We start from the raw sequence: 72,089 nt of genomic DNA, 5'->3' as shown, positions 1-72,089 counted from the left end.
TTGTTACTATATGCGAGATTGAGAAAGATGCAAAAAGACAAAAATTCAGCTGTACGAAAAGCACAAAAAGCTAGCAAACTATAAATGAGGAGTTGGAATTTGGAGGAAGTTTTTTCAAAACATGAAATTTACGAAGTGGTTGCAAAGGAAAGTATATAATTTAGTGATGCCAACCATCGGGTTAGTGATACCCGGTAAGGGTGGCCAGGGTAACAACGTGTCAATCGAGCTTGTTGAGATGTTGAATTTGACTCGCATATGTCAATTGCCTGTACTAATAGAACTTCGCTTTTGTGTTTGTACTGCCTATTGATGTGTCCTATACGAAGAAAGAATCTTAGAATTTATTTTTGATTGTTTTAAATAATTATTTTTATTTAAATTATTTTATACTATAGATTGTTAGTCTTAGAAATGTGCTAAGTTTTCTTTTATGATGAGAGGAAAGTAGATTGAAAAGGGTTTCCGAATCCAACCTCTGGGACTCGCATAAAGTTTTTGGGGCCGAAAGGCGACGAAGGCATTGGTGCGCAAAGGATTCTCCTTTGGTAGGTTAGGGCTTCGTCAGTCCGCATATTCGAGTTACGTGCAATTGCTTTTGGTTGTAACGTTCCCAGGAGCAAAAATGTATAACCCCATCCACATGTTACGAGCTAGCCAGCTCATATTTGCCGACCAGGATAGGGACAGGAACGACGAAACCCCCTCGTTCAATATAAGACTGCGTCTGCTGCTCGGCCAGTTATGTCCAGCGGGAACAGGATTAGGTTTAAGAGGAAAGAGTAGGAAAGAGTAACGTAAAAATAGAGATATTTGGAAAAAGCAAAAGATCGCGCAAGCAAAAGTGGGAAATAATACAATGCTGAAAATAATAACCAAGCACCATTAATAGTGAAAGATTCTCAAACTTGCAGTTCCAGTGAAACTTTTATCATCAACCTCGATCACTTGGAGGACAAACAAAAAGCAAAAAAGAAAAAAAAGCACAGAGTAGAATACACTACAGAGCAGAAAATGAAATCATATCACATATCAGCAAAAGCGATTCAAATTACAATGTTACAAAATATAATTTACTTATGAACTACTATTTACGACAAAATTGGCTTAATTAAAATAAACTAGGAAAATTTGCAAAAATTTACAAGCACAAGAAAATTACACGTTTATAATGCGCGCGGAGACACTCCCTATTACAATCGCAACAAAAGTACTTTCGTAACTGGTATCGAAAATATTTGACCAATATAATTTGAGGAATGACATCCTGTAGTAATTTCGTTTAATGTAAACATATCTCGTATATTTGCTTATCTCCGTTCACCATAGGATATTAACGGAACGATGAAACATTCAGTGAACATTAATTTGGTTTCAACAGGAACAAAGGAGGACGACAACCATAGCTTCTCTAAAATATTGTGCATTTCCATTACTTGAAAATTAACATAATCGTTTGTTGTCTGTATATAATTATCCTTAAATCCAAGGTTTATCACTATATTGACAATCTCAATCGCTGCAGTTGCATCATAGAGCTTCAGGGAGCTAGCATGAAAACCTGGTAGTTATAAGTTACATCTAAGCGACTACTGATGGTCAAATACACAATCGTCAGGAAATTGACAAACTTAATGCAGAAGATAATATCGTATCATTAACCGTGCTGCGTACAAATCATTTAACAGTACATCAGAACTACTGTCAAAACACATTATTATATCTACAAATGAAACCGATAACACACACAAGCTCGAAAAAAATATTCCAAGCCGTTTATTCTGCAAATCTCAACTTCGAGGTGGTGGTGTTATAAAGTCTTGATAACAACCTGTCTGTCTTCATTCATTCTCTGGCTTATTGGAAACACACATGATATTGTAAAATCTCACATTCTTACAAACTAAAATATGTGTTTTTTGATGAATAGGTTGACATCTGCATGACCCGGATTTTCGCGACAACACAAGATGCACAATTATATTTAAGTGACCTTTCATGTTGTAATACTTTTCTATCCGAAATGGCTAAATACGGAATCGAGATCGGGTGTGCTAGCAATAGAGAAATTTCCATGGTCCAATTCAGTAAAGGAATTCAAGGTTTCAACACCCACTCGCTTATGTATACATATACTTTTAATTTGAAAATAAACGAAATCAGCCTTGCAAATTTAAAAAAAAATAAATAAGAATGTAGTTTACTTTTTTTTTTTTTGTTTTTGGATAACAGCGACGGATATCAGAAGGTCATGTCATGAGGCAATACAATTTTCTTACCTGCTAGACTTGTTTTTGATTTTTTTTATAAATGCTTATAAACTGAAACATTCTCATTTGTTGGTTGGTTCTTCTATTTCGTCTTAAGGAAAATTTTTTCTGTTGATTGTGTAAGTTGACTGGTTGGTTACTTTCAAGAGCAATGGACCATAATGATGCAGTGGCTCTCATTTCGGGCAATGTAGACGGCTTATGCGTGTGTGATGCTTTCCGATATAGCTTTTGAGAAGATGGCGAAACGGAGAATGAGAAGTAAGTCTTCAAATGAAAGTTAAAATTCGTATAAAATAGGGATCCTGATACAAGTATACAAGTTGATATAAACACAATCTCAAATTGTCTCTATTTACGTTTCATATGTGAAATATATTAAGTTTTTCCAGGAAATATCGTTCAAAAGTAGCTGCAAAAAATGATGTAGAGTTTATGATAAAAGTTTAAAAAGCGACGAAATCACCACTATATTATGTCGATTATAGCCTGAAAAAAATGTTAAGATTATTTTAATCCAGAAAATACACGTCTAAAATTCCATCAATTTGAAGGCCCCGTTAACGTAATGGTCTCTTCATAGGTCTAATATTGTAAAAACTTTCTTACCTTATTAATGTGCATAAAAAGGCAAAATTTTAGTGCACGTACTCTTAGGGCTCAAATTTGAAAAAAACGTTGGTTTGCATAAAATTACGCGCCACTTAACAGTTGTAACGTGAGAAGTTTTAAAACCGATGTAGTTGGCAATCTTAAAATTCACTTGGCTTCAAAACGTTTTTTTAAATTTGTAAAGACTTTTTTTTATTCTCTCGCACACCCTTTCTTCGATATATTTGTCATAATATTTCGTCTGCTCTGGTTTACAATTTCATAATTTGGCTTTTACTACTTCGAATGTATTTAAGCCTTTTTTTCAATTTTGAAGGGTTACAACGGTGTGTTGGCTGCTAAAAGATACACAGGAAGACAGAAAGAAAACAGGAAGTACCTAAAGACAATGGACGCTGACAACGCTGCTACTCTTATTTTAGGCGTTTTCGTCGGTCTGTGGTTATTCGATATCGTTGCGAGCCGTATGTAAACGAAAAAATCTGGAAAAATCGCATCTTTAACAAATTCATTTATAAATCATCCCCGGGACGAAAAGAATTGAAATTTTTTGAAACAAACTGTCTCTATCCATAAATCATAAAGAAGACAAGACATAATGTTTTGCGCATAGATTAAGCTTTGAATCTAATAAAATTTGAAAAATGTACATAAACTTCAATATACAATATGTTGTGTAAAATTTTTTTTTAATTAAAATCTTTCGTATTTTGTAATTGCAAAAATGTTGTGAATAATTCTGGCAAGTTTTTGTAGCTAATAAGTGAAAACACTTTCACCTTGTAATGTATTGGGCCCCATTTGAAATACTTGAAAGGCAAGTATTCGCAAATCGGTATAGTTTGTCTGTATAACAATCAACATTTTGAAAAATCATTCAAATGGCAATGAAATATTAGTTTAATAGTTTAGTAGAATTCTAACAGAATGGCTTCTTAGCCGAACAAAAACTAGGTTTATAAGTGAATGTGAGTTATTCATAAACGTATTGAGTATAATTACAAATTTCTGGGCTATAACATCAGTCATTGCCATGGTACGTTTCCCCCTGTTGCCAAAATAGTCTTGAACTCTCAACTGACTATTTTAATTATAATCTTGCAAGATATATTTTGACATTTTGAAGAAAAATATTCTAAAATAAAACCTCAGAAATATAAAAACTTTTGAACTGAAAACATAAATTATTCGTACATAGAAAAAATTCTTCCACATAAAAAATTTAAAATTTCTAAAATGGAAATGAGAGATTTCGTTATACTTATACTGAGCGTCTTCGTGGGCTTTCTAATATTTGCCGATTGTAAAACGTAACGTGTGCGGTCAACTTTAATTTACATGCTGCAAAGGCTTTTCGATGAAAGTTACAAATTTCGAATATGTTTTTGCCAAATTATATTCTTTCTATAACTCCATTTTTAATAAATTATTTGTAATAGAAATGATATTTTCTTTTTAGTTTTTTTTCTTTTTTTTGTTAGGCATTAAAAAGGAAAAGGATTAGGTTTTAATGGGCGCAAACATTTTTTCCGGGATTTGCGATCTCTATCCAATAAGTAAAAAAGAAAAAATTGCGGCGTTTAGAGCTTTGAAAGTGGGCAAAACGCGAGCTGCTTCAACTTGTTTATGCTCTTTTCATAATCAACTTCTGTTGATCAACTTTTTCATTGTCTTCAAGAACGCAAGCGGAAAAGCGCGCAGTGAGCTGTTGTTTATAACTTAGCCAGAATGTCGGTATATGAAAATGTTGACGTGAAGCCAGCAAGCACTTCTGTAATGGCTAAACAAGGACGAACTGTTGGAATAAATCGAATTTTTATACTATTGTCGTCAGCAGCTTACAAGCCTTACAATATGCCAAATTACACATGTCTTATACTCGCTCACTCATTTTCCTTTCTTAAGAAATCTTAATTTCGATCTATCACGGTTTCGTTACCAATATGTTTGGTTTTTAATACAGATTTAGGTTGGGAATAAATTGAGTTTTGCCGATAGAAGAGAAAAAATGCTCAGGCTCTGATGGCCCTTTCAAATAACGCAGCTCGTGACTACTCCCCTATTCCTTAAAACTCCATGAAAGGTGTTAGTTATTGGCATAATTTTCATAATTTTTGTTTATGCGTGGGGAATATAGTCCCCATAAAAAGTAAACTAAGCAATTGTGGTGTAAAGACATTACTAACTATTAAGCAATACACCTTTTTGTAGCAACCGCCAAGTTATTTGATAAAGGGGCTTTAGGACGACTAAAAAAGAGTTAGAATTATCATACTCTATTGAAATAGAGAAAAGTAAACTTCCCGAAAAGCTTGGATGTGTATTAGAAATTCATACTCATAAACTATTAAGGGCAGAAAAGAAAAATTGGTTCAGTCACCGCCGCGTCATTTACAGAAGGGAACCAATCACAGGAAAAGTAAACGATATTTTAGCAATAGTAAAGGAAAGCATTTTTAATTGCTCATTCCTTTGGAATATAGATATCTTGAAAGCAGATTATTATCTATATTGAAAGGAGGTTGTACATATATATTTTATAAAATAACTATATTACGATTAGAAAACTTCTACGGTAGCAGATGTTGGGGGGTGGGTAAGACGTACAAACATTCACATCGTAGTTACTTATACCCAAAATTTCGAAAAAATTCAATTAGTCTAGTCTTTTTTAGGAAGCAATTTCAAGAGATCGAACTTATTTACACATCTTATATTTTGCAAAAAAAAAACCACAGACTTTCTTGCTTTAACAACGGAAATCTTGTCGGGTTAGGCGTTCTTTTATCAAATCAGAACCTGATTCAATCATTTCGTTCATTTTATTCACGTCATTTTTGCGATCTCAAAGGTGTTTACCGTAGAATCCTCTTTCCAGGTTTTGCAAACCCTTTGGGTACGCGTATAAAAAAAAAACAAGAAAAGCTATAAAAAAGGAGCGAAAAGCAAACCCTCTCGTACTATTACTGCAAAACACACAATTTTAATTTACAATTTTTTGCGGTGAGGACGAAAATTAATTACTCATTTATTTGTGTGATTATTCGCCGTACAGAACCCCTATTACCTTTACAACGTCGTCCACATTCTTAGTGGAGGAGATCGCCTCAAATTCTGTACAAAGTGATTGTGCTAAGCATTCTGAATAATATATTACATAGGCTTATTTCATTCATCGAGCTCGTACTCATATCCTGGTTTAACGAATTTCTTCGTTTTTATTAGGCCTAAGATTTTCCGAACTGTTTAATATATATTACTATTGTTATTGCAATTTATTTAAAACGTAGGATGAACATTAGCCACTAAGAATATCGGCTGTTCTTTCTACAAGTATTTTTGAGACGGCCATAGAATTAGATGCTCCGACAACTAATTTGGACGGTTTTCGCATTCACATAGTATCCTGCTGATTACAATATTATGCCCACAATCATATCGCATATCGAAGGAGTAGATTTCTCAAAGATCCATTTATTTGTTGCAATGGTATGCCCAAGTCGAATCTTTGCAAATGGTTTGATATTGATTTTTCCAACATTGTTTAGATATAGACATGGGACGACTTTAGGATTAATATGCAAGTAATAAGGATGGTAGTACTGAAGGTAACTTACGCCATTTTTCTTCTTAATGTCTTTCCTTGTGCTTTTATATATCTATTCATTTGTTTAATTATACATGAAATTCAAATAAGCCACATTAACAATCGAATTCAAGTACATCTTAATAGTAAATCTTATATTAATTATTTTAAAAATTAGTTTACAATTTGTAATAAGACGAGAAAAAAGAATAATAAAAACAAAATAACTCAAAATTATAATTCATGTATAAATAACTAAGAAAAATAAAGAAAGCATGTACACAGCTAGCACAGAAGCACATACGCAAGAAGAAAAGATCAAGGTTCCAAGTAAACCCCTAAACTATAGGAAACATGCATAAGCTTGGCAAACGACAACGTTAACAACACATTTATTTTTCGAAATAAAAAAAATGAGATATTCAGAATGCAAATTAGTTTTAGTACGACATAGGCAAATCGCGAGTATTAAGCAAAATTGCTTTAGTAGACTTTAAAGAATCCGATATTGAGAACAAGTGATGGACATCATTTAGCTTCCTGCAAACAACACTGAGCGGGCTAAACGGCTCATACTTTTGTTTACATTGACTACGTTCAATAAAGGTAAAGTACCTTGAGAAGCGGTTGGGGACATTAAAGCATACGTCACCAAGTAGTGCTGGGGATTCAATAGCACCATTTTGTTTAAGAAGGAAACGGCAAGAATAAATATCCGTTTCTCAAGTGACGGTAAGGATAACATAAATAACCTATTTTCATAAGGGGGAAGAGAGGCAATCGGCTCCCAACCAAAATACCTTATGGCAAAAAACAAGAATTGCTTTTGAACAGATTCAATTGAAACTACATAGCACATATATGAAGGAGGTCACACAACAAAAATAGAGTCAAGTGTAGGTCTAACCAAACACATGTACAGCCTTTTCGTAATGTAGGGATCATCAAGCTCTTTGGACCACCTCTTCATAAAACCAAGCGCGGACTTAGATTTGTTTGAGAGCGCAACATGTAAGTTAAAACGGTCAAATAAAACGCCTAACTCTGTGAACGAATGGACATCCTCCAAATTGTGCGAGACAATGAAAATACTGAGTAATGAATGACTTCATTCTTAAGAAAGGAAGCTTCTTACATTTATTTACATTTAATTTTATAAAATTCAACGAGCATCGTGTAACCAAATTAGCAGGTCATTAATGCATAAATTAAATAAAAGGGGTGCTAAGTGGCTACCTTGAGGTAAGGCAGACGTCACGAAGAATTCACCCAAGGTGATGAAGTTGAACAGGATCCTAAATGATCTACTGTGCAGATAAGACCCTTTCCATTTCACTAAATAAAAAGAGAAGCCAGAGGCTTGGAGTTTGAAGATCAATAAGTTATGGTTAACCAAATCAAACGCTTTGCTAAAATCAATGTATATGACATCATATGACATTTCACTAGAAAAAGCCTTCAAAACATGAGAAGTAAACTCTAAAAGATTGGCGACAGTAGATCTCCCTTTTCGAAAGCCATGCTGAAATGAAGAAATATATGATTTGATGGCAAAGGCCAAATGCTGAGTAACAACTCGCTCGAGCAGCTTAGACAATACACTCAACTTGGCAATGCCTCTGTAGTTCTCAACGAGTTGTCGACCTCCATTTTTGTGAATAAGAACAATGAGATTAATCTTCCAGTAGAAAGAGACGCACAACTATAGTTTAGAGAGCTCAACCCCTCTGAAACGTCATTTTCGAAATGACCAAATTGGGAATTGAAACTGAATTAATTATCGGATATGGGTAGTTTACCGATAAATCAAAATTAGCAATCGAAAAATTTCAGCAAAGAGGGTTGAGGTTTCTAAATCATCCGAGTACTCCGAGCCATTGAAAGAGACATGCGAGGGATTTATGGAGGTTTTTATTTTGGAATTAGCAAACTTAAAAAAGTATTTAGGATTAGGATTAGCAAAGAGTGAGGATTTTATAAACTGAAGGTATCTCCAATAAAATTGGTGATCGAGGAAATTATACTATGCCTTCCCGCCGAATTAGCTAAATAGTCGGAAGCAGAGCCACATTTCGAAGATTTTTTGAAAAACTTGTTTTTCTTATTGTAATATTTAATTCTCTTATTAAACCTACTTCAAGGTCGGGACTGCTTGATCGGAACGGATGTAGAAATAGATAGATTTAATATATTGTAGAACGATAACAATAAGCTTTCAATACTTGCAGCTCACGTAATATTTATTTGAAAAAGTTGGATTTGAAATGTTAGAACAGTTCAACGAACCATAATGCTCATGGTGAAAGGAAATACGCATTGCTGGATGAGAAGGATCCTAAAATTAGGGGTTGTATTGAACTAACTTATGATCAAATAATTCGTTAAAAAACAAAACAGCTCTATCAGAAGTCGAAGTAACAATCAAACAGCCACAATTATCACTGTAACACCAAATGACTTGAGGCAAATTGAAGTCACCCAACGCTATGACTATATCGGTGGGTGTAGACTGCTTGGCAACTTCACAAAAGAGCGGCCTGTTTCTTATACATGGAGATATTCGAATTTGGGAGAATATAGGAGCAGGTTACATGTAGCTGTTTATTAGGAATTTTCGCTGGAATGGCAATAAATTCAATGTCAGGAGTTGTAGGAAATTCAATTGAATAGGACGGGGTTGCCGGCCGGATTGTCGGTCCTTTCTGAAAACGTGGAATTATGGAAAAGTTCCGACGAATGTAGATCAGGCTTTAACCAAATTTTAGTGAAGGGTAAACAGAAAATCTCCGTAGCCACTGAATTCAGGAAAATAGAGCGAATTTTTGAATTTAGGTCCCTAACATTTTGATAAATGAGAGTTAATGAGAATGAAGAAACATTTAGTTTTTTGGGGGAGAAAGGGCTAGTGCAATGGTATTACGATAACATCTTTAATTAAGGATCAAATTGGCCACATTAACAATATTTCCATGTTTTCAGTCGGAGGTAGCACTTTAAAAGGTGAGATTGCTCTAGACTGAGATGGTGCCAATTTAAAAATGCTAACACACTTTAAATTGACAGATGAGACGTTCGCCGCCAGGTAGCTTTTTATGTTATCCACAGATGTATTAGGTGCCAGTCATGACACAAATGTTGCCTTTCTGGGAGGAATTGCCGTCAAGCAAATGTCATCTCAACTAGGAACGGGAGGGATCACAGGTGGGGAATTTTGAAATAGGGAGAATATAGAAGGGGCAACCACAATTGCACAAGCAGATTGTTCTACCTGATCAGAATGGTGATCACCATTTACACTCAAACAGCGAGGGGAATAAGTGGATTTATTATTTTTCTTTTTAGTTTTAGGCGATGACGCTTGAGTATAGTAAGTAACGCCACTGGGAGCAGATACCCTTGCCACTGCAGCATAGGTTGAACCAAACCGACTCAACAATAGCAAAAACGCTAACTTTCATTGTAGATATTGTGGAAGCGCTAACTTGAATCGACGATTGGACTCGGGAGAACTCGGAGGTTACGTGCTACACGCCACGCCACGAATTGTAATTTTACCAGCTGGGTAAGAAGATGAGTGCTTAATATAACGGCACTCAGCTAACGTAGTCTTAATTTTTTCAAATTTATCACACAAGGAGCCAAGATTCTTGCTCAGAACTGAGGAACTATTTCTCGTCTCTGTGAAAAATTTATAGAAATCAATGTTCCGCTTCCTACAGTCAGGACACGACCGTTGTAAGCCTTTAAACAGATCCATGAGTGCATCTGCAACACTGTCATTAATACCAGCACACTTTTAGTGGCAAAAACGTTCGCAGAGCCAGCAGGAGATGAATTGTTCAGATTCTGGGCCTGTTTTCATACGACACGGTGTAAATAAATAATTCAAGCCCAGTGAAAATGTAACAAAAAACTACTTCCACCACAAAAAAATTGTCAGCAAATTAACGATATATATAAATATAGAGCGAAAGCAAAACAAACTGTAAAGACAGATTAACAAAAAAATGAGAGAATTTTACCAAGAGTTCTAATCGTTGATTGCACAAAACTAAATTTAATTTCACGTAAAAGATTAATATACGCCGTCCGTTAATAAAGGTGCGAAAGCTACGGATTTGGTCCGTAGGCCGGCTCATTGATTCCCCAAAAGACCAATATGATTTTGACCGAAAAAAATTTTCATTTAATCTCTGTATGTGGCAATGATATTTCTCATTTTTTCAAATAATGTTTGTGTGTGGTGATAATCGTTTTAAGTTTAGCTTTGTGTAAGGCTTTAGAAAGGTTTATGAGCTAGCGAATAGCTTTCCCTTCGGTTGTACATGTCGACGCACTTTCGTATAGTATTTAATTAATTTGAACTTACTCTTTGGCATCTAGTACTGCGGAGGACTTGCCATCGTTCTTAGCATCCTCTGTAAAAAGCGGATGTCAATCATTACTTTCAAATGGTTAGTTTTCTCTGCGATTAATTCTCTGAAGACGAGATTTGGCGTACATTTTTTTAAATGTATTGAGAGTGAAATACCACAAGAGTTCACGTTTAAAAGCCGCAACGGTTTAATCCCACAATTTCGGGAGACGTTCGTCTCTTCGCCAGGCATTGAATTGTCAGACCTGAGCAGTTTCGAGGTGATTTTGGCTTGTAAAGCGCACGTTCTATTTTCTAATGTTGGAAAACCGACAATGATGTCGTTGATGGATGTCGCTGGAAAAGTATGTGAAGTAGCTGTTTTAATTTGATTATATTTTTGTTCGATTTGTTGTTGTTGCCACATGTGTCAATTTTGCTTAAAACGGCAATTTTGCTGAGATAAGCAATTGGGTTAACCCGAACAAAGCTTTTCCTAGCAATGTGGCGTATGAAGTTCATTGTAGTTTAAATAGAATTCTTTAACTGAAAGCTTGCAACGATGTTTATTTGAAGATGTAAGCGGTAAAACGTTGAGTGTTCGCACATTTTGAATTGATAATTTGTTTAATTGCGACCTTCCGTTTTTTTTTGTATTATATATATTAGAGAAATAAAGAGACAGGTACTTTAATGACTCAGAATCAACTCGACAGATGTTTCCCTGCTTTGTATTTCCATCTTTCCATGGCCCAATTACGTGATTGATCAATATGCTTGAATAATAACATTTCGTTCGTTCGTTTATAACGAAAACGCAGTCTAAACTGTCATAATATATGATGTATGCAATTGCACCAAGTGCCGGGACGTTGACCATTTTTTGTCTTCAATCTTGCCCGACCAGAGTGGACGACTTGACGAAGGCTGTTTATGAATCATTACAGCTTCAGAACCAGATATACACAAAGTAAGTGAAAGTGAAGTTGAGTAAGGTCTATCGGTGCGTGGAATTTTTCATTCAAATTCTTTTTTAACTGTGCTTCGATGCCTTCAATGACTTTAGGATAAAAACGACGAACCGAATTTTATCAAGACGCAACAAGCAAACTAGGGTTAGACGCAATTAACGCTGCTGTCAACCTTCTAAATTAGGAACGTAATGCTTTGTAGGCTAGAATGAATCTTGTGCAGTTTTGCCATCCGTTCAAGCAAATAAATGCCCTGTTTCCTGAACTTGGTTTGCTTTTATTAAAGAGTATATAATAAATAAGAAGTTGCCTGGGTTGATCAGAGTGGAATAGCGCAGTAGTGTATTACGTCAGACATTCAGAATAATTGCCCGTATGTTGCTTTCTTCCAAGCCAAAGCTCATTTCTGCCTAAATATAAATTTCAACTTCCTCTGCTGTTGTCAAGAAGATACAGCTTGACAGTTTGCCTGTGCGTAAAATCGCTTCTGCAGCTGTAACTGGCAGCCTAGATGCGATTGCGGCTCCTGTCTTTCCTGTATTGAAATATACAAAATACCCATAAGAGGAGTCTTGCATATAAAAAGCACAATAAAAAATTTAAAAAAAAGTTTTCCCGACATTTTCCATTTTTCCTAATATCATAACTATCTTAATAGGACTGTTAATTTAAAAACCGTTAAGGATGGAGGAGTTGTTAAGACATTTCGACAAAAAAACTAAAGAACCAACCATTATTGAAGTTTTGAAGAGAGAATAAAATAAAAACTACAAAAATTTTACTGACCAAAAATATTTAATATATCATCTTTTTAATTGTTAATTAGATGGTACCCCAAAAGCAAATATTAAGAGCTCTAAACGTTTAGCTCCTGAGCCGATTCATCTCAATTGCTCTCATACGGCTTTTAAATCAAATCCATCAAAAAATTCGGAATTCTTTTAGAGACAATGTTGTCCTTTATTTGTTTATAAATTTTTTAAAATGTAAAAAGAAATTTTTGTATGTGCAAAAATGCCCAGATGTTCAATTTCATTTTCAATAGCCATCGTTTCAGAAAGCGCTTCGAAATTGTTTTTCCTTAGAAGACGGTTCTGCAGCCAAAAAGCATGCGATAGATTATAAATCCCGCTATTAAGATAATTATGGCGGTAACGTGTTCCTTCTCCATGGCAAATAAATCCCAAAATTTTGTTTTTGTATAGAAATTAACGAGATAAGTCGAAACAAAACAAGCACAGGGGTGTAAGTTGCCATTTACGATTTTGACGTTTCGCTTCGTTCTCGACTTACGCTTTTTTTCACTTATGCTGAATTTTCATCGCCTCCCCTTTAAAAAATCATATATTAATCTGGCGATTACCGTGCATAATATGACCACTAGCAAATCAACCATTTTTTTTTTTTTTTTGATTTGTCACTCTATCCCCAGCTGCCATGCATAAGCAGACAAAATAAGTCCTTACAAATTTTCTTTTTTGTAGAATTTCAAATTTTTATTTAATATTTGGTTTATTTAAATTTCGTCATTCCTGGTTGTTTTACGGGAGAAAAAATTTGGACAGGTGTGACAAAACTTCCGAATTCGAATGTCCCATCAATTGAATATTATTTTTTCATTACCATGTAATAAATCCATCTCGCTACAAAGGTGCACAATATTACCTCAGCAACCTCCTGGGCATTCATGATTTTTGCAAACGACAAGCTAGCTATTTAATACCAAATCTATCTCTTTTGTTCTTCGAAAAGTCTTTCGGGTTCAAGATGTTGAATAAAAGTGATTTAAAACTCAAAGCAATTAAAAATAATGAAGTTCCGTCAAAAAATGTTCTTTCATTGCCAGTAATTTTCATTTAATTGCCTTTGTTTTCATAGGTTTTTACCAATTTGCTGATTTAGTTCTTCAAATATTGCATCAAACTCCATTTATTTCTTGACATTTCCTTTTAATTTTTATATTAAAAGTTCGTATAAGAATTTCGCAAACATGGTGCACAAGACAATTGCGAAAAAATCTTCCGTTGTCATTTTTTCTTTTTTTAAATTTTACTACGGAAATCGTCGAATTTTGTTTTGTGATATATTTGAATATGTTGAATAATTTTCAATTTTTTAAGTTTATTTCTTCGTCAATAAGAAAAATACCCGCCTGGCTACTAAGGTACACAACGCTAAATCGAAAAGGCCTTGAATAGTCATTTTTCGTTTAAAAAATGGATAACTGAGTAGGACTTATTTACCCCAAATGTATTAAAGAGCTTAAAAAGGGAGCTACCAAAAAGTTTTGATTGAAATGAGCGTAATTAGATTTGATTACAAGTGTAATCGCTTTCTAATAGATCTTGTTTTGTGTGTTCGTTCGCGCTCTGACCTTGTGCTTCTTATTTGAAACGGAAATTTCTTCATAGAATTATTTGATTTGTAACCCCTCAAGTAACTATCAATAACGAATTATAATTCTTTTACAAATAATACCCAACTTGGCGCAATCATTCAATCAATCAATCAAGTTTATCAATCCATAAATTAATAATCCGTCCCTACGAATAACAATGAAGTTACATTTGACCGCATCTCCAACTCTTCTCATAATGGTGGCGAGCCTTATATTCTCTTACACTTCTAATTTTCCACCTAATTGTAATGTTTCTAATTCGAAAATTAACATGTTATATTCTTTCGGATCTGACATATCTGCATTAATATATGGTGATTTCAATGGTCACAATGTTTATCGGGGTAGTCGCTTCTCCAATTCAGCAGGCAAACAAATTCAAGCTTTTGTTGAAAGCAGAAATTTAGTCTTACTAAATAATGGGGATCCTACCCATTTTAGGTTCCTCTCTTGCTGCGTAAATTTTTCGATCTGTACACCTAATCTAAATTCTTTCTGTACCTGAAGTACTCTTTACAACACCTGAGATAGTTCTTACTGTCTAATCGACATTAAGTTTCATTTGCATCCCACTATTATTTCAGGTTGTGTCTCTGAAAGATTGTCAAAGTCTTTCACTGATACCCTGAACCGGAAGTGTTCTAAAAAATTCTACCCTTCTAATCCTTGTTGCAATACCGCATGCAATCGAGTCACCGCCAAACTCAGACTCACTAGAAATATATGCAAAAGGTTGCCTTCTAGAATGAATTTCATATTTTTGGCTGTCATTAGAAAAGAATGTACTTATACTCTCAGGAAAGAAAAACGTAAAGGTTGAAAACAATTTTGTAGAAATGTCAATAGTGACATGTCAATCTCAGACCTTTGGTGCAATCTCAGAATTTGCAGAGGTAGCTCCGCCTGTTGTTGTTCCATTCCCTTAAAATATCTTTTTCTAAACTCGAGCCAGTTATTTCTTAAAAACTCAGTTCCGGGCTTACATGGTGTTTGTAACAAGCGCCTCAAAATCTTGAATACGAACACAGATTAGCCTTACTAAAAGAATTTAATAATATTCCAATTATCGGCTATATACCCTCTTCCTGGTATGATTTCCAAATTTTCACGTTAAGAAAAAGAATAACTCGCCAGTTAATCTTAATTTCTACAGATGTATTGCCTCAGTTTACAAACTTAAAAAATTTTTCGAGAATTCATGTCTAGAATGGTCTCTCGAGTCTAAACATATTCTGAGCAATCTTCAACAGATCATAAGAGGTATATACAGGTCAAGACAACATCGCCACTTTGTGGTTAGCAATAAATTCAGCGTTTGCTAAGAACCATATACTAATTGCCTCCTTTCTGGACATTACATCAGCATTTGATTCTGTCAATATTAACGTCTTAAAATTCATCCTTTATTTACGATCTGTAGTATCTTTGAATCTCCCTACCAAATTCTGTAATTTTTTAAAAAACCTCTTTCTCTCTCATTCCATATGAATTAAGCTTTTCAAGACGACAGATTTTGAATCATTCCAACTGGCCGACATTCAAAATATTGGCGTTATGGTACAATCTTGAAGGAGTTGTGCGAATTGTTAATGCACATCACCAAAATTGTCCCCCACTCTATGATATATGTGATATGATAGTGGAAATAACTAGTGAAGCGAACAAAGTGATCCTCGAAGTACAAAAGAAGGAATGGTAGTTATTAAATATTAAAAGGGAAACTAGAAACCAATCAGAGAAAGAAGAAGAAGCGCAAATTATCAGAGCGCAGGAACTTCATTCCATTGTAAACAGTCGTGCATAAGAAGGCTGGCCCTCAAAGCACTTGCAAACAGTACGTACCAAGTCATTCGGCAAATTTCGAGTGAAGAGTTAAGCAAATAAAGCAAAGAAAACGAACCCCCTAAAACAGCCAAATTAAGCATCGAGTCAGAAAAGAACTATGGAAATTAATCAAAACCGGAAAACAATTATAACTTTTATAAAGACCTGAAGAAAGGAAGAATCGTAACCCTAACAAATTTCAAATTTTTTTTTATAAATGCGAGCTTTTCTTTGCATAAAGAAGCTGTAAAGTCTGCAAAAGCTTCATATGCAAGCCGAATTAATCCTAGGGTTATTCACATTGCCAAGAGATAACCTTCATAGAGAAAATCCCAACTTTTATATATGACTTTAAAAGCTTAATGTCTGGAGCGCGGCTGTTATACACGTTGTTAAGTTAGCACATGACTATGGCTACTATTTTTGCATTACCATTGCACGTTCTATTTTGTTTCGCACTTTATGCATATGTTTTCCTTCTAGTCTACGGAATAATTTACCAACAGCTCTTAAAGCAGAAACTAAAAAGTTTCATCAAAGATGTCAGAACCGTAAATGCATTGCAAAATGTGCAATGTGTCCATAAAAATCTTATCTTATCTTTGATCTTTAAGCAGAAACCAATATTACTACCAATTTCTCGTCACCATACACAAAGTTTGAAGGACGACCATAATTAGTGACAGCTTTAAAAAAGAATATAGAAGAAGACTTAGATACATTTCGAAGCTGTAAGTTCCACAGACCGGAGAAAATTTGCAATTATTTGCAATATATGCATTACTTCAAAGAATGTCAACTTCTAATCGAATTAGAACAAAACAAGTAACCACATTATAGTTGGATAATGCCAACCCTTAAATACCTTCCACCACTTCATTACATACAATTCTTCTTTATCTATTTTCATAACAAAACCCCACATATTTTATAGCGTATTTTCAAGGAAGCGCTTACACTAAAAGGTTGAATGAGCATTAGCAAGTAAGATTCTTCTACTTTTTTAAGTCGATTAGATGGTTAATTTAGCGGCTTTAATAAAATATTTGATTGTTACGTATCTTCTTCTCCACGTATCTTCCTGATGTCCGATGGCCTTCAGAAAATATGTTTTACCGTAAGATTTTATCCATAATTACAGGCCGGATAGGTAGGTTTCTTAAGGATCTATTGATGTGTTACAAGTCGAGTTCTTCAAAGTGCTTTGATCTTGATTTTTTCTACGTTGATTGGATATAGAGGTGGAAGGTGGATGTTAGGATTAACATGCGAGTAATGTGAATGTGAAGCAGTTTCTTTCATCAGTTTTCTTCTTCGTTTTTTTCTAATATACTTTTAAAGGTCAAATATTTTCATGGTGTGAGTTCGGTTAATTAAAGTCTGCTCGTTCATTTCTCAAGAGACTAACACGACTTCGCACATAGAAAATTTTAATTTTATCCCCTTATGTGGTATTCCTAACTTTGTGCTTCAAGAGAAATTTGAACGGTTACGAAAAGCTTTTATGATCTACGAACTATCTGCAATGATAACCGTGTTTAGTTTAGCAAGGTTTATAGCCTGAAGAACAGCTTTACCTTTCATTGTAAACTTTGAGGCGATTTCGGGCGGGATCTGATTCATTTGGTTGGTTCTCTCTGTGATTCATTTTACGAAGGCGAAATTTGGCGTACATTCTCTTTTGTGTATTGAGAGTAAAATGTCACAAGATATGACGTTTAAACCCCGAGATGATTTAACTGCACATTTCCAGAAGAAGTTTATCTCTTGATTCTTTGGCAATAGTAACCTTTCTTACATCTTTGCCAGTTATTGAATAGTCAGACCTGAGTAGTTTCGAAAAGCATATGCAGTAGGTTGGCGAACTTGATGGTAAGCTGATTTTAACACATTTGTGCCAGAACTGAGTAGTTTCTGCTTACTCCTGCCGACAGTTTACTAAACCTGTTGCTGCTCTCTGTTGCAGCGCTTTATGTTGTGCGCTATTTTAAGTTGCCATTGTAAACATTTGAAAATTGTTCTTGACCTTTTTCTGAAAAAAAGATTCTATTTCGTCTGACAACAAGGAATGTTTGTATACACCAAAATCAGGTCTATTTTGCTTGCGATATTGCTACTAATAAAATCTGTATTTCACTTCTTAAATATCATCTTTTTCACATTATGCTTTGAACAATGCAACCTCATTATCATCATTTTGTAACGTATAACACCCATCTTACCATCCGTCCCGATCATACAACTGCCCCTTTCGGCCAGTTCCAAATTTAAACTAATCTAATCATGTCCGTCTGTTTCTCAGCTTTCCGTGTCTTTTTCTCGTTGCTCATGAACTAAAACAGATATACGATATAAACCTTACCAAATTTATTCTTTTATTATTCTAACTATCGACCCAATGTTATGGAGCACGCAAATGTATATTCTCCCGTTTGTAATTTTTTTTACGTTATTGGTGATAAGTATAAAAGATTTGTTGCAACTGGATATGATTTTACTTGTTCTTGTTTTTCTATTATTATTATTTATTTTTAGAAAAATTTGTATTACTGTTATCACCATTACTACTATTATTATTATTATTACTATTTTATTATTGTCGTACTATCATTACAACAATTATTTTCTTTTATGACGTTTCAGTCGAAATATCGACTGTGAACTTTTATATTGTTAAGTAGGAGTTAGCCAAATTCACAACTTTCTAAATGCGGCGAAGAATATTTGGTTCGATATTTCAAAAGCGTTATTTTAGAATTTTTGTGAAAACTTTAAAACGATTTCTGCCCAATACTATGATAAAAATGCTTTAAATGTTTCTGTTCGAAGACAGTGTAATTAAGTCTGTTGAGAGACTGAGACTGATACAGTAATATCTGAAACATACAAACAATGTATAATTTCAAGAAAACTCAAATGTACATTGAAAGTTTAGGAATGAGTCCTGAAGACGTGGACGACTGAGAACGTTGCCCAATTACCGACATTCTAAAGTTTACAGTCCGATCAAAATGTCCACAACTTTTTCGTTTTTGTTTTGTTTACTTTCTATTATTTAAATGATCCGAGGAATATAGCGGAGGCGATTTTAAACTTTTAAATATATTCCAAAAGCTGCAGTGTTTTTTAAATAAATGGGAATTTCTAGGAATTTAAGGGATCCTGCTGCAATTTTTATTCCTGGGAAGTTTAACGGAAATTTACCTTTTTTTAAGCGAATAAATGCAGTTTTCTGTAGAAAAGAGAATTTATTTAATAATCAATAATCAATAATCAAAATACATTACATAATATCTTAATATATACCGCGTATACAAACAGAAAAGCAATTATCGTGACACTTGTTATTGCTTTATTCTATAAGGCTAATAAAAGCGTAAGATTTTTCAGTAAAATCTATAAATGCCACATATGGTATATCTTGCAAATTCATCCTTATTTGTACACCGAAACAAACTTATGTAAGAATATAATCGCCAAAGATACCAATATCGGTATAACAACAAATTTTTGGTTAGCATTCATTATTTATTTCATTCGTTTTTATTTTGAAAACAGTGATTTAAATTCTCCAACTTTTTCTTTTTTTTTGTTTAAATTTTAGAATTTTTTGAAATAAACTCCACTCAATTTTTTCTCATATTAATGTTTTGAGGTATTTCTCTGGGGCTATAATAATTTCTAATGTTGTAAATTCAACTTGGGGATGATGGTGGTGCAGCAGGTCTGGTGGGCTTCAATTTCATGATCATTATAGGTATGACACCGGCAGCTACACAGATAGCGATAATACCAGCGATTTGCATTACGTTGTCTTTAAGTCCTCGTCGTCTTTACTTTTTGAATTAAAATTTGTAATAGATTCTCTCTAGATTCTGAAGGAAATTTGATTGTTGATACGTAATTTTTTATTTTTGAAACCCCATTATTAGATATTTAACTATACTTTTAGTTTCAATTGTCAGCACATCTCATACGTCTATATATGAAGATGCATACGTCTTCTTCAATCAATCTTTTTTATGAATATCTTATATAGATGATTTCTATGAATATCCCATAGAGATATAACACCAGCTAAGTACTTCAAGAAATCTTTCAATTTCTCATCACTTGAAGTTATGCTGATATTTCAAAATATTTTCCCTTTGAGTGAAACTTCAATTTAAGTAGTATGTTCCGTATGACATGTCAAGCTGGGGGGAAGTCACCTAGCTGAGAGTTGGTTGAAAAGTACTTTTTTCATACCTTAGTACCCCCTTGGATGTCTTCTAAGTAGCAACGTTGAAAGAACATGGGTACATATGTGATACAAGTTCAAATTTCGAAAATAGAAAATATACGAACATCAAAATACATAGCAAAAGTTTTTACTAGAAGAATTGGCAGCCCTTCCATTTATATTTTCCAAAGTATTTAACTTCAATATTTTTTTCTCTAACCATTTAAATCATTTACAAAATTCGTAATTCTCAAAGACGAAGCAAAAATTTGTAACCGTCAAAAATTCTTCGTTACGTTAAACGTTTATATATTGAAATAACAAAATTCTTATAAAATATGAGGCAGATTATTGCTATAGCCTGCGGTGTGATTTTGGGCTTTGTCGTTCTGGATTACTTGAGAAGAAAATGAATGGTCTTAGAAGTATTTGAAATTAAAAATCCATTTTTTTAATATTATAAAAAATAAATTAATTAAATTTAAAAAAGTTTTGTTTTTTATATAGAACGCATTTAAATTGCGCTAAATACCAGTAGGCAAACTTACTCTCCAATAAAATATACAAACACATTTAACGTTTGTTGTTCCTAATTACGCATGTTGGCACTTACATTTTGAAAGCGCCCCTAATTACGTTTTACGAATGTTGTATTGTAGAAATATTACATGTATTGCCGTTTGGCTCGCAAAAGTCGAACAGAAAAAGTGAAAATTAAAGCCTAAATCCTGTAAAATTTTATGATGGATGGAAGAATGTATATGCTCTGCAGATTTGTATACCAATCGATATTAATCTAAGAAGAGAAAATAGTTATAATCAAGTTGAATGTAAAAGGGATGACTGAGGAACGGATTTCCATTTGGCCTTGCGGTCGGATCTCACCTACACAATTTACTGTTGCTGTTTTGCTGTTGTACTGATTTTTATTACTAATTATGTACAGATCGTTTCACAAAAAAAACTGTTATATTTCATATTTCAATCTTCACCGCGTTTCAACAAATATACTTAAATCTTGAACGTTTGACTTTTTCGGGACTGTAGACGTATTTGTGAGTGGGTTTTTAAAGCAAATGTTGTAGAGTTCTTTCGTCTCTTGAGGGGTTACAGATGTAAACCACGCCAACAAGACTTTGACTGGAAAATGCTTTACGGTCTCAAATGTATCTTCCTTTCCTACAGTTTAAAAAAAATTCCAAAAACATTGGTCGATGCTCGCATGCTAGTACCTAGAAAATAAGAAAATCTCTATATATGTGGTAAGTTTTGCAGAACTCGCTGCACATCTTAATTGATTATAGCAATCGATGGAAAATCAGATGTAGGCATGTCTTTTCACCATGGCCCTGTGTGTGTCGCTGTATACTATATTTTTTTTCTCAACAAAATGTCTTGAATTAGTTTGTAACGTTTTTCGAGGACTCTCACCAAGAGACCAGCAAACCTGTTTAAAACTTTCGTTGTTTTTGATTGTTTGCTTAATTCAAAGTATAACTTCAAGGGGCAAGTTTAATCAACAGGCACGTGTCCAGTCTTAAACTGGCTTTGTGAAACATAAACCCAAAGAAGTCCATGGCATACATTGCCCAAAAAAGTTCCATACATCGCCCCTAAGAGCTCTATGGCGGCCGGATTACTAATTTGCAATTGTTACATCGAGAATATTTTTTTATTACAATTTTAGATTGAAATGTTAATTCGGTATTCTGAAGATCTATGAAATATGTGTACTCGCAATTAACATCAAATTCTATCAGTTCATGTATCCATCCATCAGTAGTAAGTCTGCGACTACTGCGCTAACCTAGTGGATATAAAAGATATCAAGCCAGCCCAAGTTAACTTTAGTTATATCTTATATTAATTATCTTGTTTTATTAATAATTGAAATCATGCACGCTGGACACAACAATACGTCGGGCGGAGAGTGGACAGAAAAATTGCAGGAAATGATTCGTATAATAAAGGACGTAGCTGTAAAAAATGTGGATCTGTAAGGGAATTATTTTTCAACCTTTGTTTGTTATACGCAGGGGATGGACAAAATAATATAAGCTCCTCACCTATAACCATTATGTATTAATAAACATAAACCACAACTAAAACTTTTCGCCAGTATGTATTAGCGCATTACCATTTGAAATGATGTCGGTTTTTGGCAGCCATATGCTAACCATACTAAGAACTTCATAATTGGGGATGTTGAGATATTAATACGCAGTAATCCGGCCAGTGATGTAAATGAGAAGAACAGCTTGAATACCACGATATAGCCGTTCAAATCGTAACGGAACCTCATTCATGCTTGACTACAGCAAGCAGGCAGTCCGGATTGCAGACTTCTTTTAGTGTTCTCCGTACATAAGACGTATTCTACCAATCATCAAGTGCCCATGTTTTATAACCCGTTCCGTATTTTTTTGAAAGACAGCGTTAGGTTATTTTATAATATATATTATAAAATATATATATATTATTTTATAATATATAAATATTCCACATTTGCCCCTCCATTAATATTAGTTTGTCGAGCTCCAGCTGTACTGTTTTCTCCCAGACGGTGTAACTCAACGTTCTATTTCTATAAGAGTAAAAGCTTTGTGCTCTGTTGGCATACACAACGACATTACTAGGATAGTTTTGCTTACAATTTCCATTCACGATACCATTCAGTATCGTTTGACGTCATCGTTTCTTTTTTTTTGAATTTACGGATACACAAGAACTGTGACATATATTCTGTAGCGTTTCGAATAAATTTGTATATCAAAGGTCACAGAATATTAAAAATAAAATAAAATATGATAGGCAAGTAAGTTATTGTTATACACAGGAAAATGGTAGGCAGAATATGTCATTGGTGTCAGTTAATGAAAAAGAAGAGTGGCAGATAAGATGAGAATTTCAGTAATTCCAGTTAAAATGGAATACCCATTCTCCTTACTTTCATACACACCACCGAAGGATGAAGGAAATATTTTCATTTTGTCAAACCGTTTGCAACGACCAGAAGGAAGCGTCAGAGACAACACGAAGTATATATATTCTTGGTCAGCATCAAACTTTGAATCGATTTTAGCACGTCCGCCAGTCCGGTTGTCCGCCTGTCCGTCTACATAATGTTTGCTGCAAACATTCTCCTGGCTGCAAAAACCAAGCTATCGAACAAATTGGTCTACAGCACTGCGTAAAGTGGTAACTGTTTTTTAAAAAGAATAAAAAATTGATCTTTTTGTTCATTTTCACATAAACTTCAACAAGGGGATCTACAAAAATTTGACCATATATGCTATGGGCGATGGTTTAATACCTGAGCAAAAATGAAATAAATCGGACACGCTTACTTAATGTTACAGTGTCATAATTTTATTGCTTTTTCAAAACTTTTATAACTCACGGAGCCAAGGTTCAAAAATTCCATAAAATTTATAAACTCTTTCCCGTTTTGAAATTTCGAATTCGCCTAAGCATGTCGGCCTGCCCAATTAAGTAGTACCTGTGGTAAATATTCTGTCATTGGCGAAAATGTAGATATTGCCGATAAGTTTGCAAAGGCCCTTGAAAGTTACCTAGAACATAGCCCCAAAATCCTTTATGTTTAAAATAGAAAAAATCGGCCACGCCATTCCGTAATATAAAGCATGAAAACTTGGCTCTTTTTTGTCTTTGTAGAATAACGGAAAGGGGTATAAAAGATTCGGTCACAACCGAATATAATTTTCTTACTTGGTAAGATCACTGAAGCGCGGAAGAGCTAATAATCCAACGACAGTGCGAAGAGTTTCACTATATAATGCAAAATTGGGAACGTGAAAATTTATTTATTTTAGCAGTCACGTATAATTCAGGTAACTTCCTGCAGTAGCGTCCGCGTACAATTGCAGCGTAGGGGTTCCGTCGGTCTGCTTTGACCAATACTCTATCAGAATGGAGTAAAACCGTAATAACGGCCTGCCGTTAGGCAAAGTCGCAAGGATAGCGGCTTGCCGGTAAACAAAGAAAAAAAGGGAAATAAGAGAAAATAAAAATCTATACTCATAATGGTCTCTCTTGCTAAATCACTCTATTATGCAAGAGAGAACCGTGAAAACAATCCGTCTGTGTATTTTGAGCATATTAGTTTTTGTGTCTGAAGTTTTGAACAAATTTGGTGTGTCAATTTGTCATGTTAAGATCTCGCTCAACGATATATAAGAGAAGAGAAAAGAACGGTTAAACGCGAGCAAAACAAAGAGAAAAGGACAATTCAAGTTTTGATGCTTTGTGCGACGAGTTGGGGTTTAAACTGTGGTGCTGTGAAAAACGAAGCGTGTTGGTTGAGGGTAGAAAGCAAAGCGTATCGACTTTGAGAAATGCATTTTATTTTGAATATCTTGAATAGAATGAAAGAACCTTATTACTCAATGAATAAAGTGTTGTTGCGAAAATCCCAAATCTAGTTAATTTCAGCTAAGTAATTTCCCTAAACAACAAATTGCCTAAAGAGGGAAAACTAAACGCACATTCGCATTCAATTAAATTGATTTTTTATATATTTGATTTTTTTTATTTTGTCACCTAGGAACATATCCCCTATAATCCCATATAGATTACCATATTCACAGTTTCTGCATTCGCGGCATTTTTATGAAACGTATCCCCCATGAATATGGAACTTTTACTGTGTTTACATTTGTCTAAAGAACAGAAAGTTATGCGAGTTTTGTGGAATGAGTTCAGAATTAAAAATTATTTTACATAAAAAAAAAAATTGTTAATATAAAAACATTAGAAAAGAACCAAAAAAAATTATTATAAAAGGATTTTAACATTAATATATTAACCAAAATTGGCAAACGACTGCCTGCATCATAGACTTAAGTTACGGAAATTTAAACACAAACCGAGAAATTTTGTGAATTATATTGCCTTTTTTTTCTGAATAAAAGAAAAAGTGATTTTAAGTATTTTTGGCTGTTTTCTTTACTTTTTCTTAATTAAGCAAATAATGCAAAGATAATTTAAATAAAAGCAAAGAAAAAAGAAAAGAAAATCTGGAGAAGTAGAATTTAATATAACGGAGCCTCGTTTTTTTTTTTTTTTTTGCTTCAATGTTGCAGTGATTTTAATATCAAACATCGACGGTGTGGATCTAGGCTAGTAAATCCCACCGAAAGCGAGTTTCAAAAATATGCATTAATAACAACTATGTTTTCTCCACTGGGAGACGCACATTTGACCGTTTTATCTATGGAAATTTCCTGACTTGCTGGATTTCGCTAGGTACGTCGGTATTCCCTTTAATTTATATCAGACTTATTGCAATCATGTTGTTAGTTCTGACTACTTTTTCCGTGAAGTAAAATCACCAATCATAAAAGTAATAGTGAAATTTTAAAGAAAGGATCAGTGACAACTTACATCCTAAGTTGTGATCAGAGTTTCCAAAGCTTTTTTTGGTATTTAAAAGTAGAACTGCATGTATACAAATTTCTATAAAACTTTGCAAATATCCTTTACCTAGAAAGTCTTCGAAATAGATCGTGAATTTCATAATTGGTTTTTATTTGTTTTCTTAATGCTGCATTTCCATTTCTATTCTTCATCAATAAATTCATCGTTACTTGCTTCTGATAACAAACATTGGAAATCATTATTTGCCTTTTATTATCTACATAAACTATATGCGATTTCGTTTCATTAAAATTTACTTTTTCTCTATTGGTTTAATGCATCCTTTCAACACTTCATAACATGAGGAAGAAACATCATTACCTGCAAAACGGGCTAAAATTTCAGCGCTCAGGACAGAGTGCCTGTGTCAAATGAATTTGTAGATAAACATCACATTTGCTGATTTCAGCTGTCCTGTCGGCGTAACTTTTTTAAAACGGCCATTGTAATGTGTGATTGTGTCTGCGAAAATGAAAACATAGGATGAAGTGTTTTGTGTCCATTACTAGGTATACTTTTTTTTAGGTATACTTTCTTTATTGTTTTCTCAATCATTTAGCAACACATTGCAATGGAGCTATTTAGCCGAAGTTAAATCCACGACGTTTCCAAGAAAATTTATATAATCGAAATACTTCGATCATCGGTTTTGATGTAATTTGTTTTTAAGAGAATTGGATTTATAAATGACAGATTATTTTCCCTATTTTAGGCCATAATGGCAACTAATGTATACGAGTCGCTAATGAGAAGTTTACGTTAACTGTACTCATAGCTACGAAACTGTATGTTGAACTAACTTGAGGGAACTCTGTTGAAGTAACTTTGGTAGAGTTTCAAGAAAAATTGATAAGGGAAATGTGTACCATATGAATTGATTGAAAATAGCATTTCGAATCGTTTCAACATTGCGGCTTCGTTGCTTGCGGGGCAAAAAAAGAGTTTTCTGTGGAATGTTGTGGATGGCGATGAAAATCGAGTCTACCACGACATGAGCCATGCAGCCCCGACCGAAATATTCATGGCCACAAAGTTTTACTGTGCATATAGACGAGTCAGCAAATGTGTATTATAATACGAACTGTTAAACCCGGATGAAGTTGTTATTGCAGATTCCTACCGACGTTAATTGAACAAACCGAATCATGTATTGGTGTAAAAGAGGTCAGCAATTAGCAGACGCAAAGCAATACTCTTACATGACAACGCTTGGCCACACGTCGCAAGAGTTCTCAAGACTATTGCAGTTGGAATGTTTTGTTCAAATGTATGCCTAACACGTTGTTTCAAAATGCTGAAGAAATACGAAAATAGGTCAATAAAAAAGTGATCAAAAAACACTCAAGCGCCTATTAAAGATAGTTTTTCTTTTTTACAATAAAATGCAACGCATTTATTTCTACCCATTCACCTATTTACATTTATAAATGTAAGCAATCAAGTTGACGTGGTGAAGTGGGTAAAGTAGATCTCACTTGGGTCTTGTTAACTGAAAAGAACAATCAAAACCATTACATACTCTAAACCATCCTCAAAAACTCAATTAAATACTCTAAACCATCCTCAAAAACTTGACATACTCTGCACCACAAATGTGTGGAGTATAAAAACTTAAAATTCCTCTCATGGATAGATAGGGAACATTGACGTTTAGTTAATAAATGAATGCAATTAAAAGCGAAGTCTATGATAATGTAATCGACGCATTTATTTTCTTTTATTAGCTGGAAGACGATCATTTAATGCGTTAAATAGTCATATCTTTACCACTACGATTCAGTTTCATTACGAATTAAGATTATAGACTTTATCTCATCTTTGTTAACAACTGTCTTTGTAAAAAAAGGCATACTTATGTTATAGGTGATGAACTTAAAGATTACAATGGCTTCGTAATAAAGACGTCTTAGAGTCTGTTAAAGTTTATTACTCGTATTAGTATCGATAATATCTTTTTACTATTGTTCTTTCGATTTAAAACTTACTTAGATTTAATGACAACATTTTTTCCGTTCCAATGAGAAGCCACATACGAAAATATTATTATGGTGATAACCCGCCTTCATTTAAAAAATAAGAGAAAAAGGAATACATTTCATTGATCCTCACTGAGTTATTTTCATTTTATACAGTCGTTAAGCTAGCGATATATAAAACGAAATATATAATTTACAGATTGATAACAAAACAAATCACAAATGTTATGGACCATGCCGGAACATACGTATAGACGGAATTGGTGTTCTTACCTCGGTATTTGCAATGCTATCTCATCTAAACTATCTGATGGACTCATCGGTGTTTTCTCAAAAAGACGTGAAGGTGCCAGCGTTAGATGTCCCGTTGAGTTGACGACGGAACGAAATACCTTAGCACCGCGTCGTTGACGTTGCCGTAGCCGTTGATGTTCGACACGTTTTTTACGTTTAGTCTCCTCAGCACGCTGAAGATTATGTAAGCGAAAGAAAAACATTGACATTCTATGCATATAAGCATAAATACAAAATATAAAGTTTTCGTTGCAGAAATTGTACGTTCAAGAATAGTACGGGATACGCGCACACACTCGCATACGTTGACAGAATACAAACAATTATTTGTTGTAGAAATTTGCACAAGAGCGCGTTGTTGTTTTGTTCGTTTTTATACCAAATTATTTAGTACGTTATCAAGTGGAATGTAAGCATTTTTCGAATTTAAGAAAGTATTTCATTTTTTATAAACATATATTTTTTTATTATTAAATAAAAATGGAACAGTTAAGCACGCATTGGCGCATAACATAGAGCATCAGAGACAATTTGACAAAATAACAATTAATTACACTATTATATCAGTTATTTCATTTTATGCCGATACTGGGAGATCTTATTTCATTTAAAAACTAAATATACTAAAAAATCGAAAAACAAAAAAAGAAACATGCATACAATTTCCAAACAATCTATTGGCGCAAGCAAACAAACTATGCTCACGTTTTGGTGTATTTTCTTTCCTATCACTATGCATAAACCATCATGATCGTGTGAACATCAAGATTAGGATAAAAGATAAGTCGGTAAAGGCGAGAAATTTATTGGTAAGGATGAAACATTGAAAAGGAAACGTGCATTGCATAATAGGAAGAAATACTGCCATGTGGTAGAAAAATAGTTCCTGCCATTATTTGAATTCATTTAAAAATAACGCAGCAGATGAAATGATGAGTTGGCGGTTTCGCAAACAATACGGGTATAGGAAAACTTTTGCGAGTTCTATCCCATTATCGGACAAAATTTAACTGAACAAAAATTAACTAATTAATTTTAAACACAATTATGAGCTGTTTGGCCGGCTCGGAGTTGGTTGCAGGAACCTAAATGATGTCTACCACTTGTTCTGGGTACCAAATTCCTTGAAGTCTATTAAAGCAATTTTGCTTAATACGCGCGATTTACTTATGTGGTACTTAAACAATCTCGCATTCTTAATTCTCATTTTTTTTATATCGAAAATTATATCGTGTTGTCAACATGTCGGTTGCCAAGCTTATGGGTGTTTGCAATAGTTTAGGAGTCCACTCGCAACCTGGATCTGTTCTTGTTGAGGATGTGCATCTGTGCTAGCTGTGTACATGCTTTTTTTCTTCTTTTTTTCTTATTTATTTATACATGAATTATTGTTTAGGTTAGTTTGTTTTTATTATTCTTTTTTCACATCTTCCTATATATTGTATACTACTTAATAATTACTATAAAATTTACAATTAAGATGTACTTAAATTCGACTGTTACTTTGGCGTAGTTGAATTTCATGCATAAGTAAGTAAATAAATAAAAAATGAAAAAGTGAGTAGAATTAAGTGCGATATAACTTTTTAACTAAGAAAAATTTCTTCGTTTGGCCAATATAATGCTACAAATTCTTCAAAATGAGGTGAGTTAAAAGATGAAATGAAAACAAATAACTCTTGCAAATAAAATTCAGAGTTGCGCGTGCTTTGGTTTTGTGATGTTACGTCAAAAAACCTTTCTTGAGCTTGATTTTCGCTGTGCAATCCAAATTAATGTTCTAGGATACATGCATATATGATCTACTATTACATAACAATTTTACAATATCATTTTACATATTTTGTATGCATATGTATACAATACATTTAAACATACATTCGAAACTTATTTGCGGAGATAACTCATGGTGAAATTTTCAGAAAAAGGAATTTCTTTTATTTGATTGAATGATAGCTTAAATTTTCAAGAATGATATAAAAATATGATGGCGAACGTGGCCAACGTTTAAATGGTCCACATATTTGATGTTCCAAAGGTGAAAGTATACTGTACGGATATTGGAAACAGCAAATAGGTTTCTCAAGAAATCTTTTTTTTAAAAACGGCAGGGAGCATAATTTCACAATTTTAATCCGCTTTTTTTTTATTTTTACAATTTTCAATAAGGTGATTTAAGTATACTTTATTGACAAATAGCAGCTTATTTTGATGGAATTTTGAACTTTTTTGTTCAAACACTCGTCAAACATACTGTTATGCAATTCACTTTTTCTAAGATACAGTTCATATCACTGGATCACGGATATTTTGTCCAAGAGAAATAAACTTCAAAGTTATTTACAATTATATTTCTTTAAATGTAGGATTATTTAAAATTTATTTTATACAATACTTTCGACTGCTTAACTCAAATATTCTTTTTCTACTACTTTGTCTCTTACAAATATTCTATTTATACACATTTTTACCGTCACATTACTAGTACCTAATTTTATGACTTGATTTTTAATTTGTTAACCTGCTTTTCGGCTTGCAGCTGCATGACGCCTCGCGAATGTGCGTTTGGTTTCTTTTCTCTTTAAGGAATTTATTATTTGGGAAAATGACTTAGTTGGAATCAACTAGATTTGGGATTTCCGTAACAATACAAAAATCGCCATTTTTAAAATCTCTCCCGTGTGTAACTAAATATTAGTTTGGGGAAAAAGAAATCCATTATTTTTATATGAACTTCAGGACTTTATTTAACATGCTTCGGATTGTCCGATTTGGGTCAAATATGCACCGTTTTGTTGTATGATTTGTTGCCATTTTAAAGGTAACTTCAAAATGCCTTCCTCATAGAAGTCCTAGTCTCTATATGCAAAAAACTCTAGCAGTCGATTTTCACAATCCTCCCTAGATTCCAATTTTATATCATTAAAGAAATTTTGCAATGCAAGAAAAAGATGATAATCGCTTGGTGCCAAGTCCGGACTGTATGGCGGATGCATTAAAACTTCCGAACCAAGCTCCCGAAGTTTCTGGCGAGTTACTGTAGATGTGTGTGGCCTAGCGTTGTCCTGGTGGAACACGACACCTCTCCTGTTGGCCGATTCTGGCCGTTTCTGGTCAATCGCTATCTTCCAACGGTACAGTTGTTGACAGTAGAGATCAGAATTTAGCGTTTGGCCATATGGAAGCAACTCATAATAAATAATCCCCTTCCAGTCCCAACAAATGCATAGCAAAACCTTCCTGGCCGTTAGTCCTGGTTTGACCACCGTTTGAGGTGCTTCACCGCTCTTTGACCACGATCGTTTTCGCACAGGGTTATCGTATGTGATCCATTTCTCATCTCCAGTCACCATCCGTTTAAGAAATGGGTCTATCTCATTCCGTTTGGCCAAGGCTTCGCAGATGGAATTTCGATCCATCATGTTTTTTTCTGTTAATTGGTGTGGCACCCAAACATCGAGCTTTTTTTTGAATCCAGCTTTGTGTAAATGGTTTAAAACTGTTTTATGGTCGATTTTTAGCTCCTGGGCGATGTTACGACTGCTAACATGCCGGTCAACTTCGATAATTTCTCCGATTTTATCGACATTTTCGACGACCGGCCTACCTGTGCGAGGTGCATCTTTAACATCAAAAATTCCTGAACGGAATCTACGAAACCAAAATTACACATATTGGCTGTTACAGTATCGGAACCATAAACGACATTCACAATTTTAGCCGCCTAGCTTGCATTTTCGCCTTTGTCAAAGAAAAACTGTAAAATGTACCGAATTTTCTCTTTGTTCACTTCCATTTTTAACACGCTGTAACTCACAACTGAATGCACCAAACAAAAAACAGCAAAAGAACTTTTTTTACTGCGAAATGTACAGTATGTAAATGTACAGTATCGGAAATTGTTTGATCGATACTTTACGAGAAATCTATCAGTGCAGCCATCTACCGAAAAAATAATGAATTTCTTTTTCCCCAAACTAATATAAGTTAGGTATGTGTACTCCTTTTTTTTTAAATTTTGCACGAGCTACTCGCCGTGCTGCTGTGCGAATACCGTTCCGGTGCTGCTCTTTTTTAATATTTTTCAATAATAATTTTTTTAATGCTTAAATATATGCTTAATATCATACTGGAAAATTTTTTATCTATTTCCTCCCAAAAAAAATTGTCGAAAGAAGACGCGTTTCTTGAGGCTATTATAATTGTTTTGCGATTATAGTGAAAGAAAGAAATTTGATAAAATGTTTGGTTGCATGTAGACGCAGTTAAATCATTTCGTCGGTAGCTAACGAAAATGCAATTTTATATTTATATTATGGCATCCAGATTATCTTGATTTGCTGAGTCCAAGAACATGCTCATAAAGCAACAAGTTGGTTTCAAGCGGGGCAGCAGGTGCATCGACGCTCTTTTACATATTGATTGTTAACAAGCAAAGCAATTTCCGAAAGGAGTCATGTAACAATTCTCTCCATTGAATTCGAAAAAGCATTTTCCAGAGTTGGTCTTCTTGTTATTTTAAGACTCATGAAATCATGGAATGTTAGACCCAAATTCTTCAATTACGTCAAATCATTCATGTCGCATCACCGGTTTAAAGTTAGAATTAATCTCTGATTCCTTTCCTCTAATGAATAGCATTTCGCAAGGGTCTCCTCTTTCTGTCACGCTTTTCCAAATCGATTTAAACGATATTAGCAAAATTCTTTGCCGTGTACCAAGAATCGAACATTGTTTCTACGCGGACGATGTATCCATTTTTACAAACGAAAAAGATAACACGAAGGCAATCAACGTCCTCGAATCTGTTGGACGAGAGATCTCCGCAGGGGCGAACTTGTCAGGGGCTAAAATTTCCATACATTTGTAGAAAGCAGATATGCGATGCAGGAAAACTACTGATGCATATTAATGACTTACCGGTACTAAACAACAAATATCGTTGGAAAACACTTTTTTCGGTTAAAAGCTTCTATTTTAACAAGGGTGAATTACATTCAGTACGTTGCTTGGAAAAGCCATGCGCACATTAACACTATTTCTTATCCTTTCATGGACTTTGAAAGATTGCTCTTTTGATATTTCGCTGTCTATGCACAAGAGAGAAGATACTCCGAATTACGTTTTCAGGAATCTAATAGCTGAAAAATCCAAGTAACGGTTGGAGTCTTTTATACACAGGCGGCTCAAAATCTTTTGGTCTGCCATCTGCTTGTGCCGTGGTAGATGGTTCAGGACAGGATGGTTCAGGACATAAAACTGTTATTGTTATCGACCGTTTATGTCTATTAAAATCCTAATCCTTCCATTTCGAGATGGAGCACCATCAACAAATTAAGGAATATCATTGCGACACCCGGCAAAAAAGTTAAAATGCTATGCGTACCTAGTCATATCGGTTTATTGGGAAATGAACAGGCTGATCGAGCGGCGAAGTATGCTGCTTCTGCACTTCTAATTGTTACTACTCTTTCATTAACCCGCATTTGACTCCATCTTCATATCCAACAACTGTTAAAAAAATAAAGATCCAAACAATTTCGAAAATTCATCTTGGTCATACAATTGCATCTTCAATTCTTCAATTCTGCACAAATTCTCACTACAAAGCACATTTTCAGTGACTGTCTTTACTTTACCTTGGCTAGAAGAATTGCTTTTGGAACATTTAACCCTACGGACATTCTACAATCAACTATAGAACAGATTATCAGTACAATAAATTACTTTATCAAAATTACTAGGCTCAATAATGTACTTTTATAAATTAGAGCCGATAGCCTGTGTTGCTAGCGCTCAATGTCTCTTTTTAGTCTAAGAATTTATTTCATTAGTCTAAAATTATGATAATAATAATAATATATACCGAGCGTTGCAAGCACTAAGGAATGTATAATAGACATTGTAGTTTGTTAAAAAAAAGAAAAGAAACAAAGAAAAAAGTTTTTTTTTATCAAAAAAGAAAAAAAAAAGGGGGAGAGAAAAACAGTTTTTTGATTGGGACAGAAGTTGAGTTTTTTTGGGAAAAACATAGAAAATTCCGACGATATATCCGCTGAATCGTGATAAAAGAAAAATCCTGAGAAAGTGTGCAAAAGTGTCACCTTAATGTTTCTTTGATTTCTGAAAGCCAATCTTCAATGCGAAACGACTTAAAAAGGCAAAACCAAAATCAAGAAGAACAAACTTACACGACAGAATGATGAAAAGGAGAAAACTTTAAAAAAAAAGGTGTAAATTGATTAGCTAAATCGTTGGTCGGCTGCGGATGTTGTACGAGAGTCCTTTAAATAAAAAGAAAATAAAATAGAAATTAAAGAAAAGATAGCTATTAATGTTAAACAAGGAAACAATAAAGGAGTTTTCTATTTTTTTAGACAAACAGTTCCTTCGTTCATTATTAAGAACTGTGACATATAAAAAGGAGACAAAATCTCAAAGCTTAAAAAAAACTATTAAGCTAATGTAAAAGAAGGAGTAAAAAACACGAAAAGATCGATAAAACGTTAAAAGAGCACTCCTCTTCACACCGTGTTACTTAGCTTGTGTTTGTGCGTGGTACCCTAAGACGTCGAATCAATAATTGACATTTCGTTTTTGTTTTGTTTTCTTAACATTAAACAATTTTTTTTATTTCTAAATCTATAATTTGTTAAAAATTCTTTTAGCTGCGGCGATGCGCATCGACGTGGTTGTTAGTTTTGGTAAGTTTTTTTTTTACAAAATTGTTTAATAACCATTGTTAATTTTGAAAATTTTGTTTTGTAATATTGAAAAAATTCATTATAACGCTCTCTTTGGAAAAATAAAAAAAAGGAAATATATCATTATTAAATGTTAAAATATTGGTAAGACTTCCTGGGGGTGTCGGAGAGGCGAGAGAAAAGTAGTATGGTTAGGGCATAGATTTATAGTAGTCAAAAATTTCAAAATTTTTAGTAAGCATGTTTTAATTAAAATAATGAAATATTGTAGCGAAACAAGAACCTATCATGCATCTGAATACATTTTATTTGGACCCATCCCATCCGCCGAGCCAGGCCGGAAAACATGCGAACAAAAAAAAGAGAAAAAATAAAGATGCCAAGTATCATTTGACATTTCCATTACAAAAGTTATTATTTTCGACAATAAACTTCTTCAAAACATCTTGTCGTTTCAACGCACATTGCGAGCTTTCGTATATCGGATCTAACAAGCGGCTGTCTAATCACTCAAACTATGGAATTAAAAGGTCATCCGCTGTGCTGTCCTGTTTCCGCTCCTAATGATTTATTTTTGTTCCCGCACATGAAAAATTAATTGCTTTTTCCGAAAATGACTAATGGTTCTGCAAATGTTTATAGATCAATAGGCAGAATCTTTTGAATAATAATACAACAACAGCAATTCAATAGATCATTGTATAACACATATAAGTTCGCCCTTTTTTTAGCCATTGCTCTTCGTGTATCGGGTAAAGTACAGCGACAATCTGATAACATTTTACAGAAAAGTTTATACGATGTGTATATTTTCAAGTGTACAGCCATCTGATATTCTAAGGCTTGGAATGTTTTTAGGGTAATATTTATGCCCATACCTTAAAAGATAAATAAGGTAGAATTGAATTGTTTACATCCATAGCAATAGCTCCGCCAGCGAGCAAGGATGTATGAAATCCGTGTTTAATAATAAACATGAATATCGTGTACGATCTATAAAATCAAACTTTTAAAAAGATGCATGCGCCTTTTTTAAGTTGTTATAGTGAAAGCATCGTTTATGGGAGACGTTCACTAGTCGAAGCAAGAATGTATGAAATCCGTGTTTAATAATAAACATGGATATCGTGTACGATCTATAAAATCAAACTTTTAAAAAGATGCATGCGTCTTTTTTAAGTTGTTATAGTGAAAGCATCGTTTATGGGAGACGTTCACTAGTCGAAGAAGTGCTACAGGAATGCAACTACGAAACCTTAAAAGACATTTTCAAAACGGCAAATTTTGAGTGCCTCAGCAAAATCGTACTCTTTTTTAGCATTAATATTTAATTAAAAATTAATTAAATAAATTATAAATTAAAGATTTATATTTAATTAATATTTAATTAATTTAATATTAATTTAATATTTAATTCTCTGAGGGGCTCCGAATAACATATCGAGCAACCATTTCTTTTGACACATATTGTACGTTGCTATTAAATGGTGAAGTTAGTATAACTCTAGGTTTTAAATGTCGTATGGGTTTAATTACAACATTCTCTTTACTCTCGACGTATACTTGCGATTACCAAAAATCAAACTAAATGACAGTAAAGTAAAATATAGTTTCATTTCCGTGCGCGTTTGATAGCAGTTACCATACAGACTTAGTATATCTATAAAACAGGTGCAGGTCATAAGGTAAAATAAACGAAACTTATCTGGTAAATAACGTTCCACGAGGCATATCCAACCGTCTTGGTTGTTTGAAGATTTATTCTTTGTTATTGAAAATTTCCAAATGGATATTCATCCCATAAAAAACTTATTTATTGATTACATTTGGTTGTGCTTCTACCAAAGAAGAATGACCGTACGTTCGTTTGCAACATCCAGAGGAAAGCCTCACAAATTTTATTAGAACTTAGCTTTATGGCCGATTTCAAAATCGCCCACACAAAAATATGATAGATTATCAAAACTCTATTTCCTTCGAACTTTCTTTTATATCCACCACTGAGGGTTGGGGGTATTCTTATTTTGTCATACTGTTTGCAACATTCAAAAGGAGGTTGCGGAGTATATAGATTAAGTCATGGCCATAGCACAAGGCCACATTGAAGTGTAATCTGAACACAATTCCAAATTTCGAAAAAAAAAATGTTTGTGTTCTTGCTCATTATTCGTAAATTATAAAAGATAGAGACTGAAATTTTCCACATTACCTTACGAAAAAATCAAGTATTTATGTGTAAAAAGAGAAAAAATCGGTGATACTCACACAAAGTTACAAGTGACTAAATTTTCTTTTTTCACTTTAAACAAAACAGAAAATAACTTTGTACGTTCGTCGAATGAAGATATATAATTGAATGCGAAAGGCTAAGTTCCAAAATTGTTATGGTGGACTGAACGACGTTGTAGACTAAATTTTCTTAACAATATCTTTTGGTGAAATAAAAGGTGACAGGTAAATTTTATATATCTGATACCGTCTACCCGTTTGTCTGCATCATATTCTTGTGCTCGACTTACAGGTGGGAATTTTTGAAATATTTTGATGACAATTTGGTAAAACAATATGTTTTGACCCAATGATGAAGGCTATTGAAAATAGCTTAAATTGGAATACTTTTTCGACCGCTTCTTAAACAACCGCTTATTCAGAAAATTTTTATATTAGTAAATGTGTTAATTAAAGTAATGAAAGGTATTTAACCGTAGGCCGCCAAAGACAGTGTTTTTACTTGTTTTAAACTACATTCGGCGAATTGAATGAAATTATGATAAAACTTTAAGTATTGTATATTAGCATTGACCATGCTGAGAAAACAATAGAGAAACAATTCGACAAGCGGCCCACTAGTTTGAATTGATCATTACAATATTCACTTTGTGGATTTTTAAAGCTCATTTCTATATTGACGTTCCTTGTACATGTACATGTGCTTACATGCTAATTATGGGGAGCAACTACCGTAAAAGCCTTTCAACTACAAGCTCAAGAAAGCAAAAGTGCTGTGAACGATTGAAGTAAACAAAAACAACAAAAAATATAATATCTAACAGCAAGAAAACGTTAAAGGTTTAAATATGACCGAAAACATGCCGGTTTTTTTCAATAGATACTAGCGCATGGCAAAAGGGTGTAGGGGAAAGAATGAAAGAAAATTAGGATAATTACAATGTTTTTGTATAGAAACCAGTAGGCGGAAAGTCGAGCTAGCAGATAAGTAAAAAGAAGGTCGATGCGAAAATGCACGGAAGGAGCAAGCAGGTATGTTAAGCTGAGGGATGGGTTGGGAAGAGCGTAAATACAAGCACACGTTGTGTTAATTTATAATATTTAATTAATTTCTAATATTGTATTCACGAAAATATCTATGCTTACGGTGCACTACGATCAGTGCTTCGAGGCCTCATTCAAAATTATTTATAAGACTCATTTAAAATATAGAAGAAGCAACAGAAAGCAGATAAAAAAAGTATTAAAAACCATCAAGCAGTTTTCAATTGATGTTCTTCCAGTGGTGAATTTTTTACATTCGAGATCGCCATGGTAAAAGAGATTGTGTTATATGTTAAAATTAAAATGGAAACGATAACAACAACTACATTATTATATATTGTATTTACTGGAAAGGAGACAATATGTTATAATATGATAAATACGTACGAAAACGAACTGAAACAACTACAAGAATGGCAACAATAACAGCTATAAAAAGAAATAAAAATAAAAAAAGTGTAAAATTGTGTACTGATGGGTCTTTTTTACTTTTAACTGCTCGTTTTTGATATTATTTATTCATTATTTGAGTTAAGTCTTGTGCATTTGTGTGTTTTCGTTTTTCATGTTTTGGAATTTTTTACACAAAATCCCATTTAGACACAAATTTTCATTATTTTCTTTTAAATAGTTTTAGTTTCCCTCATAATTTGAGCTTTTTTTTCACATTGAGAGGTGTTTACGTAGAGGCTTCCAGTGGTATTCATAAAGTAGATGGCAAAAAGATGGTGATTTCATATTTCTTGTTATTCTTTGTTCCTTATTTTTAGGTTTACCTGAAGTTCTTTCTTTACTTATTTATTTATTTTTAATTTTATATTTATAAAGACGCGTTTGTTTTTTAAATTAAATTGCATATATTTAGATTTATTTTATATAGCTTTTTCTTTCATAGGCAAAATTTGTTATAATTTGGTTGCCAAGATATACTTTTTCTGTTTTCTCTTAATTATAAATTTACTCATTTATCACTTAATTTTAGCCACGCTTTAGATACTTAAAAAGTACTCTTATTATTTCAAGGAACAAAACTTAATTGACACTCACAGTTATTTTTGAATATTCATCAGAAATGTTCTTTTATTTTATTCAGTTAAACTGTCTCAATTTCCTTTGTGTTGCTTCTGCGTCTTATTTAATTTACTAATTAAAGCCAAGTTACTAAATGCATTTGATTATAAAATATCCCCACTTAGCACATAACACATATAATTTGACAAGGATATCAAACAGAATACCCTACTGTCCTCAACTAATTTGACGAAGAGGTCATAGTCATTCAAGCGTGAGGATTTCTTAGCTATTTAATCAATAATGACTTCTTTTTGATCTGGAATTTAATTTTTTTCACCATTAAGTACTTTTAGGTTATTGTTTAATTATTTGAATTTGTTGGGTACATAATTTTTTTTTTTGTTATTATTCGACTATTTGTAAATATTTTGGTCAATCAGTTGGTCCTTTCGATATCAAACAACTTTTTTATTTGCTCTTATTTTCTAGTTTTCAAAGGTGTTGTTTGCATTTTGGTCCTGTAAATAAAATATGTTTTGCTATAACCAATTAAGTAGAATTTTTCATAAACAGTGGAAATACCAACGTGTAAGATTGCATTAAAACAAAGACAAAACATGTAACAAACCTCTAAAAGCTCCTTGAAGAAACATTTTTCTTTTAACTTTATTTTATTTATTTATTAAATCACTACACCTAACTCCTTTTTTACACGGCAAATTTGTTTCTTCGACAACTGTGCAAAAAATCATGGGAAAATACATGTGTTTTATGGTAAATTTAGGGATACGTTTCACAACTTTAAAGAACACATAAAATAAATAAACACTCCCAATATTTTTCCAAAACACCGATCAAGAAAAGTAATCACGAAATTTTTATTACATATTTATAAAGGAAAAACCACTTATTTTTGTTACAAAAAACAATTTAAAATCAGTATACAGTGAAAATTCGGTCCATAAGTACATACGGCATATAAATATTGAAATTAGAAATAAAAATCAATTTGCTACAATTAAAACAAAAAATCTTATGAAAAGGGAGTGTTTACTCCCATTCATGAACTGTTCTACTAAAAATATGAAAAAATAATCAAAGAACAGTTACAACATTTAGACCTTGATGTATATCTGCAATTTCACTATCTCGGGCTCAATTATGACTATATTCCTATAAACGTCCCGTTTATGACGACGAAATTGTTCCTATCGTGTGATTATATTAAAAATTAACTTAAAATAGCACACAACAAAAATTGTTCGAATCCATTCTACGCTAAGATTTTTCACATATATTATGTCGTACTTTTCTAATCAGTAGTATGGTCATTATATTTTATTCCAAAAAATTTTTTGTCACTTTAAAAATTGCTCTACGGACTATACTTTACAATATTACTCAGAACAGTACAATGTTCGGAAAATAGCTCTTAAAATTAAAATTAAACTTATTACGTATTTAGAATAACTTTTTCAGGCAGCTAGAAGTTAAATAATTAACTTTAAAGGTATATATAGCAGGCACGTAGCAGAGAAGGTTTATGCTTGGAATGGAAGGTCAAAGTGAGTTTATAAGTCATATTTTACCTCTTTATTTCAAAACATATAAAAGAGCTGCAGAACCACATAGAGAAATATGTGATGTTTATGTAAATAATGTTGTATCAGAAAGCACATGCAAAAATTGATTTACAAAATTTAGTTCCGAACATTTTTCAGTGAAAACTTTGCTGCGCTTTGGTAGGCCAAATACGATTGATGACGACCAACTAAAGGTTATGATTGGAGCTGATCGAACCACAATCTGTGAGATTGCAGAAAAACTTAAATGATCCAAAACAAGTGTTATTGCAACGCAATAAAAAATCTGGATATGTGGATTCCACATGACCTAATAGAAATTCATTTAACACAACGCTATGCCGTTAACACGAAACCAAAACGATCCATTTCTAACTGGCGATGATGGGCATCTTTCCAATATCTATCTGTCTGTAACTTTCAAGCATGTTTTAATATATTGGGGGGAAATTTCATATATTGGTATGCTTTAGTTCATGAACGAATACTATTAAAATCGACACCATCACTTTAAAACTCCATATTTAAAAAAAGAGGTTATACGAAAATACCTTAACTACTAAATTGCGCGCTTATGTGAAAGGGAAACCAACACATGAACTGAAATTTTAAATAATTTAACAAATAGATAGACAAACCTTATTATTCTTGGCTTATTTTTATCATAGTATACGAAAAATTAAGTCTTATAACCATATAAAGGCCTAGTTTTTATCGCAATTATGGCCTTGTATGGGCTGTTGTTAAAAAAAGAGGCTCAAGTGATCCACAATTCGCTACAGCTAACGTTTATATCAAACTAATATTGGGAACCAATTTTCACTATAAAACATTAAAAATTAAACTTCTTACCACGTACAGCCTCTGTTCTCGTAGAAATGGTTATGTAGGTAGAGGCGGAGAGGTTGAAAAAATTAAGTCGTTCGATCCAAAATTTCACATTGAATGATTGTGCCATTGTGTAAAAATTACGATTGTTCGTGGTTGCCTTCGGGCGCAGTATCAAATCTCTATTTCAGCAGGATTTCAGGGTTTTCGCAAATGTCGCAGTTTACTTCCGTTAAACTATTTAAAACTGTATGTGCCAGCATATGAGATAAGACAGATAATTTATCTTTATTAACACAAACACCTAATATGTCTGAAAAGGAAAGAGTTAGACAGAAAAAATCTGAAAGCCTCCTAGCCACGCTTGCAGATTTGTAAATAAAAGCACTTAACAGTTGATGTTATTCCTGAATTTCCGTTGGCAACAAGAAGGATATGTACAAATCGAAATCTAAATTTAATATGGATTAAATGTTAAATAATGAATGAAATAATTATTATTTCGCATTTATAAATACATGTATATACATGTATATATTATAAAATGAAGATAAATAAAAAAGAAAAAGATAGAAAGTACTTCTACTATTTCAACAAGACCTCTGCATGTAAATACGCATGCGTACATATTTTATTGTTTTTGCCTTCCTTCCTCTACCGCACTCAAAAACTGACCATGTGTAAAATAAATGCTTGCTAGATGCAACGGAAAATTCATGCACATTATATCGAAAAGAAACTCGATTCCTCGTCCGTAGGTAAGCTGACATTAGGAGAACATACACTAAGAGTGTTGACCTTATTTGTAATATTATAGAAGAATAACGTGTAAGAAAAATATTAGAAATAGCAACAAAATGAAGACCAAGGAAAAGGGATTTTTAATTTGAACCTAAAATTTTTGAACCTAATTAAATTCATTAATCAATTGAATTGCTCTGTAGGAAAATATCGCTTCATTGCGTCCCTTTGGACACTACGTCAAGCTTCAAAAAGGTATGTAGGCTGTTAGTGTAAATGGAAAACAAAAATTGTTGTACGGTATTCAGTCTTCCTTCAGAATATATATAGTGCCGAAGGTGTAGTTTTATATGTAATCAGGTCTACTCGCAATGGTTTAGGTGAAGGCAATGGTCCTGTTGCCGGTATACTTCTTGATGTTTTAGAGGCTTCCGGTCTTGTAAATCAATATATATTGTTAAAGAAATCTCCTGTCTTTGTGTGGTTTTATAGAAAAACCTCTATTGAAAAGTTAATTTTCAATAGGAAGGTCAGGCTTTGTTGGTCCAGTGAGCTATGGAATACCGCAGCAAACTGGATTAAGTCCTTTGCTCTCCTCAATTTAGTTGAATGATATTATTTTAAACTATAAATTTATTGGAAAAATTTAATAAAAGAAAATAAATTAATAATTTAATAGAAAATATATATGACGCCTTTTCAATCTTCTTATCTAACCGGATTCATCTACACATATCGCCTAAGGCTCTGGGAGTACTCGCTTTGTCAAGATATTCTGAAAAATAGCGTTGAATAAGATTTAATGTAAGGCGTACCTACGTTATCTTGTGTAGATTTGTTGCAACTAAACTATTGTATTTTTAAAGTATTGACATACTGAAGTCATTGGCTGTTCCATTTGATAGCTGTGATATATTGTATATATGCGTACATTTTTTAGATTAAATTGATGTACTGAACAGATTATCCAATAAGTTAAAGTAGTAGGAAACATTTACGCGATCCTTATTTGAAAGAATGATTGTTGTATCATTAGCGTACGTCGTGGTTGAAGTATTGTCAGCGATCGAAAAATCTGAAATAAAAATTGTATGAAATATTGCGCTTAGAATACTTCCACTATCTACAATTTTCCACCTTTAATTATTGGATCTATAATGTTCTACTTTAAAAAACAAATTTTATAAATAGTACTTAAACAGCAAATAAACTCTATCTATCCCTTATCCTCTTCTTGTGTCTGATCATTCGCCTTATTTCAAGGGTAACGTAATTATTGTAAAAGCAAGACCCCAATTTCTATCAGAAAATATTAGATCAACTTAGTGAGTAGGATTGGTAAAATTCTCTAGAAATTTCAATGCAAGCTTTATGATTGATGACATTTTATTTAGAGTGATTAATCAGACCCAACGTCATCATTGCAATAAATCTGATGTAAATTAGCGGCAATAACAACGTACACAGTGAAATCGAGCAAATCAGGAATTTTCCCCAGATTAGACGGCCAGTGTGTGTTTGCCAATGGACAAAACAGAATAGTTGTTGCAGCGAACGGATTTGTCGAGCTCCCTTTCTTTGAGATTTACTAGCCTAAATCCAACTCATCGGTGTTTGACATTAAAGTCACTGTCATAATAAATTTTGCATCCGATTACCTGAAAAAATCATGATGATCATTACATTTTAATGAAAATTGGGGAATTCTGCAAATTGGAATATCAGAACTTCATTTTAATACAAAAAGCATGTAAAAAAGATTTTCTGAAGATATTCAAAGTTTTTTAAATTTCAGCAGAACCACTGAACCAGCATAGTCTCTATTGGCAGTTATTAAATTGCGTGCGATTTGTGAAATGGTTTTTGATGAAGAAAAATTTATACTTCATGGGCTTATCTTGCGTGATGGAGGGCCCCGAAGTTTGTTCTGGAGAAAATAATGGAACAACCTTTACAATTGGACGGATTATTTTGCCGACAATCAACACATTGTAGAGGGTTATATTCACTTCTAATTCAAAATTTATTAAATGATCCAAGCCACATTTGACGCATTAAGTTCTTGTAATAAGATCTTGCGTGTCCAAAGTCTTGACTTCGACGACTCTTGGGTTTAAAAAAACTGCTAGTGTAACAAAAGCGAATAAATTATTTCACTTCGTAAATCTTTTTATTGTTTGCGTTAGGTCCAAAATCCTTACAACACACGTCGGCAGTGGATCAATGTCACAGATTTTGTGCACTAGGAGCCGCAATTTTTCAATAGCGTATTTGTTACCACCAATTACAATAGAATGATGGTCGTACGCAAGGAATTATGATTTAGAATAGAAAATCGATATATAGAATTTATGCCGATAGCTTTGAATCTGCAAGTCCATGATTACGAATGCTTTCAGGATTTGTTTTATTATATTCCGAAGGAAGCTGACATAAGAAGAATTTTAGAACATGTGTTGATACAAATCATATACAGTTGCCTATTTTTAAATGAACATGGACTAGGGTATGTATATAAGTATGCATGATTGAAAAAGCAGCAGGTATGTAAGTACCACATATTATTTGTTTTCTTGCCATCGTTTATTTTAAAGAATTGAAGAATTACAAATTCTATGTTCGCCGAATGCTTCGAAATATTTCAATGAAAATTTGCATATCAAAAAATATGACGAAAGTTTTAATTATAAAAACAAGTTATGTTGTACCTTATTATATTTAACTTTATCTAATTTACTTGTGTTGTTCACATATTTATGTGCTTACATATGTATATTTGATATATTTTATCTAATTTTCCTTATCACACGTGAGTTATTCCACGCAGCGTCGATTTATTTTTTATTATTATTGTATTGTTTATATTCCAGAATTAAACAATTATAAAAATGAATAAAAAATTAAAGACTAGTTGGTAATCCTAACTTACGCAACTTGAATTATTGTTAATTTATTATTATACTCTAAAGTAAACCACGAAATGAAAGGAAGTTACATTAGCTACATACATACCTGGTAGTTTTCCGTAGATACACACTTATGTGCATTCCACAGTCCACATTGTTTAAAAAACACAGAATTATATGTGTTTATACTTTGCAAATGTTTGAAAGAACGCGACGTCATTTAAAAAACTATTAACAGAATCTCTGCCTATACATAATGTGAATAAAAGAGCAAGCAAGCAAGCAAGATTTCAGGAGCAAAGCTACTAGTTAGCAACGTTACTGCTGCTGTATATAGGCGCGCACAAAAGGTGCCTGCATTCACCTAAACTCAATTTTGAACATGAAACTCAAACGCACAAAAACAAATTAACAGCCGATTTCAATTGACTCTCCGAAGTACTCTTATACTAATTAATATTAAAAACTAGTAAAAAGTATATTAGGAGGCGTACAGAAAAAAAAAAAAAAAAATTAAATAATAACCCAATTATAAATAAATAAGAGAGAACAGTACACAACTAGCACAAAGGCATACCCAGCACAAATCCAAGTTGCAAGTGAACCTTCAAGCTATTGCCAACATGCAAAAAAGAGATAGGGCAGGGTGCCACCCCAAAACCCTGCAAGCAAACCAAGAAAAGAACACGGCATCTATAACCAGGAAGCGAAACTATCGACGTGCATTCAAAGGTTGGTCTAACTAAAGGAATATACAACCAGTTCGTATTGTATGGCTCTTTAAATTTTTTAGACCATCTTTTTATTTATTTATTTATTTATTTATTCCACTTATAGTAGAAACTCAACTAAACAAATAACAGTCGAGTTCAATTCGCTCTTAATGCAAAACTTATATTAATTAACAATAAAATTGAGTATAAGCATAATAAAACAAATAAGAAGAAAAAAAAGAAAAAGAAAAAAAAGCATGTACACTATCAGCATAGGGACACACTTGCAACCGGTACAGAACCAAATTGCAAATGAACCCCTAAACCATCGCAAACATGCGTAAGCATAACATAAGCCTGGCAACCGATAATAAATTGTCAATAATTCATTTTCGAAACGTAACGATTTTTTAGGATAAAAGCTAATTTAAATACGACATAGGTAAATCGCGCGTATTAAGCAATGTTGCTTTAATGGACTTTAAAGAGTCCGATAACGAGAATAAGTGGTAGACGTCATTTAGGTTCTTGCAAACGACTCTGAGCGGATTGAACAGCTCATAATTAAACTTACACTGACTAAGCTTAACCAAGATAAAGTGCCTGGAGAAGCGGTTAGGGACATTAAAGCTTATGTCACCAAGTAGTGAAGGCGAGTCAATGGCGCCACTTTAATTAGAAAGGAAACGCCAAGAACAAATCTACGTTTCTCAAGAGACGGTAGGGACAGCAGAAGCAACCTTTTTTCATAAGGAGGAAGAGAGGCAATCGGATCCCAACCCAAATTTCTAAGGGTAAACAGCAAGAATTGCTTTTGAACAGATTCAATTGAATCGACGTAGCACCTATATGAAGAAGACCACACAACAGAGGCATATTTAAGTAAAAGTCTAACCGAACACATGTGCAGCCTTTTAGTAATGTAAGGATCATCGAGCTCTTTGGACCACCTTTTTATAAAACCAAGCGCGGACCTAGCTTTGCTAATCGAGAGCTCAATATGCAAGTTAAAACGTAACCTATGGACATCCTCCAACTTATGCGAATCTATGAAATACTGAGTAATGAATGACTCTCTTCTTGAGAATGAAAGCTTCTTACATTTACTCAGATTTAGTTTCAGGAGATTCAAAGAGCACCATGCAACAAAATTATCCAAATCACCTTGAAGCTGATGTGATTGCGATTCAACAGAGAAGGAAGAAACCAGTTTCACATCATCAGCATACATTAAGATCTGGCTGGAATTAATCACCGATGGGAGATCGTTAATGTATAAACTAAATAAAATGGGACCTAAGTGACTTCCTTGAGGTACGCCAGACGTAACGGGGAATTTATCCGAGCTAATGGAGTTAAACAAAACTCTGAAGGATCTATTGTGCAGATAAGAGCTTATCCATTTCACTAAGTAGGGTGGGAAACTAGAGGCTTGGATTTTAAAGATAAGTAGTCTATGGTTAACCATATCAAATGCTTTGCTTAAATCAGTGTAAATAACATCTGTGCGAGAGCCACTAGAAAAAGCCTTGAAAACACGACAGATAAACTCTAGCAAGTTGGTGACTGTAGATCGCCCTTTCCGAAAGCCGTGCTGGTGCGGAGAAATATACGAATTAATGGCAAAGGCCAAATGCTGAGTCACAATACGCTCGAACAACTTGGGCAAGACACTCAACTTGGCTATGCCTCTGTAGTTCTCAACAAATTGTCTACTTCCACTCTTGTGGATAGGAATAAGGAAACTACTCTTCCAACATGAAGGGAAAACACCTGAATACAAGGCCATGTTAAAATTCTTTGAGATCACACCACACAACTCGACAGCGCAAGATTTAAGTACACATGATGGAATTCCATCAGGTCCAGGCGAACAACTGTATTTTAGAGAACTCAACCCTTTGAAAACATCATCTTCCGAAATAACCAAGTTAGGTATTGAAACCGAGTTAGTTATAGGATATGGATAGTTTGCTGATAAATCGAAATTAGCAATCGAAAAGTTTCGTCGGAAATACTCAGCAAATAGATTTGAGATTTCAAAATCATCCGAGGAATCAGAGCCATTAAAAGAAAAATGAGAGCGATATGTGGAAATTTTTCTTTTAGAGTTAACAAATTTAAAGAAGAATTTAGGATTAGCAAACAGAGAGGATTTAATGAACTGAAGGTATCTGCAGTAATAATGATGGTTGAGGGAGTTAAATCTATGACTCGCCACCGAGTAAGCGACATAGTCGAGCGCAGAGCCACTTTTCGAATATTTTTTGAATAGCGAGTTTTTCTATTCTTGTGATATTTAATTGTCTAATTAAACCACGGGGGCCACCTGCTTCGAGATCGACAATGTTTGATCGGAACAGATGCAGCAATAGCTAGATTTAATGGATTGTAGAACGATGGAAATAAGCTTTCAATACTACCGGTTGAGAAATCAAGCATCAAATGTGAAAGACGATGTGTTAGTAATACAATATTGATTTTATGAAAATCATAATAATTATTTAAAAAAGTTTGAGTTGGCACATTAAGGCATTTCAACAAACCATCATTAATATGATGAAAGGAAATGCATATTGATGGATGATAAGGATCCTCAGGTAAACTAAAAGGTGGACAACGATTTACGTAAATCTCGGGAAAATTGGCAAAGCAGAGATCAAGCAGTCTACCATTACAATTAGGGGTACGATTATATTGACCCAAATTATGATCAAACAATTCACTAAAGGACACAACAGCCCTATCACACGTTGAAGTAGGAACCAAACAGCCAGAATTATCAGTGCTACACCAAGTGACTTGAGGCAAATTGAAGTCACCCAATGCAACGACCAAATCGGTGGGTCTAGTCCGCTTGGCCACTTCACAAATGAGGGCAGCGTGTTTTGGGGGAATATAGGAGCAGGTTATAAATAGGTGTTTATCAGGCATATTCGCACGAATAGCAATAAATTCAACGTCAGGAGAAGTGGGAAATTCAATTAAATTGGACGGGACTGACGCAGATATGGCAATTAATACACCACCATCAATGCGATTCACTCGATCATTTCTAAAGACTTGGAAAGAATTATGAAAAAGTTCCGACGAATGTAGATCGGGTTTTAGCCAAGTTTCAGTAAAGGCCAAACAGAAAAATCCCGTGCTCACTGAATTTAGAAAAGTGGAACGAATTTTCGAATTTAGGCCCCTGACATTTTGATAAATGAGAGATAGTGGGCCTGAAGAAACAATTAGTTTTTTGAAGGTGACAAGACTATTGCCTTGGTATTACGGGGACGATCTCGAGGGATAAATTCCTTAATTAAGGATCCTACTGGCCACAGTGATTTGTTTAACAACATATCACTGTTTTCAGTGGGAACTAATATTTTAAAAGAGGAGATTGCCCTAGCTTGAGAAGGAGTCATTTTGAAGATGCTAACACGCTTTAAGTTGACTGATGGGACTTTCGTCGCCAGATAACCTTTTATGTTATCCACCGATGTTTCAGGTGCCAGTCTTGAGCTCAAACTTTTCCCACAAGGAGCCGAGATTTCTACTCAAATCCGAGAAACCATAACGGGTCTCCGTGAAAAGTTTATAAAAGTCAATGTCCCGCTGCCTACAGTCAGGACATGACCATCTTAAGCCTTTAGACGGGTCAGCGACTGCGTCAGCAGCACGGCCGAGAATACCGGCACACTTTGCATGACCAAAGCGCTCGCAGAGCCAACAAGAAACGAATCTATCAGAATCCGGGCCTGATTTCGCCCGACAAGGTGTATATAAACACTCCATGTCCTGTCAAAAAGACAGTTGTTGATTATGAGGAACAGACACACAAATCACTAAAAAAAAAATCCTGAACATAAAAATTTATCAACCTATTTGTGCAAAACTTTTCTGTTAGGTTGACACTGTAACAAGAGATCACTAGCAACACAAACTCCAAACATTAAAAAAATAACAGAGAAAAAGAGAGAAAACAAAAAAAAAAAGAGAAATTTTTATCAGAGCTCAAAATTTTTGTTTGCAAAAATCAAATGAATCAAAGCGTAAAAGAAAAATATATCTTTTACTTTGAATTCACTCACTTTCTTCTCAAAGTATATTATAAAATCACACACTATAAGGCAGAATAGCCACGAAATTCAACAAAAAATTAAAATTTTAATTGCCGAAACAAAATATATACGACTATACCGCGCGACAGAGTTGCCAGGCGCTTAGGTGCATTTTGAATTTGACAGCGGTTAAATATGTATGCGCTTTATGATGTTTCCGCTTGCGCATAATGAACGTACTAATCTTGACGGCCCATTTTTGTGGCCAGTAGAATGTTTACCATAGACATTGCACAGACGGACAGCTGAATAGACAGCTGAAATCGAATGAGAATTTAATGAATGAAGTATATATACTTCGTCGGATATCTGAAGCTTCACTCTGGTTTTTGTAAGCTTTTCGATAAAGAGAATACAGACCCAACCCGAAGGTGATTAGTATAAAAAAAATAGTAACACGAGGATCTGAAGAAATTATACGATTACGGGTAAACCGAAATTATTCGTTGATGAATGTCCCATTACAGTGGGTATTATGCTGTCCAACAATAACGCAAGAAATTTTCTGAAGTGGACTTTTTTAAAGGATCTTGAAATACATTACGTTGATTGACACAAACTTCCGTTGAATACTTATAAGGAGTTGTGCTAACATTTGGATTGCATTTTTTTTTTTTTGTGAGTTTTAAACGCATCGTCGCTATTTATGCGGACGGATCACAAATATTTTTCAAACGTCGTCGTTCTTAGTCGCCCAAGGAATGTCGTGCCAAATTTTAGCTTATTTAGGATATTATTTGTATTTAAGAATTACTTTGCAGGCAACGAAATACATTTGGACTGATAAATAGATTTAGAAGAATAAATTAATTTGGTCGTCTTGATGATGGATTTAAGTTTGGACGTTCTTGCACGTAGACTTGTATTGCAATTAGGCCAAATCAGTCAAGAGATGTGCCCAAAGCACAACGCAAAGTGAGAACACCTGGTTTTAAAAACACATAAGCAAATTTGGTTTTCCGCTCGTTACTTAGGCACCATAGTAGATGCAACGATAATATGTTTAACAGATCCTCCGGCATATGCACAAAAATGAAAATTATCCATCACGTCCACCCAATGTTATATGGCATCAATATTTTATTCTTTCAGCAAAACGTTTGAAAATACTCTACATCTAGTCCCGTTTATCCGTCCACCTGTTCGTGGTCCTACCACTCTGTCGGCCTTTAGAAGTTTCTGTACGGGCACTCTTACTGAAAATTAGCAAAATCGGTCAAAGGACACACTCACTTTACAAAATAAACCCTTCCTTGGTTTCCAAAAGAAAAAAGTGAGTATTTTGCTCGTTACTCATAAACTGCAGGAACAAATATTTGAATATTATATTTTAATATAAACGCTGTGGGCATAGAAGATTCGGCTGCAAACTAGTATGATTTTGTAACTGGATTTATCTACCATGAATCTCTTGGAACTCGCAAGTTAAATGATTTGTTGCTTGACTTAAATGACTATCTAGGATAACAGCATGCGGTGAAGATACTGGTTGCCATAAAGAAATTACCGGCATTGGTCTTTTTCTAACAAATAAAATTCACGATACTGGATTTACAATGCATTATCTTCACGTAAATTACGAAACAGTTTGTTAATTACTTTAACTGATCGATTTTTTTGTTTTTATTTTCTTTCCTGGGAGTGACCCCGTAATACCAAAGCGATAGGTCTTATGGCAAACGAGAGGTAACATTATCAAACTTGTAGGAAATGCAAAACATCTGCAACTTTCAGAAGGTGCAAACTTGGATAAGTTTTTTGGGGAAGATGTAACAAAAATTTCTTTTGCGTCGAAATCCGAGGAGATGGGAGCAACCCAACGAACTTCACAAAATTCAGACGGAATATAAACTTTATGTGAATTATGAAGTAATGCGGCAATCAAATTTTTTATTGATGCCTTGGTTGCAATTATTTTTATTCTTTTATTAAAAATGAAGGAAATTTCAATATTAGAGAGCTCTTGATGGAGGTTGTTGCCAAGTTCTATTATAGGCAAGCGCTGTTCCCGGATTGAATAAACTGTACTCACATAAACTCTGGGAATGCTTAGATCCCTGCTCACGAACAAAATGATGCGGCCTTAAGCTTCTTTCACGAATTGCACAAATTTACAGACTCAAAAAAGTTGTATAATCTTTAAACAAGCACGTGAAAAAATCTTGGAAAATATAATGTTGCAGGCCGAGTGAATTGAATACGTTAGACGGACGTTGCTCCCTTTTTTAGGGCGTCCAAAACACGGTGTCTATGACGCAAAATTTCATACAGACGTTTTGTCACGAAGATTCCAATTTAGCAAAAAAATTTTCTGATATTCGTAGCACCTGCGGAGTCCAAATTGATCGTTGCTTTTACTTTTTGAACATAGTTGTATATCCCCTTCTTTAGGTGGTAGACATAGAAAATAAAAGCACAAACTCTAAAAATATTAATAAATGCTGGAAAGCAGTTGACTGCAAATATAATAAATAATTCAAAATTAAGTTCGTGTCAAATTTTTTAAGTTCACATTTTAGATTTCAGTTTTTCAAATTAAGTTCAAGTAACATTTAACTTGGAAATTCTTTACTTTTTCTTTCTACTTTACCCATATCTTTAAGAAAGCAAATTCAGTGGAAAGCAAAACATAGATGTAAGAGGAATACTAAACAATTTTAAAAATAACTTTCATCTGGTACGGGATCAGCAATAATTTGATTAACTTCTTCCGTAAGATACGCTTTACTTGCGTTATATAACTCCTTAAATAATTCTTCTGAATATTTCCGCAAACAAAAAAGTGTTTACTGAGAAAATCGAAAGCACTACGAAGTTCTTTTTCAGTTAAAAACAATCGTCGCTCTATTCACATACAAAACATTAACTGTTATTTGATCGAAGACCTTGCAACATCCAGTTTCACAGGCCCTATTCTTTAGAACATCTAAAGAATTCTTCATAAGTATCAAATGCTAAGACGATATAGGCATGCCCGTCCATCAGTGTGTCTATTTGTAATAAACTTTCTTCCTCTCTGAACTGAAAATAAAACAAGTACCTCACATGGCACGTATACATTGGGAGCGCGAAAAAGTTACGTTTTCAGTCATTACACATAAACTATACACACAATACAAAAACGGCAACTATGATCAAGCGCTATGGTGATATTTTTCTTTGCTAAAAAATTTTTGCAATTTATTCTTTTATTTAATTTCTCTATTGCTTTATTCGTTTTTAAAAGTTTTCAAACTTATTAAAATTTCTTGAACTTTTTGTGTGTTTATTGCTAAAACTTATCATCGCGGATACCGTACGTGTTTCCTTTAACTACAAAAAAAAAAAAAAAAAAAGAATTAAAAACATTTGACATTAACGTCAGTAGTTTCCCAAAAATTTTCTAGTGAGTAGTTATTTCACAAATAATAAAGAATAGACAACCATAAGGCATAATGGCCTCGTGGCCGCCAGATAAAAACTCGAATAGATTTTATCTATTAGCTGACACATCCCCCCTAAGAAAAAAAAGTAAAACTTCCGATTTTCCGGTGTTGCCAATTAGTGATAAACCCTATTGATAAAAAATATATTGTTATTTCTTCAACCGATGCTAGAATAACAATTCCCCAAATTAGCCCTTTTGCTATAAAAAAAGCTCTGGATAGCATTACAACATACATCGACTCCATCTCGATTCTACGCGATGGGAATTTACTGGTTCTCGCTGGGAACCCGCGCGCAACCGAAAAGCTCATAAAGTCGAAATCTTTAGCTAATCTATGTGCTATTTCCACTAAACTGCATGAGAAACTTAACTCAGTTAGAGGCGTAATTTATGCCCCTTGCTTAAAGCATGTGCCGGAAGATGAAATTGTCCGCGAAATGGGCAATCAAGGAGTGGCTGAAGTATATAAATTAACCAAACTGAATGATGACGGAAAAACACGCTCTCCTACAGGAAGGATTATTTTAACTTTTGATCGCTGTCGATTACCGCGAACAGTTGACGTGGCGTGGTATAAATGTAAAGTATATATAGAGTAAATTCTCCAGAATCTCTAGCTCTCAACTTTACTCAACAAATCACATGTGGTAATGAATCCATTCTTTCATCCATTAATCAACCTTCAATTTCAAATTATTCACGTGCGCTAACTCGTCCAAGAATAAATTATTTGCGAAAAATTTCTATAGCAAATTTCTCGACGGAGACGCTGACATGTCAACTTAACCCTCCCTCCACTCTGCTTACATGTCATTGCAATTAAATTAAGTTTTCAAAATTCTACAATGGAACATTAAGGGACTTATTAATAATTTTGATGAACTCCGTACACTCATAAGTGATTTTAATCCAACCTTTTTATCGCTTCAAGAAACCCATTGTAGCAGCTCTTTTAATCCTACTCCACCCAAATCATATACTGGATACTTCACGAATGCTGATCAAAATTCATATTCCAAACAAGGGTTGGCGGGGTAGAGGGTGCATAGACACTATTCTACATATTGATTTTTTCACGAGCAAAGCAATTTCCGAACGGAATCATGTACCAATTCTCTCCATTGATTTCGAGAAAGCATTTGACAGAGGTGGTCTTTAAGACTCTTGAAATTATGGAATGTTGGACCCAAATTCTTCAACTACATCAAATCATTCATGTCGCATCGGCGGTTCAAAGTTAGAATCAACAATCATGTCTCTGATTCCTTTCCGCTTATGAATGGCATTCCGCAAGGATCTCCTCTTTCTGTCACGCTTTTCCAAATCGCTTTCAACGAAATTAGCAAAATCCTTTCTCGTGTACCAAGAGTGGAACATTGCCTCTACGCGGACGATGTATACATTTTTACAAAAGAAAAGCAATCAACATCCTCGAATCTATTGCACGAGAGATCTTCACATGGGCGAACTCGTCAGGAGCTAAAATTTCTATACAAAAATAAAAAAAAATGCACATTTGTCGAAAACAAATGTGCGATGCAGGAAACCTACTGATGCATATTAACGACTTACCAGTACTAAATGTGCAGACGCTCCATGTTCTCGCGCTCACGTTTTCCAACAATTATCGTTGGAAAGCACACTTCGGTTAAGAAACTCCCTTTTAACAAATTTCATACAGTACGTTGCTTGGAGAAGCCATGCGCATATTAACACTATTGCTTATCTTACCAAAATGCTTGTGTTAAGCAAGATTCACTATCCTTTGATAATTTATGGCAATAGCTGCAAATCTAATATCAACATACTTAAACCGGTCTGTCACCAAGCCGTCAGAGCAAGTTGTTATGGTTTCGGACGACGCCCATAAATAATATTATAATTGAAACTGGTCTCCCAACTTTAGAAAATAGACTTTATCAGTTAAAAGCTAAAATAGCCCCCAAGCTTGTTAATTCAAAAAAATCTATTTTCGGTGATGACGTGAGAAAGATTATTATTGCGATAAAATTCCTAACTCACCATCTGCAATTGACTATTGTTTGTACGTCGCAAAGGAATTGAACATAACCTTAAAAATTTTCCGCTCTTTTGGTGTTAAACCACCATGGATTTTGACAGACTGCTCTTTTGACTTTTCGCTGTCTATGTACAAGAAAGAAGATACTCCAAATTACATCTTTAAGAATCTAATAGCTGAAAAAACCCAAATATTCGAAAGTACTGGTTGGATTCTTTTATACACAGACGGCTCAAAATCTTCTGGCCTGCCTCTTGCTTGTGCCGTGGTAGATGCTATAGGACAGGTTCTTTTCAATCACATTTTTAAGAGAAGTACTTCAACGTTCACAAGCGAAGCCAGAGCTGCGAACCTTGCCCGAACCTTGCCCATAAAAACAACCTCAAAAACCACAGTTTGTCTATATTACAAGCTATTCGGAACCCTTCGACTTCGAGATGGAGCACCATCAACAAATTAAGGAATATAATTACTACATCCGACGGAAAAATTAAAATGTTATGGGAACCAAGTCACATCGGTTTATTGGGAAATGAGCAGGCTGATCGAGCGGCAAAGGATCTCCTTATGCTCCTCTAATTATGGATGATGTCATGGAAAAGTTGGATCTTCAAAGATAAATTGGAAGAAAAGTTAAAGAGAAAATTGCAGACGAAAATTTACAATACTATCATCAACACTACTCTTCCATTAACCCACAATTAACTCCACCTTTATATCCAACAAATGTTGAGAAAACCATGATTCAAACATTTTCGGGAATTCGCCTTGGTCACACAATTGCAACTCACCAATGGATCTTGAAGCAGTCTTCCTCGCCAATCTGCAGTTGTGGACAAACTCTCACTGTAAAGCACATTCTCTGCGACTGCCTCAACTTTGCCTTGGCTAGAAGTAATGCATTTGGAACGATTAACCCTTTGAACATTCTACAATCAGCTTCAGAACAGAATATCAATTCAATATATTACTTTTTTAATACTACTAAATTCACTATCTAATATCCATTTATTTAAATTAGAGCCGATAGCCTGTGTTGCTAGTGGTCAATGTATTTTTTTAGTCCAAGAATTTATTTCATTAGTCTAAAATTAAAATAATAATAATAATAATAATAATAAAAACAATCGCCAATGCGCATCCTGTACTACAGAGCCTTAAAATTTCATTTTGTTTAATAAAAATGAAGTGGAATGAAAGATTCGACCACCGCCGAGTATAATTTTTTTAAGCCTTTGTTTTTAGCGCTTTTTTGAAAGTGATTTGTTTAAAAGTCTACGGGTTTTCAGACAAGTTTAAATAGCAGTGCGAAAAAACTTTTGCACTGAAGCTATAACGGAGGTTATACTAAGCTTGAACTTGTTTTCATTCGTTACAATGCGCAAGGACAATATAATACAATAAGAAATAAGACTATTAGAAAAATTATACACGGTCATGACCGAACCTTTTACACCAATTGCCATTATCCTAAGAAAGACAAAAAAAGTAAAACAACTAAATTTTTATGGTCTACAGAACATAATACGGAGTGTGCGCAGCTAACTTTTTCTATTTTCAAAACGTTTTTATGGCACCCGCGTGTGGGTGTTGTGGGCGCATCCTCGGAAAAGTATAAGCTGCTTCCAAATGGTTTTGCTAATGTGAAGACGATATCTTTATTTTCGCAAACGGGGAAATGTTTAGCACAAATACTAAATAGTTGCGTTTAGGTATATTCCAAATTTGAAGTGGTCACAAATTTATATACTTTAATGGATTTTTGAATTTTGTTTCTGCGCCTTATAAAGATATTGAAAAAATACATTTTTGTTTACTATACTATAACATTGGGTCGGTCAATTTTTGCGTTTTTGTTTAGGCGCATAGATTATATAATCAAATTTTTGTAGATTTATTCCCCGTAGTTTAAAAGTAACGAATCAAAAACCAAGTTTTCATTCCGTTTGAAAGCCAGAGTGGTTTTCAGTTTACGTGGATGTGATGTTGATCATGAATATATACATTCCGTGGGGTCTCTAAAACTTTTTTCTGGACGTTGCAAATATTTTGACAAAATGAATATACTTCACATCCTTCGATAATGGGTACAAAAATACATAAAGCTTACGAGCTAATCGGCTTAAAAGATGAAATTCGCCTCTTTTTCGGGATCGGCTTATATCTGACCACGAAAACCAAGTCCTCGCTTTTCACATTACGTATGTGTGTAAAACATGATGAGCTACCCACAATGTGATGTCGAATGATTTATGGACATAGATTATCGTTATTCATAAAAGAGTTTCAACCACATCGTAAACACAAAACACGCTTGTTGCAACCACCGCCTTAACGAATGGACCGAGACTGTGTTTTCACTCTTCATCAAAGACAAATATAAGATCGCATAACGCAAAAATTGATCGCTTCTCATAAACATCGCTTTACACACCAACAAAGTACAAGCACCAAAAAGTACTCAAAATCTATGATTCAAGTCTTCAAGCAGCGTGAGACTATGCAAATTTTGTTATGTATGCTTGCTTATGCAATGAAGTCAACAGTTAAAATCAGGTAGAGTTTGGAAGTTTTACCAATTGCTATTATAAGTATTTTAATATTTTTCAAAACTATTTCTTCTATTATTCGTATTTTACGTTTCGTGATAGCGTCTATATATGTTGATGTGGAAAAAAATTAGATCTATATGATCGAAATTCCCTACCGTTAATTTTTTTGCTGAAACGCCACGGATATTAAAAACTAAGCCTTTTTTGGTAGAGCTTACTACTCCTACGAGTAAGGCCACGAAGTCGACTAATGTGGCTCCAATTAGACCCACCTAATTTTTTTATTTAATTACTATCTTAAGCAAATTTTCTTCACAAAAAAATTAACAAATAGAATTTTGGCATATAAGGGTTTAAGTTTAATGAGAATCTTTATAGGCAGTGGCATCCAAAAAATAGACCTACGTTGTTTAAATTCTTTGTCAATTTACTATTATAAGCCAATTTTCACCACGAAATATTGGAAGTTCAATCTTTTTACCCGTAAGAACGGTTTTATGAGAGTCAATTCAAAAAATTGTCCCAGCCGGTTCAAAGTTTTCACATTAATTTAGAATGCCGAAATACTACTACTACTACTACTTAGCCACTTTTGCCGAGATATTTTGAGAATTTCGAATTTTTCCTTATACAACGACTTTTTAGAATAGGCCGTTATATGAGGAGTGTTTGCAAGACCCATCCGAACCATTCTTAATAGCTTTCGTCCTTGCATCTTTGTACCAAATTTCATCAAAATCTCAACATGCAGCTTCAACAAAAAAATATATGGAGAGACATCAGTCCAACAGACGGACAGACGTGTTTAGATCGATTTAGAAAAGTTTTGAGTTCGATCAGTGAAAGGTGGGTCTTTCTTAAGTCTTTCTGGATGTTACATATGCTCGCGCTAACTTGATATACCCTGTACCCCAAGTGGAATATAAAAAGGAACCTTTCGAAAGAAACAAATGTAGCGTATTTTAACGCTTAGGAAAAACGCGGGAGGAAAAATGTGGATGAGCATGATTAGTGACTGTTATTTTGCACTTGTAAATTTTGCTTCTTTTTTATAGTGACCTAAACAATGCAACTTATGAAATTATACTAATAAGTAAGTTTAAAAATAATGTCGATTTTTTTAGAAAGAGTTGTTTATATAATAATACTCAACGTATATTACGTACGCTATCAAAGCATGCCTCGTAGCTATAACGACTAAATTAACATAATCGTAGCACGTGACTATGAATATTTACGTATTTAGAGTTTGGAGCAAATACATCTACATACAGTTCCAATATTTCAGCACAATAACGTTCTTCTTATGTACTTAACATATTCTTGTTGCTGTCATTTTGATAGAGATGATTATGTTGATGACGATGAAATATGACAAAGACAAAAATGAGGAAAGGTTAAGTGCTTGCAATGTTAGAAATACTAAACCGTCGTGGTAGTACCTTAGCTTGATAATTCAGTTCTGAACTTGTATGAATAATATCTAAAAATATACTCTTATGTCTTCTCTCTCTCTCTCTTACTCTCTCTCTCTCATACAGATACATAACGCGAAAAGTTTCACAGATGAAGAGAGGATGTACTCACGCATGGATACAACAAAAGTATATATGCACATATCACACCCTTTAAAATGAAGTAAAGTTATGTTTATGAATACGTTATATATACGTTGGTTTGCCATTTGTATGATGAATAGAGAGAATAGATAAGTTTTAATGTGAATTTAGCTGAGTGTTATTGAAGTACTATTTGGTGACTATAAATGATAAATTTATATTAATCACATATACCTGTAGAACATTCTTGTTAAATAATCTTTAAAAAAAAAATTAAAATTTTGAATTTTTTACCAGTTCTTGTTCTGTTTTGTTTTTTCTTTTTATTACATTACCAATTAGTCAAGGCGTGTAGTACGTGCGAAAAAGAGGTGAATGAAATAAGAAATTCAAAAATCGAAGTAAGCGGAAAAAGGCAGAGTCTAGCGAAAAGGAAAATGTGAAGTCTGTCAAGAATTGAAGTCATTACGCCCTAAAAAAGACTTAATAGTAAAGAATATAATGCAGTCATCCAATTAGTTCGAATAATTTTTCCTATTATTCTTTCAAGAGGTAGGAAGCAGAGCTTAACAAAACAATGCTTGTCGGCAAAAAAGAAAAAAAAAGATTTAAACAACTTTAATATGTAAAAAACATTTTTCTATAGTGTTTAGAGTGAGCAATTATTTTTCCCTATATTTTTCTTTAATATGAAAATTCTCTTGCACGTCTTTTGATGCATTCAATCAAGAGAATGCAGATTCATTGTGGACTTACTGCGCAAATTTTATTTACTACTATCCATGTGTTTTGTTACTTTTCACGTGTGCAAAGAAAAAATTATTCCGTCAGTTCTCTTTATATGCGTTACGAACACAAGAAAAAAAGTAAATTTTTGTTAGAAATTTTTACGTTTACAACCTATAAATTGTTATTGTTATTATTAGCATAATCTATTTATTAATTTTACAATTGTCAACGAATATGTCCTATGAAAAATTTTTTGTAATTAAAAAGACTTACTTAGCAAGAATATATATTCTTTAATTGATTTACTTTATATATATATATATTTGCTTATACATACATATTTATGCAAGTTTTCCTTATAACATATGAGTTATTCTGCAAGGCGTTAGGATTTCTTATTAGACTATATTTTAGACTCCTTGGAATGCATTCCAGATTTATGCTTTATAATTTTTTTTAATTAAAATTTTTTACTTAAAATATCCGCCTGAGTGGCCGAGTAGGCCAGGTCTCGACTAGCAACTCAATGGTCGTGGGTTCAAGTCTCAAATCTCAAGTGCGGTAGAGTTTTCAATAAGACCGAAAGCCGTAGTTGCTAGTGCTTTAATAGTTTGGTCTTAGAACTTATTTCCTGGCTAAATTTATAATAATAATAACAATAATAATAATACTTAAAACAAAAATAATAATTATTGTCGTACCTTTTTACCTTATTTGAAAAAATTTTGCGATTTTTTTTTTATCTTATTGGCCTTATACGCGTTTAAAGTCTAATTAATTATAAAGGATAAAAGTGAGCACTAGCAACACAGGCTATCGGCTCAAAAAATGTGGAACGCTTCACGATTTTGCGTGTTTATTTTGACCTTTTTTTCGATATACGAATATTGACTTTTGCGATCAGCACTTAATATTTACTAAATATTCTCTTCAGGAATGTGATGCTCCTATACATGGAATGCAGATGTCACTGCGGCGTACTTCTACGATGATTTTCTTACGCTTTTCGTTGTACCTTTGAAATGATTCACTTTTTCGTAATACGAATTAGGTTCCCCAACCCTTAAAAATACTAAATATTTCTTCAAGACCAGTAGCTTTCATTTACCAAAATGTTAGGGGCTTAAACCTAAAAATTCCCTCCATTTTCCTAAACTCAATGAACACGGAGTTGTCCTCTTTGGTCTTCACTGATACTTGGTTAAAACCTGATTTACATTCACCGGAAATTTTTCACAATTCTTTCCAGGTTTTCAATTCAGTTGTCAATTTCCTAGAGATAGCTGTAAACCGTCATCCACGTTTTAGTTTACATGAGAATCCTTATCGTCCTGGAATGTGCATTTACTCTCTTTAAAGGCAGGATAGCCCGTTTAACCACTTTAACGTCAAATCCAACTTCCTTAAATAAAAATTATGATTTTAATAAAACCACTACCTTACTACTTATATCTCATCATTCACAAATTATGGTTGATTTTTCTGTTAGGAATATTGAAACCTTACTTTCATCGTTCTATTGTGTATTGAACTTATCAATTTCTGCATCCGTTCCGATCAAAACTCGACTTCGAAGAAGGTGCCTGGCATAGTTCTACAAGCGTATTAAATATTATAAAAAGAGGACAAAAAAATTTGGAAAAAAAGTATGAAAAGTGGTTCTGCTTATCACTATTTCGCCTACACTGCTTCAAGGCGTAGATTTGGTTACCTCAACCACCTATATTATTGCAGATATCTTCAGTTGATGGAAGCTTCTCTGCTTGTTAATCCTAAATATTTTTTTAAGTTTGTCAACTTCAAAAGAAAGATATACATATATCGCTCGCAGATTTCTTTTGATGGCTCTTTGTCCTCTGATGATATTGAAACCTCAAATCCCTTTGCTGCACACCTTCGACGAAATTGTTCAACTGCTAATTCTGAGTTAACTCTAAACTATCCATGTATATATATTATACTATAAATGACTTTTTAAGTGCTTTGAGGTCTATAAAATATAGCTGAACCTGATGAGCTGGACCTGATGAGATTCCATCATGTACATTTAAATCATGCTCTGTCAAGCAATGTGGTGTCACTTTCTAATCAGTCCTCGAAATCAGGTGTTTTTCCTTTTGTGTTGGGAGAGTAGTTTCCTTCTAGCTTCACGAATGTGGTAATAGACATCACATTGAGAATTATAAAGGCATTGCCTAGTTGAGTGTCTCACCTAAATTGTTTAAGCGAATTGCTCTTCAGCATTTAGCTTGTGCTATCAAATCTTGTATATCTCCATTCCAAAATGGCTTTCTGAAAATAATATCAACTGTTACGAATCTTTTTGGATTTACCTGCCACGGTGACTCTCGCACGGATGTCGTACATACAGATCTTAGCAAAGCGCTTGACTTAGCTTAACGTAACTTATTGATCCTCAAACGTCTAGTCTCTAGTCGCTTTTTCCTTAATAAAATGAATAAGCTCTTACCTGCATAGCAGGTCATTCAAGGTTCCCTTGAACTGCATCACCTCGGAAGAATTTCCCGTGACATCTAAAGTCTCTCAAGGCAGCCACGTAGAACCCATTTACTTTAGTTTATAGATTAGTTATCTCCTTTCGGTGATTAAATCCAGCCGCATCTTAACGTACGCAGACGATGCTAAACTATTTTCTTCTTTCCCTTTGGAATTGCAATCGCATCAGTTTCACGTTGACAATTTGGTTTTGTGAAATTAACTTTTAAAAAATGCAGGAAGGTTTTTTTCTCAAGCAGGATTTCATTCAAACATCGGTTTACACAAGTTGTAAAACGTTGATTCTCTTACCGATTTAGGCGTTCTGTTCGACCAAAGATTACGTTTTGATTTTCACATTTAACTCTCTTTAAGTGAAGCTAGGCCCACGCTTGGTGTCATTAGGAGGTGGTCCAAAGAGCTGAAGAATCCTTACATTATAAAAAAGCTACACATTTGCTTGCATAGACCAATATTTGAATATGCCTCTGTTGCGCGGTCTCCTTCCTAAAGGTGTTATGTAGATTCCAATCAATCTGTTCAAAACCAATTCTTGGTGTTTGCCATTAGGAATTCGGATTAGGACCCGATTGTCTTTATTCCTCCTTATGAAAATAGATCACTTTTGTCACACACAATACTTGGTGAGATAAACTTTAATGCCCTAACCGCTTCTCTAGGCACTTTATTTTCATTAAGCTGAGTCAATATAAATATAATTGTAAGCTGTTTAACCCGTTCAGCGTTTGCAGAAACCTAAATGATGTCTATCACTTAAACTTAATATTTGATTCCTTAAAACCTACCAGAACACCTATGCTTAATAGGCGCGATTTACCTATGTCGTTCTTAAAATAACTTGCTGTTTTAACATCTTATTATGATTCGAAAATTAATTAGTTTTGTTTATCATATCGGTTGCCAAGCTACTACATGTTTGCAATGGCTTGAGGTTCACTTACAATTTGGTTCTGTACTAATTGTGGGTGTGCCTCTTTGCTAGTTGTGTTTTCCCCCCAAGTCGTCCCTCGTTTTGTCCTCACAGGTTCTTCGTCTCTGAGGGGGGAGTGCTAGGCTAAGTTAAGTTAAGAATGTGATTAAGTAAACTGAAGGGAATCATAAAATGGTCCGTGTCGAGGGACAGACCGGTCCGATCGAGTACGGAAGTCAGAATCAGGGTAGAGCCGAAAACGACAACGCGAACAAAGAGAAAAGCGAAACTTGTTATTAAACAATAATAATGAGAGTACGCTCTGAACTGGCAAAGTGTTTATACAATTTGTAGAACCTCGATGTAAATTTATAATTATATTGTCACCACTGTAAAATGATTTGAACGAGTGCGCATTGATATGGAATGTAATAAGTGTGTAGCTTTAATCAATCTACAGTTCTTGAAATGCTTTGGTATTGTAAAAGGATTTAACGTATATTGATGAATGATTTCGTACTCTAAAAGGATTTAACATTTATTGATGAATTGTAAGCGAAGTAAGAGAATAAATAAACAAAGTAAAAACTTCTGAAAAATCAAACTATTCTTTAAACATGCAAAGAAATCATAAAAATCTTGTGAGTCCGAGCCTGGTACCGCTGAACATACCAGCACCAGGAAAGCTCTCACATTTTTTACTTCTCCTTATAGGAATTGCACTAGTTTTTAATATTGATTAGTATAAGTTTTACTTTTAAGAGTCAATTGGATTCGCCTGTTAATTGAGTTTCATGTGCAAATAAATAAATAAATATATATCTATTAAGAGAGTTACATTCGGCAGGGGACGAATCTCGCATACCTACCACTATTTTTTCCCTTTCTACTCTCAAAGTTTAGTTTTAAAGATTAGGTCTTCTATGCCTAATGAAAAATGAGCATAAAACCTCAAAAAAGTAGAAAAAATTTCACTTCAAACTTTGTGTGGACATGGCGGATTTTTCCATTTTTCCACATAAGGAGTAGAGCACTTCGTACAGTAAATGTGGAAAATTTCAACCTTCTAACTTCTATAACTTCCGAGTAACGAGCAAAAATCCAAAAATTTTTGTTAAGAAAAATGGACCTGCATTCAGTTCACGCTTCATTGGGCCTTCTGCTCTGTCCAATTGGACCCATCTTCAATAGCAACCTGCGTGCAAAAACTTCCAATGTTTCAACCAAATTTGAAACCGATACCTTCATTTTCAACCAAATTTGAAACCGATACCTTCATTTTCAGGCCAGCAAAATGTCGACAGCAAACACCACACAGACACCCAGATGAACAGATACGCCTAAATCAACGCAGAATTTCACGCTGATCAAAAATATATATTTTTTATAAGTAAGCTCCTTATGAAAATTTCATTTGTAAACTTTTCAAATTTTTTAAATTTTTTCATTAAGTTTTTTGTTATTGGAAAAAGTGACAAATTTTCTATGACCATGCATTAGAGCTGCTTTTAATAAATAGAGATAATCAATATATATTTGCAGTACTTAAGATGATAATCGAACGTCAAACTGAAGACGGTCGCCTTGTACTGGTCGCCTGGTTACTGTGACTTTTTTTAAATGAAGAAGTCGACTTTCAAGCAAACCTTGATGTACAATTTTATTCATCAAATATTCTCCCAATGAAGTAATACGGGCAATTCGTAAACGCATCTTTCAAGAAATAAGTATTGAATTTAAAAAAATTACACTTTACAAGTAATCGTCGCTTCTATAGCTATAAAATAAATCCCACTTTTACCTTTAAAGTCGACATTTAATTCCTGCGAGATCAATATACTTTATAGACTCATGAGCACGCTCACTTGTAACAAAGTGTGTTTAAACGTGATTCGTGCCAAATGACATTTATGAAACTTGCAATTCTTGTGAATCTGCCGAGCATCTCCTTCAAATACTCGATGGTGTTAGAAGGTCTTTAACCTTTTTCAATTGATACAGTGACATCTTCTATCCCTTTGCAGCAAAAAAATCTGTGTCACTTCGCGGAACTAACTTGTTTTATTTGAAAAAACAATGTGTCTTCTTAACTTTTGATAATTTTTACTATTCCATATTTTTACGTTTAGTGCATATCTTCTGTAAAATATTTTTTTTTAGCCAAGGTTTGCAGCATTTTCCTTATATCACTACACCCACCTCAACAATCTTACTTTTAACATAATGGCCTTAACATACACCACACAGACATTGAGAGTCTTCAGCACAAAATATTAATATTTTTCTTGATTGCTTCAACAAAGTTTTGTTGAAATCTTTTCTAAAAATAATTTTAGTCAAATAAAGTTCCAAGAAAATTTCTGCAAATTCATTTACGCGCACACACATTTAGCTTGATTTAGAATATTGACATATTGTGACATTACCATAATCATCGTACTTGCACATGATGGAATGAATGAATAGAAGTTAATCTGTACATCTGCTTGTTAATCTGTGTGCATATGTCAATTCTTTGTTAAATCTGTGCTATCGCGAACATGCGACTCCTGACTTTTGATCACATTTGCTACAGAATTAAATCGTAAACGACTGAACTAATGTTCGATGCATGACCATATGTGAGCGGTTTCTCATAAAACCTTCCAATTACATAACTCAACTAATCAGCCACTAAATTGGATGTTTGATGCGGCTATGTTTTCATGTCATTTAGAAAAGTTTTCATCCGCCTGAGTAGCCGAAGGGGAGGAATCTCGACTAGCAAGTCAATGGTCGTGGGTTCGAATCTCAAGTGCGGTAGAGTTTTTAATAAAAAGCCGATAGCCTTAGATGCTAGTGCTTTTAAGAGTTTAGTCTTAGAATTTATTTCTCTGGCGAAATTAATAATAATAATAATAATAATAGAAAAGTTTCCGTATGAGGTCTTCCAATCGTGAAATGAATTTAGGGAAAGTGTTCATAATTCATAAGGTGGAGAGGATAAAGGGCGATTTCCAACAAAGTACGCAAACAATTACTAAGACCTGTAATTTTTGCAATCAATTTATATCGTTGAAGCTTGTTTCTTCGTCTTGTAAAGGTGTTGAAAAAAATGAAAGGTTCTTACAGTATAACATTGGGCAGGCATGGCCAATTTTTGCTTTTTTGGCAATTTTTGTTTTGCCGGACTCTGTCGGAGACAGAATAGCCCCTTTCGTATTTTACATGTTACAAAATCACAGAGATACAAAGTAGTCATGTATAAATTCATAGTCGATTCCGAAAACTTCATTTATCCGAAACGTTCATTCAATTGACAGAATCACAGAAAGTTTTCAAATCGCTTTCAATTTCACGTGACCGGTGAGTGCTACGTCTTCATTGAAGTATGTAATAATATCATAGATAAGTCTTTTCGCCTTAACTCCGACTTGTTTTTTTCGAACATTTCAAAGGTCTTAAATTGGATGGTTTGATTAATATCAAAATCATCAGCAATGGCAAAGCCAAACTTAGTTTTACCAATACGGTTGATGCCAAGAACTTTATAATAAACAATGATTTTGGGCCAAAGTCCTGCAAGGCCTACATCCGTACAATTTCACAGAAAAATCGGGATCGTAAAAAACATTCCATCTTACTACCTCTGATATTGAAATCATTTACGTTACAAGAATCCTCAGACAGAGAAATGTTCATCCCAACAAACAGCCCAAAGATTGGTTTTAAGCGAAAACTAATCCCCAAGAGTATAAAATTCAACTATTGCAATATTCCAGTAGATTACTTCCGTTAAGCTTTGCGGCCAATTTGGCCGCATCGCCAAATTCTGTAAAAGTAAGGACAGCAGTTGCCTGAATTATGGCAAGACACCGGCCTGTCCTACGAACTCATGCCTTTTAGTCGAAGGTCTAGGTTGTAGCTCTTTGGACCACAAAGTAACCTTTCAAAAGTGTCCAAAAAGAAAGAAAGAGGAAAATCTAAAAAAATTTTAACCGTCCAAAACTTATCTTTTAGAGAATACAGAGTAAAATTCTCTAACAACCCTTACAATTTACTCGATAACTATGATGTAAACTTCCCAGCAATGAAGGATAGCACTGCTTCCAACAACATCAGACACCCTACTATTGAAACAAGTAATATTTTAGTTAACAAAAATTTCAATGTGGTTGTAAAAAATAAAACGGGTATTCCCAAACCCTTGCATATAATGTTTCTCAAGACGCCCCCTACTTACAATAGCAAGTCGCAGGAGCCAAAAAAACCTCCCCTACCTCCTGAAAAGCATACCCACATCAATTACCACAAATCCACTGAAATGGAGATAATTCTGGAAAAGATTTTCAAGAGTCTCTCCATCACTTCTCATGAAGAAATGCTTAAAACCATCCAAGCAGAAATAGTTTCCCTTAAATCAAAATTTAATTTCTTAAAACAAGGTACATCTGGATCGGCCGTATCATGCTCTAGCATTTCTCATGACCTCCTTCCTACAAGGTAACATACAAAGCTTCAGCCGTAATGCCCATTCGTTTGATTAATTCATAATTTCCAACCGAACTGATTTAGCCATCTTGAGTGAAATCATTCTGTCCGCTGACAACATTTTCGATCTCAAAATCTCAAATTACAACTCCGCTTATAAATGTAGAAGTGGCGGCTATCGAAGTGCTGCCATCCTTGTCAGGAGAGGCATCTCCTTCAAACAAATCCCCTTTAAATCAGCTACTGACATTGTTATTGTCAAAACCTCCTCCCTAAAACCTAATATTGTTATTGTGCTTGCTATTTCAAACCTAATACACCTATTCAATCTTTCCGGGATGACTTTAATCGCCTCTGTGATATGCTCAATAGCTTCCACAGTGTCATAATTGCAGGAGATTTTAATGCTTTGGTGACTCCGCGTCAAACAATAAAAGCAAAGCGTTGCAAGAAATCTTTGAAGCCAGTAATTTCTATTGTCTTAATGATAATTCCCCAACCTATGTGCAATCTACGACCAGCAGTTGTGGTAGCGTGTTGGATGTAACTTTCACTAACGCAACCACCTTCTTATTCTTTCTGGCACCACCTTTATTACCTCCTGCAAGATAAATGACTTTATCTCGAGGGAAAAACTCCTAAACAATCTTATGCACATATGTCTTGAGCCACAGGTTGAACCCATCCAGTGCTCATTTCAACAAGAAATAAATAACGTCGAATCAAACATCCAAATCTCCGATTCCTACTCACCAAAACCTTGGTGGAACGATCTGCTCACTTCACAATTCCGTAAATTACAAGCTGCTAAACAAAAATTTTCTAAATACTCCAGTATCTCTAATTTTGATGATTTCAATTTATCCCAAAAAGAATGGAAGAAATCAGTTAGAAAAACCAAAAGAAGTCACCGTGCCCTAGTTGTCGAAGAGCTTTGCTCAAATAGCAATACAAAACCATTATGGAAATTTTTATTTGGCCATCGCACAACAAAAAGGAAATGCAAACACTCCATTTGGGATGATCATAACAACAAATCCTACCTAGAATGGTTGAAAGCTCAAGTTCCCTCGACAAATGGTCTCCAAGCTTCCTTACTTAACTCTCAGATGGATAACATCTCTCCATTCTCCTTTGATGAAGTCTTGCACGTCCTTAAGTTGAAAAAGAAATCCACAACAGCAGGCCATGACGGAATCAAAAATGATATGATAAAGGTGCTTCCCGTGCCAAGCCTTCTAACCCTGCTATCTGTTATAAATGAGCGCTGGATGGCCAACTCGTTTCTTACTCTTTGCCGTATAATTAATATAGTGCCCATTCCTAAACCCGGAAAAGACCTTGAAATGTTCACTAACTTCAGACCCATAACCCCTTGCCGTACTTCTAAAAGTTACCAACCAAATGATTAATGAAAGACTGACAAATTTCCTGAACCACTCACACCTGCTCCCGTCAAGGTTCTTTGCTTTCCAAAAACACATCTTCACCGGTATGTGCTTTAATAATGTCTTTTTCATAATTGCAAATGAAAAAGCAAATGGAAATCAGGTAGTTATGCTTTGCTTAGACATTAGTAAAGTTTATGACTGCGTTAATCTAGGGAAACTAGACCAGATTGTAACTGATTTTAAAATCATGCTAAATAAACGAGTATTTTTGTTAAGGTTTACAGAAGAAATGAGCAAATTTGTTTCGTCGTTTCGAATTGAGGTAAAATAACGTGTTGGTAAAATAGTGCGTTTGAGCAAAGCTCCCATCTAAGCAATTGAACTTAATTGTAGGTGCCATGCGTTTGGATAAAGCACCTATGATACGTTTCAATCAGCGAACTCTCGAGTTTAATGTCACAGATTTGGGTCGCACAGCTTCGCATTATTATATAAAATACGATAGGGTAGAAATATTTAATGAACTTATAAAACCATTTATGAACGAAGATGATATATTTGTACTGATGTCGCAAGCCCAAAATCGTTTTCTCTAGTCTCTGATATGTCGTACATCGGGCAAAATATAACACGCATTGCGCGCGCTTTATGCTCCATTGTCTTGAGTAATAATGATTCGATACTTGCAGGGCGTATATTACAAGTGTGCAAAATGTTTGAACGACAACAGTGGGATTTCGAGAGTCCTATGCGTCAGTTTTCGCATATCAATATTGAGACTATAGATAAATTGGAAAGCAGAGGTTTTAGTTTATACACACTTCTTGAAATAGATCATAATGAGCTAAAGGAGATAGTAAGTAACAGTAAACATGCTGAGCAGGGATTACGTGCAGCCAAAGAATTGCCCATGCTCAATGTTGATGCCACTTTGCAGCCCATAACACGTACATTGTATTGTATTAAAGTCAATATATGGCCAGACTTTGTTTGGAATGATCGGGTACATGATAAAACAAGTCAAAATTTTTAGTTATGGATTGAAGATCCCGAATCCAATTTTAGCTATCGTTCTGAATTGTTCGAGGTTTTTTTACCAATCCGGAATTACAATTCTATTACAAAAATAAATAATTTCTGTTTATGTGCTTTCTTCATGTTAAAATGCACTTTTTAGGCATCGCGCAAATTTGCCTACAGCCAAAAACCACAAAAACTGGTGATGACAATACCGCTCAAAGAGCTTTTACCGCCACAATATTATATACGAGTAGCGAGTGACACTTGGCTGGGTACTAATGCGCGGACTCCATTAACTTTTAAGCACTTAGTGCTACCGGAACACCATCGCCCTCTTACTGAACTTTTGCCGCTGCAACGTTTAGCTGTTAGTGCTCTGATAAATCCAGTCTATGAATCTTTATATAATTTTAAGCATTTGTAACGGCCGCGAACAAACCTCGGGTAGGGTGTCTGTCGGTCTGTATCAACCGCAAGCGGCGAAATAACGGCATGCCGTTAGACAAAATCATGCGATTTTGTGGTACCGCTAATAAATCGCATGATCTTGCGGTATATGTGTTTATTTTGTTCTTTTCTGATCTCCTTACTTACAAGTACAGGCAAAAATCGTATGATTTTGCGGTACCTTTGCTTGCTTTTGCAAGTACAGGCAAAATCGTATGATTTTGCGGTACCTTTGCTTGCTTTTGCAAGTACAGGCAGAATCGTATAATTTTGCCGTACTCCTTTTTTTTCCTTTTGCTCTTGCAAGCATAGGCAAAATCGTATGATTTTGCGGGATCTATGCTTGCTCTTGTGAGAGTAGCGGCAAGCCGTTATAGAGAGAGCAACAGGAAGAAGAAGAGGGAAATTGAGCGAGAAGGAGAAGTCTGTCTGCGTTTTAAAATTTAAGTCAGAGAGGGGGTAGTGAGTTTGAAGTTGAGTTGGCTCGAGGTCAGTTGGTTTCTAAAAGTGGAAGGAAAAACATCAACGAATATGAGCTCAGACGGAAAGATGACCATTAAGAAGGAAAAATATCAAACAAAAAATTTCTTAACATTCATAAAATCAGCAAAATTGTGACGTGTTAAATACATCGAAGAGCCAAATCACATCTTTCAATTAAAATTTAAATGATAAATTTACTGAAATCTATTTTTCTAAACCTAACGATACAAATAATGAGCTTACGGATTATTGAAACAAGACATGAGTTTTTTAAACCGATTGCAATAGAGAATCATCAAACATCAAAAGACAAAAAGCCACACAAGGCAGTTTGAGCTGTTCGTTAGCGTTTGTCCAGAAAAATCGTGTTCGAGCGAAATCCAAGTTTATGTTGTTATGCAATGTGAACCAGAGAAAAAAATTCTCCACTTTAAGAAAAGAGAATGTTCTAGTTTGATATTGAATGACTGTTAACAGAAAATTCATCCAAATTCTGGATCTGATAATAATAACAAAAGTCGTGTACTTGTCACGTTTTGAGAATCAATTCAATAATTTTTTTTTTCGTTTGAATATCAAAAAAAAAAAGGAGAAAAAAAAAGGAGTATAAAAAGAAAATTCTATAACAGCCTTTTGTTCCTAAAACGAGGAAGAAGAAAAATCAAGAGGAGTAAAGAAGAGAAAAGAATTGATAATTAAATCTCAAAAGACAAAAACTACATAAGGCAAACAAATAAGAAAACCGCAGTA

At 34.1% G+C, this 72,089-nt stretch overlaps 1 protein-coding gene and 1 pseudogene across 1 annotated transcript; one reads left to right on the top strand and one right to left on the bottom strand.

Annotated features, from left to right (window-relative positions):
* Positions 1-27,654: 27,654 nt before the first annotated feature.
* LOC119638667 lies at positions 27,655-38,441 on the bottom strand. The gene is made up of 3 exons (XM_038035589.1): positions 38,410-38,441; positions 27,923-28,153; positions 27,655-27,733 (listed from the first exon to the last, which is right to left on the bottom strand). Exons 2-3 carry the CDS (start codon positions 28,150-28,152, stop codon positions 27,655-27,657), a joined length of 309 nt encoding a protein of 102 aa, XP_037891517.1. The 5' UTR covers position 28,153; positions 38,410-38,441.
* A 31,356-nt stretch (positions 38,442-69,797) lies between these two features.
* The window catches only part of LOC119638666, a 4,271-nt pseudogene continuing 1,979 nt past the window's right edge, over positions 69,798-72,089 (top strand).

The sequence above is a fragment of the Glossina fuscipes genome, unplaced genomic scaffold, assembly GCF_014805625.2.
Source record: "Glossina fuscipes isolate IAEA_lab_2018 unplaced genomic scaffold, Yale_Gfus_2 106, whole genome shotgun sequence".
Taxonomy (NCBI): domain Eukaryota; kingdom Metazoa; phylum Arthropoda; class Insecta; order Diptera; family Glossinidae; genus Glossina; species Glossina fuscipes.
Note: the sequence above shows the minus strand (reverse complement) of the source record. Positions and strands in the feature narration are given on the sequence as shown.

What these genes read in the sequence shown, in the direction of transcription:
- LOC119638667 (XM_038035589.1), bottom strand. Translation starts at nt 28,152, where the DNA reads ATGTCAATGTTTTTCTTTCGCTTACATAATCTTCAGCGTGCTGAGGAG. An exon ending in ATAGCATTGCAAATACCGAG is followed by an intron (nt 27,734 to 27,922) that starts GTAAGAACACCA and finishes TTTTAAATGAAG; the next exon opens with GCGGGTTATCACCATAATAA.